This window comes from Cavia porcellus, unplaced genomic scaffold (genome assembly GCF_034190915.1).
Source record: "Cavia porcellus strain 051 isolate PalLab524CR breed Dunkin Hartley unplaced genomic scaffold, mCavPor4.1 scaffold_34, whole genome shotgun sequence".
Taxonomy (NCBI): domain Eukaryota; kingdom Metazoa; phylum Chordata; class Mammalia; order Rodentia; family Caviidae; genus Cavia; species Cavia porcellus.
Window position 1 is genome coordinate 4,909,416 of NW_026947517.1, and position 72,089 is coordinate 4,981,504.

Below are 72,089 nucleotides of genomic sequence, written 5' to 3' on the forward strand. Positions count from 1 at the left end.
CACCCTGCATTTATCTAGTGCCCTGTATTTGACCCAGGAAAATGAAAAATCACTCAGGGTATAAGTTCCATGAGAAAAGCAAACGGAGCTATACCCAAGTAAAAAAGTAACCTGTTAAAAAAAAAAGAAGCAGGATACGAGTGTCAACCAAAAATTAATTTAAGATTCTACTAAACTGTTTCCAATGGGATGTCTTCTGTGATTCTCTCTTTTAAAAATGCCTAACTTTCCAGTTCAGAGCCAATTGTTTAGATTCTGAAATGGGGAAGGAGGTCTGTATAAAAGTGTTTTGGAGCTCAAATATTTAAATTCCAAATTTGTCCTCTGGATGCTTGGATTCCTATACTGTTGTTCACAAACTCACCTCAAGAAGCAGAAAGATTACTGACAGAAGCAAACCTCTGGATTAAATGTCAGTGCCCCTGAAATGAAAGAATAATGTTGAAAAGGAGGGAAGAAAAGGACCAATACCATGTGTTATGATGCCCACCTCTTTTCCACAGCATTAAAGAGGCTGAAACAAGAGAATGCCATGTATTCAAGGACAGTCTAACCTACACAGTGAGTGAAAGGCCAGCCAAAACTACAAAGTGAGACTACATCTTTAAAAACAAACAAAAAAAAATAAAAATAAAAAAAAGTAAAAAACCAAGGGAGAGAGAAAGACTACTAAAGGAAAACAAAAATAATAGAGTTGAATGAAAGCTGACCTAAATTGGCAATTATGGAATGATGTTGCAGTGGACAGCTGGCCATGTAGTGGCATCCTGGCAGCTGTGACAAATACAGAGTTAGGAATGGTACCTATTGTGCTATAGCACAACAGTGACCTCCTTCCTCCAATAAATATGCAATTTGGTAGAATGAAGAGGTCCAAAAACTCATCGAAATCTTAAACTCAGAGCAAGCACGTAGCTTCATGCAAAGGCTTTCGAACATTACTTTGACCACTAAGCTCAAAACCCAGCCCAACATTTTCAGATTCTATATATGACTATTACCAATGTTTAATTTACCATTGACATATTTAATTAAAACTCTTGTTGATATACATCTTCACAAATAAAGCTATTTTCTTTCTCCGCAGTTTAAAACTCTGTTTTTTTTTTTTTTTTTAAGTACGGGGGATCAAACTCACAACTTATCATTTCCCACGCAGGTGCTTCTGCCTGCTGAGCTAAACCCCTGGCCTCTATTGAATAGTATTTTATTAAATGTATAAGCATCATATTATCCAGTCAAATGGTATTGTGATTTTACTACAGGAGGTCAAAATAGAGAAAAATTGATATACAGTCAGAGAGGAATTGGAACCTCAAAGAAGTCAACATAAAAAACTAAACACAACAATCCCTCTACAGGGTCAGCTGAAGAAAGCCAGACATAAATGTGAAGATGCAGTGACCATGTCTACATGCCTTCTGAAGAGAAAAAGAATAGCTTGAAATGTACTATGTTGGGAGCCTGCCATGTTATTCATGAGAGCATATTCATAAGATGGCACCTGCCTGCCGCCTCCGCTGCTCCCCCGCCCATCGTGTGCCCAAGATGGCGCACACATCCTGCTTCCTGGTTCTTGCTCGGCTTACTGTCCCCGCCATATATGGTAATGATTGATTGCTTCCTTGTTGCCGCCCAATCGCCTGTCCCCACGTGTAATCCCATGATTGGATAACATTAGCTATATAAGCCCAAGTATAGGAAGTGCCCGACGCACAACACGGAAGAAGCCATCAAGAATGGACGTATATTGAGGTTGTAGCCCAGTCAATAAAGGAGCCTGCAGAGACAAAGTGTTCGTGTGCCTCATTCCGCGGGACGGAAGCGGCTCCGGACAGCTGGTGGCCCGTATGGGGACTTGAAACCATTCCCGTGCCTTCTGCGACTCCTGTGACTGCGTTGAGAGATGGTACGTACCTGCGGGTGAGTGGAGGCTCAACCAGGCCCTTGGTGGACGCACTTTAAGGGATTTGTTAGTCGACCCCATGTTAGGGTCGATTTTGCCCGAAAAAGAAGGGCAGGCCCCTGCTGGCTATAGCGCCTCGGGGCTTTCTATATTTGATGAGATGGGCAATGTTAACTGCGGCCCCCTCGCCTTATCGCTGTGGTTGTTGCTTAAGGCGCGAGGGATTGGGATAGATAAGCAAACGGTGCTGCAGTTTTTTGAATGTATCGATGGTTTGGCCCCATGGTTTCTGCCCACTGGATCCCTCACTTTACCCTCCTGGGAGAAGTTAGGATGTGATATTCAGTTTGCTGAGGAACAAGGGATGGGTGTTGACCCCATGGTTCGCCCCATTTGGGAGATGGTTCGTGCATGTCTCAGAACCGAAAGTATGGTAGGCGCAGCCCAGGGACTCAAAGAGGCATGCCACGCTTTCGAGCAGGCGCGCTCGGAGAGCTCCAGGGAGGCCTCAGAGGTTGGCTCACTGAGCCATTCAGATTCAGAGGGGGAAGACCCTAAGGTGGGCCCAGAGGAGGAAACTGACAGTAAGATAGGCCCACATCGCAATACAGGGCAGAAAGTTCATAAACCTGCTGGAGCCTTGTGTGAAGGGTTGATGGAGAGCCTAGGGGAGGAGCTCGAGAGGGTGGAGAGTGATCTGCAGGAAATGCGCACCCCTGGCGAGGCGGGGTTAGTCCCGTCGGCCCCTCCCTGGGAACCACCCCAGGGAATGAATGCCCCTGGTGGTTGGGGGCCGCCTCCTCCCTTCCCTGCCACACTTCCGTTCTCCGGGCGCCGCTCATTTCATGGCCATTTATGGGACATCTTGTGTAGGGGCCTTGCCTCGTATGACGCTCCCAGCTTCTACCCGGTCCTCCAGGACCAGGCTGGCGCGCCTTATTATCAGCCCCTGGACATGAAAGTGGTTAAGGGGTTAAAAGAGGCAGTCTCCACTTACGTCCCCAACGCCCCCTTTACGCAGGCTCTTTTGGATAACATAGGAACCACCCCTTTGACACCCTCGGATTGAGCACAGCTTGCAAAGGCATGCCTGTCACCAGGCCAATTTATGGACTGGAAGGCTTGGAATGACGAGTATTGTGGGGAGCAAGCCGAAAAGAACGCTAGGGAGCGCAATGCTAGATGGAACAAAGATATGTTATTAGGCCAGGGAGCCCATGTGCTGGATCAAATTCGACATCCTCAGGCACTTTATGATCAGATTACTAAGTGTGCCATCGCCGCTTGGAAACAACTTGCCAAGGCAGGCGAACATACTGCCTGTCTTACTAAGATTGTGCAAGGGATGCCAGAGCCATTCTCTGACTTTGTGGCCAGGATGCTAGATGCCGCCGGCAAGGTCTTCCCCGACCTCAGTGTGGCACAGCCCCTGGTAAAGCAGCTAGTCTTTGAGCAGTGTACTAAGGACTGCCGTGCAGTCATTACACCACATAAAAACAAGAGTTTAGAAACCTGGACCAAATTATGTAGAGAAGTGGGGGGACCACTCTCTAATTCAGGTCTTGCAGCCCTGGTGGGTGCTTCAATTAATGCCACCCTCGGCTCCCGCCCTCCAGCAACACAACAGCAGATGCAAAAGAGTAAAAAATGTTTTGAGTGTGGCCAATACGGGATGTTCTGAGGTGGCTCAAAACATGATGAAACGGATGGGCTATACTCCTGGCAAAGGCTTGGGCATCAAATTGCAAGGAAATACCTCTCCTGTGCCCGCCCTCACTAAGAGGGACAGGAAGGGGCTGGAGATTTAGCTCAGCAGCATAAGCGCCTGCCTAGCAAGCAGGGAGTCGTGAGTTTGATCCCTGGTATTGATAAAAACGAAAAAGACAAAAAAAAATGAGCAGCCTATGCTGTTCTCTCCCTGATCTTTGGATTCCCGTGCAAGCCCAGGACTGGGTTGGATCAGTTTCACAGCAGATCTCGCTCTCTTCCTTATCAACCAGAACTAAAAGAGGGATAAAAGATTGGTTGTGGCAGGCAGCGGGGGTGGTCTCGTCTCTGTTTGTCCCTGCAGTGGGAAGGCTGTTTTGCAGGCATGGACCTCCGAGCAGCTCGCGCTGACCATGGATGCAGTCAATCGGCTGAGCAACGCCACACGAGAGACCATCAAGGCTCAAAGGCAACAGATAGAGCTAAACAGCCAAGCAATACTCCGGCTACAAGAAGAAATCCAACTCATCGGACAAGAGATCGATACCCTGTGGCAGGTCGCCACTCAACTTTGTGACCAGAGTTGGCTGTCCTTCCGGGTGTGTGTCACTCCCGTTCGCAACAACTTGACTGAAACCACAAAACTATGACCGCGTGGTTACAGGACACTTATCTGCCAAAATTTCATAATCTGTCTGTGATTGTTAATCACGAGTTAAACGAGATAGAAAAGGTTCAATTAAACCCAGTTAGGTTTGATTTGTCTACCCTGAGGGACGTCCTAAAAGGTTTATGGAATCATGTCACCTCTTGGTTCTCCTGGCCCAGTTTGACTACCTGGATTTTTATTGCTGTTGCTATCCTGGTTGGATTAGTGGTTGTTAAATGCTTGCTTGATCGCTTGATGCAGACTCAACAACAAGTCAGATTTACAGCCATGGCGGCTATGCAGCTGGCGGAGGCTGGCCCATCTGGTGGTCGGGTGGCTGCATATCTCCTTCATGTTGCAGAGCATCAGTTATAAGGATGCTGAATGGGCGAGCCAAAGACAGGTAAGATCAAGGTACCCCACCTTGCTCAACCTAAGACAGGCCCCATTCCACACAATGACAGCAAGAGGCACCAAGTTGCGAGACCAGATGGTACTGCATGACATTCTACTCTTGGGGTTTTTGAAGAGAGATGTCAGGCTATATGTCTGTATGCATCTAGGTTTCATCCGAATTACCCTAGCCCTGCGCAAAAGGATGAGGCTTGGAGGTCCCTTCCGACGCGGGGGCGGCCAACCTGTGCCGGGGGATGACCTCAGAGCCATGCACAGCGGGGTACAGAACACTGTAGTCACTTGGAAGACCTCGCTGTCATTTGCTTGTAAATAAGAAAGGGGGAGATGTTGGGAGCCTGCCATGTTATTCATGAGAGCATATTCATAAGATGGCACCCGCCTGCCGCCTCCGCTGCTCCCCCGCCCATCGTGTGCCCAAGATGGCGCACACATCCTGCTTCCTGGTTCTTGCTCGGCTTACTGTCCCCACCATATATGGTAATGATTGATTGCTTCCTTGTTGCCGCCCAATCGCCTGTCCCCACGTGTAATCCCATGATTGGATAACATTAGCTATATAAGCCCAAATATAGGAAGTGCCCGACGCACAACACGGAAGAAGCCGTCAAGGATGGACGTATATTGAGGTTGTAGCCCAGTCAATAAAGGAGCCTGCAGAGACAAAGTGTTCGTGTGCCTCATTCCGCGGGACGGAAGCGGCTCCAGACAGTACTACAGTTACCACTACTTCCTCCAGGAAGTCCAAATAGGCATCAATTACCATACTCAATGACCAGAACAACTGGACTATTGTTCCCACAAAATGCCTTTGCTCTTTCAACAAACTTTTTCTGGGTGACTTCTTCCCAGGTTAAATAATATTAGTTAAGCCACTCACTACAAGCTTATAGGTTGATTGTAGTTTGGGACTCACACTGTAGCCACATTGTGACTTTGCTGCATAAATGACCCCTGACAATAGGTCTGTGACTTAAACACTGAAGAGCATTCCTAAAAATCCAGGGCTATTCTACTCTCTTTTTTCCCAGAATACTTTTTGAACTTCTTTTGGTTTGTGACTTCATTACTTAATGTTGTGAGCCTACAAACTTGGTGCATTTGACATCAAACAGGGCAAGATTATATTTGTCCTATTTCCATTTGAATATCAAGCATTTGCTAAATGTTCCAAAACCTTTGCATGAAGCTACTTGCTTGATCTGTATTTTAAAGAAATATTTTGTCTTGAGGCCTGGCTCATAACAAGAGGTATCTGCTCCCCCATAGCTGGAAGGTGTCTGGGCTTCTGCACTGGCCACTTCTAGGTCCTGATCCTGTCTCGCTGGCTATATATTTCTAACTAATTCAGCTGCCTGTAACAACAGGGCTGGGCCCTCAATTGAGCCAGAAAATAAGTTCAGATTGCTTGTAGCATTGGAAGAGACAATCACCTCCTGCTGTGGGCCAAAACTCAAAAGAAAAGGCAAGGAAATACAACCAAGTGCTAAGAACCAGCAGTCTAAATAGTTCTCTGATCACCCTGAGGAACTCAAGAGTCACCATCCCAACCCCCTACAGCAAGTGTCCCTGCTCTTAAACAGGCCCACTTAGTATGTGACTTGCTCTCCCATTTGCTCCCAATTTAATCAATTTTACCTGAGCAATTAACCTTATTGGTTGACCACAGTCTTATCCCGCCTTATGCTAATCTTGAAAATTCCTATTTTTCCCCTTCTGGGACCCATATGACCTCATGGTTTAACTCTGCACAAGCTTCTCAAAAGGCCAGTGTCTTTGGCAACCCACTCAAGACCTCTTCTGTCTCTCAGAAGCTTTCCTTCTCCCAATAAATATGTTCCATTCTTAAACTCCATCATTCCTAAAATTCATTCTTTAAATTTAAAGAACACAAACTCATACCGGACATGTAGTAGGTAAGGAGTTTCATTACCCTATACAATTAACATGAGCCAAATTAACATTACTGTACTATATAAGATCTGAAATTTGCTCCTTCTCCTGCAGTTTTAAGTGATTAATACAAATCACAGTGCTTGTAGTCCTGGCAATATCTAAAATTGTATACATCAGTCATTATAAATGTAAAATAATTGGTTTGAGTGTATTATTTAGCCAGAACTATTGGCATTGCAGTAGGTTATATCTTATTAAAGAGAAGATTCACCTATAATTGTTTAGAAAGATTTCTACATTATTGGCTGCTAGAAAAATTTTTCATTAGAAAAACTGTGTATTTTTGTCACTTTCTAGAAGGCTTCTATTATATTGTTGAAAGCAGTCTGTAGGTCTCTAGGACCTTGGCTGTATTTTGATGCATATTTGTGTTTTGAAATTTATATGAAGATTTATTTTTTATCTTAGGATTAAACTTACTGCATTGACACTGATAGAGTGAAGCAACAGCCCACTTCATTAATTTTCATTGGGTCCTCGTGGCATTTAACATGAGAATTACTGAAGAGATAAATTAGCTTCATAGATACACAAGAATCAGTACTGTTACTGAAAGAGTTTTGGCTGAGACAGGACACTGTAGCCAGTGAGGCAGCACCAAGGAGCTCCTATCTCCACTACTGCTAGGAATTTACCTGTGACTCCAAATTCCCTGCACCTAGGAATTTACCTATGGTGCCAAACAAAGACCAATGGACTACTTGTGCATCTCTAATGCCCCCTCAGGTTCCACCCCAAACCTAGGATGCTTATATGCCCCCATGCCACGAGTCCATGAGAGAGAAACCCAGACTCCAGTGGTCTGGAATTTTTTGTTTTCTCTCTTCACATTCTCAGAATAAAGGCCTCTTTTGTTTTATACTTCTCATCTTTTGGACATATTATAATCTTATCAGTTAGGATTTTGTGGCCCAATAGAGAATCAGAATATAAGAAAATGTAAAGGTGCCCTTTCTATTTAAAGAATGTGGAGTGGAGCCTACAGCCACCAAGGGTTTGCCTTTTTTTCTGATTGATTATGGGATTATGGGGTTTATGTGAAATTTTGCTCTATGTTGTGCCTGGCACTGATATTGATGTCATGCAAGGAGCTGATAGGAATTTTCTTCGGGCCCCTGGGAAAGGAATGAGGAAGTTGCATTCAGGGAAAAAAAGAGGAAGTAGCCATATAGGTAAGCATGGCTGATTTGAACTTTAACCCTGATGAACACCATCATGATGTCCTGTAAGTTATTCTAGGGCAAAACTCTTTAAAGTACATCCTTCAGTTTGAATTCCAAAATGAAAATAAAGAATTTTTGCTATGTGTCTTCTTCCACAGTTAGTGGTAAACAATTCACAAGAAAAGTTTTTAGTCATTTCCTTAATGCATTGTACAAGTAAACAAAACTACAGATCAGTTCACTTTCAAAAAACAGAAGCAGCACTTAAAGGCAAGGATAAAGCCATCAGTGCCAGTGTCCCTTAAGAGGTGAGATCAACATTTAAGAATACAATCATCTACTGATTTCTCTAACTTCAAGAAAAGAAAAATTTATAGTGGTATTGCTATAGGGGAATGAAACACCTGGTCTACTATGATGCTATGTGTTTGTGTTATCTAAAGTCAAAAAATGAATTTTAGGAACAACAAAAGTCAAGATAATATACTTATTTGGAGAAAGACAGCTGTGGGAGAGAGCAAATTCATCCTGAGTGGGTTGGCAAAGACTGTCTTTTCCAAGGACTTTTATAGAGAAAAATCATGTTGTGAGATGGGTTTAAGTTGGAGAAAACTGGGAACTCAAAATGCATATGGGCATAAGATGGGACAGATCTATGCTTGTCAATAAGATAAATAGTCCAGGTAAAGTTAATTAAATTGGGAACAAATGGGGAAGGGAGTCACTTAGAAAGCAGGAATTCTTAGGCAGCAGTGAATTTTCCCTTAGGAGTTTGGGAGGGTGACTCTTGATAGGAACTAATTACAATATCAGTCCTTAGGATACGGAGACATTTATTTGAATGGTGACTCCTGACTTCCTCAGAGTGCTAGGGAACTATTTAGAATATCAGTCCTTAGAGTATGTATGAACTTGTTGATTTTCTGTCTTGAGGCTTGGCCCATAGCAGGAGCTGTCCATTGTTGTAACCTAGTTCTAACCAATGGACCTCCTTTCTGTTATGTATGCGCCATTTCAATAGAGATTAAAATTCCATCTCCAGTAAAGACTTATGTTTCAGCTCCTTGTAAATCTCCCTCCCCTCTATTCTTTTTAGACTAAGTAAACTTTAAATTTCAGTTTCTTGTAATACCCCCAACCCCCTTCACCCTATCTGCAATACAATGTGCTGTCTTTTAGAAAAGTTTAACTACAAGGATGTTATCAAACTGGGTCAAAGTTTGCAACATTCCTGTGGTTTTTGGCTTTAAAACCCAACCTTTTTAGCTGTCAGGCTGGTAGTCACCAAATTGGCTCCTGGAGATTGCATTGCCAGGCCTGGCCTAAAATAAAGCCTTTGCTCCCTAAATTTTAATTTCTTGCATCTTGGGTTTTATTCCAGAGTCCAAACTATCACATCCATCTTATACATAGGTGCAAGGTATCTATGTTTCTGCATGGACACCTTGGAGGATCTAGACCTCTCTCACTGCCAATAGTATTTAACTAACTCAGCTTCCCATAACAGTATTTTTCTGAAAATTGAATACAGATGTCTTGTGCTCTGGGTGCATGATCTGGGGATGACAGTGTGCAATGTATATAGCAGTGTAGCCCCCTGATTCACATGTTCTGAAATTTAGTTTATTTTTTTTTCTTTTTATCCTTGAAATAAAATGGATTTGGAAATGAAAAGCCTGAAGTAAAGCCCGTTGGCACACATATTCCTCTGTGTAGCTAACATCAACATTGTAGAAGACAGCCAGCTACAGCAGTCTCTGAATACAGTCTATCATTTGGGATCCTCTCTTGCAGGAAGGAGTTCCTTTCCCGGTTTATTTTTGACTTGGAAGGAGGGCAGTAGAGCAACAGTCAATCAGTGATGAAGAGGTGGACTATATGAAATGTCCAATTAGGTGAGCCATGACAGGCAGTCTCTTGGGTCTCTTCCATTGTCTAGGCATTTTTTACCTGTTTGGAGCACAAAACTGGGAGCAGAATAATTGATGCATCTCATTTCCTGGTTTCAAAGTCCTGTGGCCTGATTAGCAAAGAACCTGGGAGACCCTGTAGCCACAGAATGGTAAGGCTTTGGATGGGAGGCCAGAAACAGGGTAGAATTGGGAGAAACCAGTTACAAATGTTTAGAAGCAGTTCTGGTGTCGGTAGACACAGGTATTTAGATAGCTTCAGCTCCTGATATATTCTAGCATTGGCTTTGGGTTATCCACTGTCCCTTTTTACTCCTGCTGGGAGTAAGCATGATTTTGTGTCCCCAGAACCCTGAGCTAACTAGGAGAGCAACAGACTGGAGTAGCATCTTTGAAATTCTCTACTACCCTGGCACCTCCATTATAGGGGGCAGAGGAAGGAGCTGGGGGAAACCCTGACTCTGATGCATTTTGTAGCTGGAACAGCAGTACTGAGCTTAGTCTCTGTTCTCATTGCAGTTAGCAGCAATCTTTAGGTTCTAAAGTTTATAAATATCTGTAATGCAGGGCCTCATATCTACAACGGCTCTCCTTAAACTTGTGCTTTTTTGTATTTATAGAGATTGACTAAATTTATGGTATATTCTCCCATTTTCATCCTCATGACAGGTGTTGGCAAAAGTCCTAATACTTCAGAGATGTGTAGTGATGTGTCTAAGTAGAGGAAGGCTTCCCAAACACCTGGTGAACTCCTGTGAATTACACAGAACAATGGAAAGAATTTCTGAACATGCTTTTTGTTACCCACCTGCTCATAGACTATGTTTGTGAGAACAGCAATAGAAGTTTGAATTCTGACAAAAAGGAAACCGATTTAAATGTGTCATCAAGGGCAGAGTAAAGTGTGCTTGCTCAGGACAAATTCCAGAAGGGCTGCCTGTTAGATCCTCATTGAAAAATTCCTAAATTTAGTCACCTAAATCCAGCACCCTAGGAATCAGGTTTTGCAGAATGGCAAATTCAAGTTTAAACTTCATAGCTTAATAATCAGTGAAAATCTCTTAAAATAAATATAAAAGCTTGAGATTTTATGCTAATACCTGTGGTTCATTACCAGCATGGAAAATAAAAATGTGTTATATAATGTCAAAAAATAAATAATATAATGTCATTTGTGATAAGAAATGCGTGAGTCTTTCTCCCATCAATTCAGTAAAATAGCTCAGCTATAAAGCTTAAAAGGTCACAGGGTTTCTTTTAGATGAGAAACAAAAATATTAATTGTGGAATGAAACGAAAGAGGGTTGATAGAGAAAGATAACACTGACTGTTTGGAAAAGGGAATTACAGGTTAAGGACAGAAAGGAGACTATGATTGAGAAATGTATCAGAATGATTTGTCTGTGATACACATATATACCCATGCTCAAAGTGAAGCTAAATATTCTGCATTTCAAAAGGTACCAACTTTTAAGATTTCCAAATGTGTACTAGTATTTTGGGAATGATTGTTTGCAACATATCTTACAAGGCCATTCTGTTGCTTTATTGTCAGTATTTCTTAGCAGGTATTAAAAGCAGAACTTGACGTTAATGGAGTCATTAAAACAGAGACATGTTTTGGTTTTGTCAGTTTTGTTCAATTTTATTACAAATAATGATATAGGCAATTCTATTAGAGATAACGGGAGGCATTATGGTAACCATTGTTGATCATCTTGTATTATGTTTTTACATTATCTATTATGTCCACCCTTTCGATTTGACCGACTCTGTTCTGTTATGTCACTTTTGGTTTTACTCTCTTCCAAAAAAGGAAAAAGAACCGGGAGAGCAATAAAACCCAAAACGTGTAATAGTCATTGTACAAAGGAGAGGAAAAGAAAGTGCTCTAAACTATATAACTGCATGTATATTTAAGTATATAAGATAGAAAATGATATCACTGAGTTTTATTGGATCATTGAACAGAACTGTTTGCAGTATCATTGTTGGAATGTCCACTTTACAAGCTTTAATTTTGTGACTTCAACAATTATTTCTAAGATGACAATATGTAATCCATTAACTAGTGATTTCCTACTGTTTATTTTTTTTTCTGTAAATCTGTATAACTTGTACCCTTTCTCTGTTTTTTTTTTCTCCTTAAATAAAATTAAAAAAAAAAAAAACAGAGACACATGTCACTGGGATTTTTAAAAAATTTTATGGAAGGAAAAACTAAAAAAAAAACAAAATAAGTAGAAACATTGCTACTTTCAAAGTGAAAATAAATGGTAAGAAATAATTAGTCAATGATTTCATATGGTGCTCATACAAATAGTTAATCAAGATACAAAAGTGAAACATATGAAGTGGGGATTCAAACAGCGAGACTGCAAACAGTTTTGTTCAGCTCTTCAACAAAACTTACTAATATGGTTCTTAATCCTATATGTGATTTTTTTCTTTACAGAAATGACAAGCTAGGGAAATCCTATGGACATACATCTTGGAATCAGTGTAAAGAAGTATTCCTTTGTACTGCAGAAGGTAACGTGAATGTGAAACAAACAGAAACACACCACAATGTTCAGATCCATGAAAAATATTGCAGTGGAGGGAAACCCTACGCATGCAAGCAATGTGGGAAAGGTTTTACCACACATGGAATTTGTAAGAAACATGAAAGAATTCACAGAGGACAGAGACCCTACATATGTAAGCAATGTGGGAAAGATTTTACCACACATGGACAATGTAAGAATCATGAAAGAATTCACACTGGACAGAAATGCTATGTCTGTAAGCAAAGTGGAAAAGGTTTCACCCAAACCAGAAATTGTAAGAAACATGAAAGAATTCACACTGGAGAGAAACCCTACATGTGTAATCAATGTGGGAAAGTTTTTACCCAACATGGACTTTGTAAGCAACATGAAAGTTCACACTCAAGATAAATCCAGTGTATATAAGCATCATGAGAATGGTTTGAGCACATGTACATATTGCATAATGCATGAAGTCTTCACACTGGACAGAAAAGTTATACATGTAAAGAATGTAAAGGAATGTGGGAAAGGTTTCAGCAGAAATGCTCATTGTCCAATACATGAAAAAATTTACACTGTTGAGAAACCCTGTGTATTTGAAAAATTTGGGAAAGCTTTCACCACACATGGATATTTTAAAAGACATCAATGACTTCACTCTGGTGAGAAACCCTACATATATAACAATGTGGCAAGCTTTTAAGGCATACAGTCATTGCAAAACATGTGAAAGAATTCACACTGGGAAGAACCACTGGCTACGTAAGCAAGTGGAGACACTTTCAACAGCCAGAGCCATGTATTTCACTTACATGAAGAAACTCACACAAGAGATAAATCCTATGCGTTATGGGAATCCTCTCAGCACACATGGTCATTGTTACATATCTGAAAGAGCTCACTGGACTGAGATCCTATGTGGATTAGCAATGTGCGACATATTAGCAATCCATATTTGTTTTTAAATACCTATTAAAAGCATCACTGTTCAGACAGTTTAGATCTAAGTTTACTTTAAAAATCCCTAGGAGAACTGAAGAAATAATCACAAATTTTCCAGAAAGGACAAATCTGAGGTGGAGCTCTCCTCAACTGCACATGTTGGATGGCTTTCAGTTTATCACTTATACCTCTCTAGATTTTTTAAAGTGTCTTTGTGCTTCAACATGGCATCTTGTAATTAAACATGTTAAACTGATGTGTGCTTTTCACTTTCAAGTATGGATAGTGACTTTGTAGTCAGGGGTGTGCACAGAGAACAACTGGATCAAGACAAATGTTTATAATATTTTTATAATAGTCACCGGGAGTTAACACAGGAAACTGCAGGAAGTCTATCTGCAACACCAAAGACATAGATTATTTAGTCAAGAGCCTAAACCCCACAGCAATGTCCCACATGAGTCCAGATAAAAATCCAGAGCTCAGGACAATGCCTACTAGTAGTCCAACTGGAGGTCCAGAGCACACAAGAAGGACTCATGGAGTCTCTTTTATGGATCCATGCTGGAAAGACTCAAGGGTCAGCAATGGAAGCTAGAAAGTCTATGCCAGCTGAATGATGGAGCTGTGCTAGTGGGATGAGTGTTCTATGCTAGAGCTGAGAAGTCACACTCACAACAAAGAACAGGTCTATCCTGAAAGGCACCACAGCCATCCTCAGTGACACAGAGGCTCGGAGCTCCTTCGTTGAGAAGCACAGTCGAGTTCATGCCCAGAAGCTGCATGATGAGCTCATTCTGGAGACTAAGCAGCACATGTATTCCCATCCAAGCCCTTCCAAGCCAAGAAGCAATGATCAATGTGAGGACCAAGGCCTCTTCAGGAGAACCAACAGCTCAGACAGCAACTCGTAGGACAACCCACAATGCTTCCTTAATGCCTCAACCCTCATCACCTCCTTTCTTCTCCACGTATTTATCCTGACAACTTACCTCAGGTGGAACATCTTTGCTCAATGCCATGCTGATATAATCCAGCTGACGTTAAGTTGACCACCAGTTCTTAATGCAAAACAGTATGTATGTACTTAAACTTTTGTCTTTAAAACTTAATTTTCATATTTTTTGGTGAATTGTAATATTTTTTATTTAAAGAGAAAAAAACAGAAAAAAGGTAGAAATAACACAGAATTTCAAAAAATACACAATAAGAAATCACTAGTTGATAAGTTACATATTGTCATCTTAGAAATAGTTGTTCAAGTTAAAAAATTAAAGCATATAAAATGGCATTCAAATAATGACACTGAACAATTCTGCTCAATGATCCAGTAAAAACTTAGTAATATGCTTATCTGTCCTACATACTTATTTGTAATCTTAAAGAGGGTAAGATTAAACATGACAAAACAGTACAGAACAGTTCATAAGAAAACAAGTTAAAGAAACACAGATTTCAAAGCAAGTCCACTGGAGATGTTCACTGTTTATCTTACTGTCTCAGTTTTCTTTTAAATAGTTGTTCCTATCTTCACAGGCATTGAATATATACTAAACATTATAGAACTATGAAATAATTACAGGATGATGCAAGCTTTTTTGGTCTTCAAGAACTGATTTGGGGGAAGTTGATAATTACAATAAGGTCTTTCATTCTCTTCATAGTAGCTGTCTTTATCTTTATGTATGCTGAAATTCAACATACGAGACTAGACTACTGTCTTAGTTACTTTTTACTCGTCGCTGAGACAAAATACCTGAAGCCCAAAGTTGGGAAAGGAAAGGTTTATTTCATACAGTTCTTTGAGGTTTTAGTCCACTCTTAGTTGGGTCCAAGACAGGCTGGCATGGCTGGACCACAGTTCATGGCAGCTGCCAACAGCAAGCTCAAACCAGAAAAGAGAAAGAGACACCTACCTGCCATTACATCACATCCTGGCTCCACCTCTTTGTGGGTGGAGCACTGACACTATCAATCCAAGCACTAGACACCGAACCAATAACAAATGCACAATTCAAATTTATGAGGCCTGGGCGACACAGACATAAACCATGACAACTATTATCACTCTGAACAGTGAATAATAGTACCCTGAGAAGGAGAAAGGTGAGGAATTGCCTAAAAAAAGAAGGCAGGGGACATTGTTAAAAGTCTATCAGGATTTAAAAGCTACAGTAGTCTTACTGGTCTGTTTAGTGTGATTATATTTTATTCTGGTCTGCCTACTCATATTACATTTGAGGGCACAGATATATAACCCAAAAATATCAGGTTATACCATGGTAATTGTCCTTAATTTCCTATTAACTTAAACTGAAACCCTGTATTACTTACGTTGTCTTTCTATGACTGATCTTATTTGAAGCTGGTTTGTATGAATGCTATTTGGCCTTGACTGATTTTATTCACATTTGGTATGCTTGCTGGTATCAAGTCTAAAAGTAGAGGCAACTACTGTGAAGATGACAAGATGTAAAAGATATTCATTGGGGGGCTGGGGATTTAGATCAATGGCTTAAGCACCTGCCTGGCAAGTGTGAAATCGTGAGTTTGATCCCCAGTACCAAAATAAATAAATAAATAAAATATATCCATTCCCGGTTTGATTATTAACTGCTTTCACACCCTACAATGTCTTCAAGTTGTTTTTTATAAAAATAGCTATGCAATGTTATGCTTAACTGTATAATGCTTGATGATGTGGACAATTCTATTGACAATAACAAGAGAAAGCATAGTAAATACTGCACATCACCTAATATTGTGGTCTTATATGTCTTTTTCATATCAGTATATTATACAAATTTGTTTTGTTGTCTTGTTTTGATCTGTTTTTCCAAAAAATACAGAAAGGATTGATATACACATAGAGATTCATACCTGGGAAGAATTTCTAACCAATTTATGGGAACAAATTATATAATACACGATGTAATGAACAGACACTCTGAAGAAGAGACATTATGAAACCCAATGCAAATTCTGTAGCATTGTGATATAAAATTGAGCAATACTATTAATTAGTCTAGTCACTTATTTTTTGGGGAATTGTTATTTTAACACTGCATTTGCTTTAATCTTTTGATGCACATGCTTCATTTTCTCTTTCATAAATGATGTTTCTGAAGTGGATGCAATATTTGGCATTAAGATATACATTTATAAGGCTCAGAGCATGTGGTTTTGACAAAGTTGTGTTCTTTTCACATAACTTGCACATTAATGAATGTTACGTTTTCCATGTTGTGATGAGACAAGATATCTGCTGATTCCCTAACATCACTGGACATCATACCATACACATTATGTTGCCTGATTTTCTTTCTCAGTGGTGCCAATATTTGTCATTTAACTAAACTGTTGTTTTTCTAACCATCAGAATTTTACCTGTTATGTTTATATTGCATCTTTGCTAGTAATGTTTCCCCACATGTACCAAAGTAAACCATACTACTGTGAATTTCTGATTGCCCTGTACTCACAGAACCATAACTTGTCTCCAATGGCACATCACAAAATATATTAATATCTCCAGAAATTATTAAATTTGGCATGATTTATGAGTAACCATACTTTGAAATAAATTTTTCTTAAATGTGGAGTTGTTTTGGGGGAAAACGTTGCTATTGGATGTATCATGCAAATGCCTTTATTTTATTCCTTGATGCTGTGACTGCATTATATATTTTGCAATTATTATAGCTTTTTCCTAAAACACTGAAGTAATGGCACGAAGGGAAACCTAAATTTTGAGCTGTCAATACAGTAAAAAGTAAATTTGCTAAATTAAGATTCAGATTGTTTTACTGTTTTACTGAATTGTGAATTTATACAATGACATATCTCTTTATTTATAAGGACCAGTGCCTGATGTTTGTGGTGTGTGCCAATTATCTCTAAACACATACACTAGGCCATGAGTCCCAGTTGGTTTCCTGTGGCCTGTGGCTTTCACTTCCATTTTAACATTCATGTAATCTGTAAAGTGTTTAATGCAGTGTTGTTGAATTCAAAATCTGCTTAGGTTCCAATGGAATTATGTTTTTAACAAATGTGGTGTCATGAAAGCAAAAGTGAGCATTTCATTAAATACCACTAATCCAATGAAGACAGCTTGCCCAAGTCTCAATTATCCTTGGAAGAATACATTACTCACCTGTTGTGTAATCACCACTAAAACTACATCTATTTTGTACCTGAAGTACCTGACATACTTCATAAAGTAAAAGACACTGCAGTGTACATTGTCAGCCTGTATGTACTACAGCATGTGGCCAGATTCCCTGAAGCACATTTCTGCTTACCATCAATGGGAAAATTTGGAGTTTGTATTACAGCTAATAATAGAAGACTGAGTTTATAATACATATATCCTGAGTACATGCACTTTCTCATTTCATCATGAAAGTAAATCTTGCTGGTCTTGTTGATGCATGCTTGTAATCCTAGCAACTAACGGAACTTAAATTAGTGGAAGAGGAATTTGAGTCTAACATACACAATTAGTGTGACCCTGTCTCAAAATATATCTTCAATTTCTGTAGATGTAGCTTAAGGCTTTAGATCTCTTCCCTTTCCTCCCCAGCGTCAACATTTTTTTTTTGTCTTTTTCCCTTTTATCGGTACCAGAGATCGAACTCACGACTGCCTGCTTACAAGGCAGGAGCTGATGCCGCTGAGCTAAATCCCCAGCCCCAACATTTTTTAATACTCACAATTACACATCAATAGTTCTCCTTTTATCACTTGGCCACCTAGCAGTTATCCCCAAGAATCACTTGGGAAGCCCATTTGTTTATGCAGTGACCATCCTGAGCATTATTGGGGCAGTTGTCAATTTAACCCATTCATTCTTGTATTGAGTATAATAGAAATGTCACTTTTATATTATTTGTTATTTTATAAAACTAAGAAAAATTATGCAATTTTTGATCATTTTGTATTTAAATAATTGCATTGGTAAGGAGTTACCTATAAAGATTGGCTAATGGTGATTTCTTTAGTCCCAGTATCAAGAGAGAATGAGACGCTATGATCATGGCTTTGTAGCTGACTTTGGGTGGCTACTGCTAGATGATTTAGCAGAGTATGAAGCAGTTGTTTTTATCCCTGCATTTGAAGTTTAAGGAAACAAGTAAGTTGAGGTCAATAATAAAAATGTATGATAGAACAAAAGAATCACTACTGCAAATTGTGATTTTTCTTTCACTCAGGAAATGTACTTTTTATCATAATTTGTGCAGCACTATCAAATATGACTCTATTAGTGTAAATCATAGTGAAACATGAAAGAGCCAGTCAATGTTCTGAATGTAGAGTTATTAAAAACAATTTTTCTTAATGCTATTGCTGCTGTTTTGTGTAGAAAATAAGATAGGGTGACAAAACAAGCAAAAAGGTTTTTGTAAGATTTTAATCCTCCTGCATAAACATAGAAGCCACAAAAAAGTCAAACCAAAAGGATGGAATAAACTACAGAATGAGAGAAATTTTAGCTGTTCCTCCCAGATTGCTAACATGTAAAACCAATAGCAACGTGAAAGGAACACACATTTTTCAGCATATGTACAACTTGCCAAGAAATACCTGAAGAACTATTGAGCATTTTTGCACAATAGAGAAATTCAAATAGGGACATCATCTCATTGCAGAGAAAATAAATTACCACAAGATCTAAGAAATGTACATGAGACTGCAGGAGTAAAGAAACTATTTAAACTTGTTGGTGGAAATGTAGGTAAGTAGTTCAACTACTACTGAAGTCAGTTTTTAAAGTATTCAAAAGACTAAAATTAGTAATTCTCATTAGTGCAGTGCTTCCTTTAGTGGGTCTCTTCCCCAAAGAGTTAAGGACATATTGCAGTGATGTATGCATATTTCTGTTACTGCAGCAATAGCCATTTTTCTGTGGAGAGCAGCAGCAAGCACTGCTCCATCACCACCAAATATCAATGATGAACAATAAATACTCACCAGTGTACTCCATTTGGTAAATGGTGTGATATTTTATTGTGAATTGGGCTGTAACTTAGGTTTTCCTATTACACTATAGGTCAGTATAAACATGAAAATCATGCTAATGTCACAAGGCAATCACTGGTACACTATTATGTTCATTAGACTTGATATATTTTCTTTTTGAGTAAGCATGTTGCTATGAAGTCCAGGCTGGCTTTGAGATCACTTTATAAACCAGAGTGGTCTCAACAAGTCTCCTTCCTCAGTGTCTCAAGTAATGGGCTCCATGTACAAGCCACCAGGCCTAGTTTAGATTTGGTATATGCAGTGTATTAAATATAGTTTAATTCACCTATTTTTGTTGGTAAAGTATTTTACCTCCAGCATCTGGAGAACCCTCATCCTTGTTGAGGTGGTGATGTGCATACCACCAGCATCGTGACATTCTCTCCTGGGTTCAGTGCTGTCAGGGTACTGCAGTGAAACATAGGTGTACATAACTGTTTCTTTTTATACATTCCTTAGAAAAGATTTTTTAAAATTTCCGTGGAAAATCAGAGGGTCAATTACCCTGACTATAGTTTCATTCAAATGCCCACAGATATGCAGTGTGTAGGACACACAGATAGAAACATATCACATAGTTCCAGTGAGAGGTTTGTCAAAGCAGATGTGAAGACTACTTTGTGAAGATTTGTGTTCCTGATTATTTCATTAGAATGAGCCTCAGGTTTCCTCGCTGTTGTTTATGTGAAGCAGACCAGATGACCACTTTAATATAAGAAGTGATATAAAGCCTGTTTGGATTTTAAGTATCTAAAGAACTGCTCTGGTGCTGTGGCCTGCTTAGTAATGGTCAACTTGGATTACCCAATGAATGAAGCCATCATGGTTTTGGAACAGAATATCCACTGATGGATTTTTTAAAACAGCATTAAAGGAGAACTAGAGGGAAAGGAGCTGGGATGTTGATTTTCATAGAGAAGCTGGTTGCACTGTTTTTCCAGATATGATCTCAGCCATCATCATCATTATCAAAGAAGCTCAGGTCTTCATTATTGCTGTGCATGGCTAATGTTCTCTTTTGCAGATTTCTGGCTCTTATTTTGAGTTTCATGCCTTGGATCCAGTAATGATCACTCAACTTTGTGGCATAGATTCTATGACCAAAGGAACAGAGTTTCTAGCTTCCAACACTGAACTTTGAGCCTTCCTAGGGTACTATCTTAACAGAGACTTCATGACACATTGTAAGTGCCTCTGAGTCTAGAGGTAAACTTTTGATTGTCCTTGCCATGGGCTCAAATTCTTCAGCTGTACTTGTGCTGGATATTATCATAGATTCAAGTACTCAGTTGGATTTTTTGGTCTCTAGTATCTTAAAAGCTCTACATCTCTCTAAATCTGACATTCTGGGCTAAATATTTTTAAATTATCTTATCAATTATAAGTTCCATGTTAAGTCTCTTTCCTTGCAAACCCTGACTATAACAGATGGGAAAGGATAAGATGTGACATTTTTGAGACAGGAGAAATTTCTTTAGTTACCTAATGTTAAATGCCATTTTTCTCATGGAGAGAAACCCAGCTATATCAATAGCTTGATTTTTAGGACTGTTGATAGATTATCCAGCACTATCAAGCCATTACATTGTGTGTTGCATGGGCAAGAAGTAGGTGTGTTAGGAACCTGCATGGTGCTGCCAGTCACCTGAACATGAGCCTTTGCAACCTAAGCTGTCTGGTCTCTGTGTACCTAAATTGTCACTAAAGGATGCACTCACAGAGGCAGTAATTTTTCATTGGAAAATAATTTGAAAGTCTCTCAAGTCTTTTACTGATGTTCTGATGTGAAGAAAAATGTAGGATGCACAACCTGAGTTCCCAAAAATAATTATGATAGCAATATATACCTATCTGAACTCAATTAACATAAAAATGCAAAACCAGAGTACAAAAATGCTTTGAAAGACATTTCTATGAAACCTGACACTACTTTGGAAATCCCTGGTAAGTTTTATAAGGTCCCTATTACTTTTCATGATCCCCTACCTCCTGGGACAGCTGGCCTGGTTCTTTCCTGTTCACGTGCATCAAAAATAACCACTTTTGTGATTCCTTATGTCATTGATGCTGCTTATACAGGCATATTGTTGATTCAATTGTGATCTCTCTTACCCATTCAACTAAATGTTTCTGAATCTGTATCTCAACTCACTGTCTTGTCTTATTTCTCCTCTAAAGCTTGTCATGTTATTTGTGGAAATCAAGGATTTGACTGCAATTTGTTGTCTGCTGTTATTCCCATAGGAGATGCATGCCGAAGCCTCTCTTTAACTATTGACAACCTTTCCTTTTCATGTTTGCTACTGGAGCTGATGTTTGTCTTTTACTTCACTAACTTGGTGATATTTTATTTCCATGGTCAATGCCATTCCCTCTCATCTCTTGAGATGTACTGGAACACCTATAGTCCTTAGAATTGATTTAATCACTACTATTTTGCCACTTACCAAGGCTTACTTTTCCTTTTTGCTGTCCTCTGCTGTTCCCTCTGCAAACACAGGGCTTTAGAATTAGCTCAGTGGCATGAATGCCTGCCTTGCAAGTGCACAGTCATGGTTTTGATCCATTGCTCTTTGAATCCCCACTTTTAAAAAAAAAATTATTAAAAAGGAAAAAGAGAAAAAACAAAACAAAACAATGTGGTGTAATGATACAAGTAAATAAGACTACAAAAAAGTAAGAAATCACCAGTTAGTAGATTACACATTATCATCTTAGAGATAGTTGCTCAAGTGACAGTATCAAAGCATACAAAGTAGACGTTCAAATAGTGAGACTGTAAACAGTTGACTTCAATGATCTAACCAAAAACATTAATATAGTCATCTATTTAACACCCCTAAACACACTTGCAGTTGTATCCCTCATAGCACTTTTTCCCCTCTCTTTTTTACAACACAATTTACACATTTTGGGTTTTATTACTCCTTAGTTCTTATTATTTTTTTTGGAAGAGAATAAAGTCAAATATTGCAAAACAAAGCTGTCAGTCAAAACCAAGCATAGACATAGCACATGATGTAAAAACAGTGTACAAGGTTATCAACAATTGTTACCATTATGCCTTTTGCTTCCTTAAACAGAATTGTCTATCTTATTAGGTATTATAAAGTTGAACTAAACAGTAGAGAATAAGACCAACAAAACCTAAACATTTTAAACATTACAGGACTTCCAAGGAGATAATAGTCAAATCAGAATGGGCAACTTAGTAAATCTTATTGTCTTCTAAGTAGTTGCCTATACCCTTAAACTTGATACGATCATACAGAACGGAACAGAGTCTAATCAGTCAAAACAAGATAGTGGGAGTATTACAGGACTTCAAATCAAATTAATAGGAAATCAAAAATGTTACTATAATATATACTGCTAATTTCTTTTAATTTTTCCACTTAATTAAAAAATCATAAAAAATAACTAAATAATTTTTTAATGAATAAGGGAGAGATTGAGATAAAAGAGGACATAACAACATAACAAGACAGGTCAAAGCATGACAGTTTCAGCAACCTAGTGCTTCAGCAAAAATAACCCGACTTAATAGTAGTTACCATAGTGACTATCATTTTCCTTGAAATATTTGAATATAATTTCATATACTATAGCTTCAAATATTTCCATATCAAGCATCCCAGAATAAAGCCGTTGCAATTAATAAGTGAAGACTTTGTAAGGCTTCAAGGCCACATAATGGGGAATCATGTGAATCCCCACTTTGTATAATCCACTCTTGTATCTTGAACACTTATTTGTAAGAAGACAATATGTAAACAACCAGTGACTTCTTATAGTTTATTTTGTTTTTGAAAGCATGTATCTTTTCTACCTGTTTTCTGTTTTGTTTAGTCTATTTTAATAAAAAATAAGAAAAGAACATCTCTTCTCTTTAAACAATTAAAAACAAAAAATGCACTTCCTCACAGGTATTACTATTCTCTTAACGGTGCTATTTAGTTTAGGTCAGGTGTCTGTCCCAATGAGGCTGTTTTCTTCCCTGATTCAAATACATTCTTGCCAGTATATACCTCTGACAAACACTTTTGTATGATGCAAAACTCCCCAAGACCCATGTGGGCTAGGGCTGATGCCTCTGTTGATCTGGGGAAAGGGCATCCTCTGTGTTTTTGCTAAGTTAATGTGTGGATTTCTGCTAATTGTGTTTGCCCTGTACGGAATGGGTTGGCATCACAGGCTACAAAATGCAATTCCACCATTTCAACGCTTCCAGAATCAGGCATTTGATCCTTTTTATAAGATCTCTGCTAGTTGGTCTAAAGCAAATCCAACTGGTTGATTCATATTTGTAGATTTGAAATTTGTAAGAAGGTATTGTAATTTGGCTTGATTAAGGATATGCTTGAGTGCACTCCGATTTTGTAAGATGTTTATCAATCTGTACATATATCAGTTGCCTGTTTGTCCAGTCCGTTTTTAAGCAGTTGCTGGCAGTTACTGAGCTAGTTATTGTTCAGACCTGTAAAGCAGAAAGAAAAAATACCCATGGAGGCATGCTCAAGTGGCACAGAACATCTGGGAAACATGCTGAGGGCATGGAATGCTTGAGGTGAACAGGTTTTCCAGCACTGGGAGCATGGGGTTTAAGAGGACAGCTAGTTTAGCAAAGAGGCATGGCAAAAGTACATAAATGGCCTTTCGGGAACTTAAATATTCTCACAGACCCCCAGTTGTGTGCTGATTTCTGTGTTTGTTTGAATCCACACTGATCAACTGTCTGTTTGTCCATTTGTCCACTCTGTGAACAGCTGTTCCTTTCATGTTAAGCTCAGTAACATTTCTCTTTTTCCAAGTTTGCATTGTTTGATCAAAGATATGTTTGGATTGTGAATTTGCGAAGCATGGTTTCACATTGGTTGCCAGCTGCTCGAAATGTCACAAAGACTGGGTATATGAATGCAATATGTTGTTATTCATCACTGATTCATAGTCTCATTATTTAGAAATCATATTATTAGGATGAATAAACAAAGACCTGGAGGAGAAAAGATGGTGGATAGGTAACAGCAGGCTACAGAGACTCTCTGAGATGTCACCTTACATTCCAAAAATAATACAGCATAGTGAGAACGAGTCAGAGGGAGATAGATGCTCCCAAGCCAGGAACAAATTAAGCTGAGAGAAACCATTTAAAAATACAGTCCCAGTGCTTCTACTGACACAGCCACAGTCTCGGTTCTGCCACTTGAACTTGCTGGCACTCCTACACTTCATCTCATGCAGCCAAGATTTATGGAACTACACAAAAGCTCATCAGTTTCATCTCACTGGAGATGCACTTGCACTGAGGATGGGAGTCGGTGTTCTTAACTGACAAGCTGAGGTAGCATGGAACCCTGCATCGACCGGTGGTGAGTGACAGGAATAAACACATTCCATAGAGTTCCAAGAGATGACATTCTGGGACAGGGAAAATTGGCCAGACCAAGGGGCTGCAGTGACTTCAGTCAGCTTCTCCCTTCTCAAGTGAGATTGATGGGGAGTACCTGACATGTGTCATGCCTCAGGCTGAAACCAGTAGGCTAGCTCATACAAGTCCCATTGCCTGTCAGTTCACCCTAGTGCAGTGAAGCCTTCAGCAGTCCGATTAATCCAGAGGGGTGGGCCCAGCATAGGCTTCCCTGGTCTGTATCTACATAGTACACCGCACCGGGTGGAAACATACAATCAGCACTTCAGACAAACTGTAACCAACAAAAAGGAACCTGGACCTCCCATGTTCACCTGTATGGAAGGAACAAAAAACTAATTAGAGGAAGCAAAAACAAAGGGTTCCCATTCCCCAATCACGAGAGCATGGATCCAGGAAACGTAAATGCAAAGGAGAATGAGGACAGCAAACATGCAATATCAGACATGGCCCCAGTAGACAGCAATATCTTCAGGAATGCATAGATAATTTGAAAGGTGAAGTATTTATCCGAGTAAAGCAAGATATAAATAGAACAATTTAAGAAATGCTAAGCACCTCTCAAGGAAAAACATGGAAAAAGGGAAGAAAACAAAAAAAGGGGAGAATTATTTCATGAGAAAATAGAGAAAAGATAGAAGAAAGGAAGCTGGTTCAAAGAGAGAACAATGAATTTAAAAACTCCTTTGCAAGCTGGCAAAATTGATTGCAAGAAACTAAGGTAGATTATCCAAACTAGAGGACAGGTTTGCACTGTAGGATCAGGAAAGGAAAAATTTCTTAAATATAACAAGAAAACAAGTAGTAACAATACAAAGGCTAGATGATGACAAAAAGATGTACAACTTAAGAATAACGAATGTGAATGAAGAAGAAGAAGTACAAACAAAGGAACTACAAAATCTATTCACAAAAATAAGGAAAACATCCCAAGCATAGGAAAAGGAAAAGATACTCAGCTGTATGAGGCATACAGAACTCCAGCCACCTAAACCAAAACAGAAGTAGATATAGGAATATAATAATCAAGATCCCAGAAATCCAATACAAGAACAGAATATTAAAAGCTGTCAGAGAGAAGAAACAGATCGTTTATAAGGGCAAGTCCATCAGAATTACATCAGACTTCTTGGTACAAATCATCAAATCGAGAAGAAAATGGAGTGAATCATTCCAAGTCCTGAAAGAAAATAACCTATGGCCCAGATTGATGTATCCTGAAAAATTTTCCTAGAAATTAATGGAGAAACAAGATGCTTCCAAGATAAAGAGGAACTGGGAGAATTCACAACCACCAATCCAATCCTACAGGGAATACTATAGGACGTTCTAAAGAGAGAAAAAGTCACCAGGATTTCAGGAACAGTGGTAGAGAGGCCACAATGAATGGAGCAAAAAGCAAAGTGAAGAAGACAAATAGACAACTGATGACATAAAAATAGAACAACAGAAATGAGACAGAGAAGGTTGGATATAATTTCTAATGCAGATGTCCTATATACACTAAATTAAGGAAAAAAAGAGAGAATCACAGGCAGAGTGGATCAAAAAATAGTGCCAACCGAGATGCTCTTTATAGGAACTATAATTGACCTGAAATTGGACCAAAATTGAATATGAGAACATAGAACTCGATGTGATATGGAATGAGAGAGTAATAGGGGCAACTGGACCAGTATTTATGGGTAGGTTGGAAAGACAGGCTTTAATAAGTAATGAAATACAACTAGAGATCAAGCCCAGGAGTGAGAAAGTTCAGAAACACTTAGATAAATAGCAGGTTTCCCCCACAATATAAAACCAAGGTGGTTGCGGAGACCCAAAAATACACAGTACACCCTGGGGGAGTGAAAGGGGAAGAATACTCTTTAAAAAGACAGAAGAAGATATTGATATAAGTGTATCAGGAATTAAAACCCATATTAGCTGTACCACTCTGTTTAGATAGAACTTATTCCATCCCAGATTTTATACAAGCACTTAATCTGAGGGCACAGATAACTATCGCAAAAGTATCAGGATATAGCACTGTAATCATCTTTAATTTCCTGTTAACTTAAACCGGATCCCTCTATAACTTATACAGTTATATCATTACTGATTTTAGTTAAATCTGATTTGTTTGATTGCTTCTTGTTATTGACTATTTTATTCAAAACCGTTAGTTTGATAGTATCGTCAGTGTAGACAACTATACTGAAAATAGAAATGATTCATATAATACCCATTCTGACTTGATTAATATCTGTTTTTGAAGCTCTACACTATCTACAAAGTTCTATTTCTGTTAATACTGTTATGCAGTGATATATTCAATTATACTTTATCCGATGATATAGCCATTTTTATTGATGATAACAAGAGACAACACAGTAACTATGGTAGAACTCCTTGTACAGCAGTTTTATATTTCATTTTAGTTTTATGCATCTCTAGGATTATGATTTGCTCTGTCCTGCTTTGTTCTGTTTCTCCCTCTAATATAGAGAGTATAGTAACACATGTTAAGATGCATGCTTCCATAAAACCTTTCAACAATTTACAAGAACTGATTTTATGATACATGATTAAATGAACAAATACTTTGAAGGAGAAAAAAGTGGACTACAGTACCCAGTGCTGGTTCCATAGTGTCATGATGTGAAATCAAGCAATACTATTAATCTTCATTTAGAGTGATTTTAATCTGCTTTGGTTTGTTTAAACTCCACATAAATGAAGATATAGAGAAATATATATGTTTAAGTGTATAGGATTGATTGCCATATTACTTAGTATTTATTAGATAATTGAACAGAACTATTTGAAGTCATCCTGTTTGAATTCCCATTTATATGTTCCACTTTTGTATCTTGAACAATTATTTGTAAGAGGACAATACATCACACAAATTAGTGATTTATTACTGTTTATTCTTTTCTTTGAATGTATGTACTATTTATGCCTGCTTTCTGTTTTGTTTTGTTTTTCTTTCAATAAAAATAAATTTAAAAAGTTAAATAAATAAACAAAGTCCCTTAGCAGTGAGATTGGTGGACCAAGATCTGATTGATAAATAAGAAAGCAGCTGTCTGGTAACATTTTTAACCAGTTTTTGTCCATTGATTACAGACCTTAATGATCTCCAGAACATTATAGGAGACACCTCAAATAAATTTATGAAATGTATTCCTAAATGTTCATGTTGGTCATTATCAAATGAAGTAATACATATTTTTGGTTTGATGATGCCTGTATAAATGTTTCACATGGTTGACAGTTGATTGTAATCAACTATATGATGTATTGCATATATTGGTAATTCTGGATGCATAAGACTCCCTGATTGTAAAATGGGGATTACTTATGGTAACAGATTTTTGTCTCATGTGCACACCTTTGCTGCCTACAAAGACTTGTGAGATTCACATTCAACTAAAGATCAATAGGTTGTTCAATAATACACAAAAAACTTCTTGTGTATAAGATAAGGGTGATTGACTAAAAGGGATATTTTATGTCAAAACAAGAATTCAGATTATTACAAGAATCTCATGATTGTCATGATGCAATACTATGTATGGTTCTGATTCCTGATATAGTATGTAAAATATGCAAATGTTAATACTGTAGGTATTCAAATGTGAAAATGTCCATGGAAAGAAGAAAATAGGATTCATTTAATGTTCTAAGTTGTTTCATGTTTAGATAAAATATTAATGTTACACTTACTACCTCTAATATACTCTATTGTTACGAAAAACTTCTTTTGGATGTTTGACAGCTAAGGTTTGGAAGCCAAAACTTAGAGAAACAGATGGGCTAAATGGATATCCAATACTTTGGTCCCAGCCCTTCAAAGGTGGTGGAGATCCAGGATATAAAATAACCTCTGAGTGCATCATCCTAAGATATTGAGTGAGTCGCTGGTTGTCTCATCAAGGAGATGATGAGACCACAGAGGAAAGTCACCTTCAATGCAAGGTGTGCCTGAGAAGAGTCACCAGGAGAAAAATCTCCCAAGCTTTCACAGAGAGCAATGTGGTCAAGCAATGATTGTGACTCTTCTAAGTGGCTGACACTGACAGAAGAGCCATGAGGTGTGATGCATGGTTGTAAGATAATGCCTATGAAGACCTAAGTGACCTTGATAGGAAGTAAGTAATTGACTGTAGTTGTCATGGTTTATGCATGTGTCCCGCAGGCCTCATACATTTGCATTGTGCATTTGTGATGGTTCATTGCCTAGTGCTTGGACTGATGGTGTCAGTGCTAAACACACATTGGGGTGGAGCCAGGATGTAATTCAATGTCAGGAAGAAGGTGTATCTTGCTTTTTGCTGGTTCCTGTTTGCTGTTTGCAGCCTCCATGAACTGTGGCCCAGCCATACCTGCCTGCCTTGGAACCAACTGAGTGTGAACTGAAACCTGCAAAAACTGTAAGAAATAAACCTTTCCTTTCTCAAATTGGGCTTCAGGTATTTTGTCTCAGCAACAAGTAAAAAGTAATTAAGACAGAATTTTGTACCTAGGAGTGGGGTCTTTGGCTGTGACTATACTTGACCACGTTTTTCAACAGGCTTTGGAAATGGCTTTTGGGCAGAGTTTGGAAAGGTTTGGACATGTTCCCTGATGCGTAGGACTGGAGCAGCTTAGGCTGTTCTGTAGAGGTGATTCTGGTCAGAGCTATGGAGACCAGAAGGCTCATAGAGGGCCTATGGTGAAGACCAGGCTTGGGAGGTTTTTGTTGGGAAGAAGGACTGCATTGGTTGTTGGACTCCACATGATGTGTGTTATGGCTTGGCAGAAGGTTTGTCTGCAAACCTCAAGGTTTGCTCCTGCCCAGGGACTTTGCTGAGACTGAGACAAAGGGCAATGGACTGATTAATCTTGAAAAAGAAATTCAAAAGCAATCAAACCTTGAGGCTGTGGCATGTCTATTGTTGGGGGCTTTTAGCCAGATTTATGTTGGCATATCAAAAGCAAAGAGATCAGCAGGATAGTGTACAATGCTGTGAGTTTGGTCAGAAGGAAAATTCCAGAAAGACTATGGATTGCAAAGACAGAGTTGAGATTTTGATTCCTGAGGAGAAATGAGATAAGAAAGATGGCCCTGGGGCATCATAGGAAGGGGGTCCCCACCCTGTGCATCCTCACTGCAAAAGTGAAAGAATTTGATCAGAGGGAAAAGCTGCAGAGTACCATGTTCCAGAATGGCGACAGAGGCCACTTGAGGTTCCAGAATGGTGGCAAATTAGAGAAGCTTTTCCTCACAATCAGGTAAACAGAGCCCTGCAATCCAGGCCACTGACCCCTATAGCCGAAAGACAGAAAAGCCTAGGTATTGCTCCAGTCAGCAGCAAACCTTGGTGGCATCCACAAGGTGCTGATTTTAGGTGCAAGGGAAATGCACAAATTCTGAGGCAAGATAGCATCCACCTCAATTGCAAAGTGCATGGGAGGCCAAAAAGTGTGCCCCTGAGAGGGCAATTTGTGAAGACGTAAGGGTGAAGCCAAAGGTGCGGTGGAGAATGCAGAAGTTTGGAAAAGGCAGGAATGTGGATGATTCAAGGCAAGCTGCAAAAAGAGAGCAGAAAAGATTTAAGAGAAAAGCTGCAGGAGTTAAAATTGCTGGATTGCCATGGGGGTGGAATTACCCAAGCCTTTTCGAGTTTGTAACCAGATTGCTTCTGATGCTGAACATGGAATTGTAGGACTTAATGTACACCCTGCTGGACTTCTTTTGTTTCCACTGGTTTATATTCCCCTTCTTGTAACTTTTGGAATGGTAATGTTTACTTTGTGCCTTTGCATTTGGGAAATGTTTAAACTTGTTTCATTTGTACAGGGGTTACAGTTAACAGTTTGCCTTAGATTTTGGAGGAGACTTGGGAATTGGACTGTTCAGCAATGCTGAAACATAGGACGTTGGCAACTTTTGGAAGTGGACTAAATGTCTTTTGTATAATGGATGTACATGAGTCCTGGGGGCCAGGGGTGGAATGTCATGGTTTATGCCTGTGTCCCCCAGGCTTCATGAGTTTGCATTGTGCATTTGTGATGGTTCATTGTGTAGTACATGGATTGATGGTGTTAGTGCTACACCCACATAGGGGTGGAGCCAGGATGTAATATAATGGCAGGAAAAATGTGTGTCTTGCTTTTTGCTGGTTCCTGCTTGTTGTTTGCAGCTGACAGAAACTGCAGCCCAGCCAGGCACACCTGCCTTGGAGCCAACTGAGTATTGACTGAAACCTCTAAAAACTGAAGAAATAAACCTTTCCTTTCTCAACTTGAATTTTGTCTCAGAAACAAGTAAAATATAACTAAGACAGTAGTTAATGCAGGTCTCATGTTAGCTTGGCCTTGGACTTCCTGAAGAAAAGTCTGGCCTCTGAAGATATAGTGCAATGTAAAAGGTTGGCTGTGGGGGAAGTTAGGATCGCTAACATCCTCTGACAATTGCTGGCTATATGACTACTGTTGTGAACTGATGGACTATGATGAGTTTAAATTGGAGTTCTCCTCAATGCTTCCCCACCTTAAGCTGGCCACCCACCCTGGGAGTCAACAAAACAAAATAAGAGAGAGTTGTTGGAAAGTGTTGAAGATGAATACATGTGCAGGGCTGTGGTGTGGCCTGGGCATGATTGAATTGAGAATGAGGAGACACCACAAGGAACAAGATAGGCAAAGCTGAGGCCACCTGGAGACTTCCTGAATAATTTTTCTTAATTAGAGTCATCTGTTGCTCTGTGTGTTCCTTGAACCTCTCCCATGGCATATCAAAAGCAAAGGGATCAGCAGGGCCTGCTCAGATTTTTACCATTGTCTACTCACTTTCTTGCTTGTTCTGATAAAATGGGCTGCCTAGTGACAGGTGGCTGGCTGGTTAGCAGAGTTATGAGTTCTGAAGAAGATTTAACTCTTCCTGTTGCCCTCAAGACATTGCCACTTTTCTCATTCTTTTGGTCCTTTGCTATGCACTTTTTTGGGGGCAAGATATTTAGGCATAGGCCCCAACAGAAAATTAACTTCCAGATAGGATAGCTGTACGTTTCCTGAAAATTTTGTTGCATATAAATTTTCTTTACCTGTAGATGGAAGTGCTATTATCAACAAATATATTGCTAACTTATCAACATATGCTACCTTATTAACATATTGAGGGGTATTATAGTGATTTCTCAGAAACCATGATTATACACCTCTTTACATCATTTAGAGTATTCTGCATAACTTTTCTAAGTCAGTACTTATAAGTGAAATTGGTAGATAATAAAGGAGGCCTCCATCAACTTGCTAAGTACTATGTAACATGAGTCTCTGTGTTTCTAGCAGTTCATTTGTTTTAACCATGAATTCCTCACCAGATGCCAGTTATGCCTGCTTGGCAGAGAATGGATTGTACAGGAAATTAAGCGGGTTTTTTTTTGTCTTTTTCCTTTTTATTGGTACCAGGGATCAAACTCACGACTGCCTGCTTGCAAGGCAGGTGCTTATGCTGCTGAGCTAAACCTCCAGCCCCGTGGTTTTGATCTCCAAAGAATTGCTGGACTCAAACTGAAACAGGTAAATGCTAAAAAACTGTTAGGGTTTTCATAGATTAAAAACTCATTTACATAATTAGTTGAAGAATGAGTTGATGTACTTGAAAGATTATTCAGAACATACAGCGAGCTGAATTATATTACATATTTATTTCTTTACTTTTATACAGGTCCAAAATACCTGACTTAAAGAATTTAATATAAATATATTCTTTATCTCATTGTTTCCATGAGGGAAGTTTGGTTTTTCTGTTTACAAAGCAAAAATACCTTGGAAAAATTGAAAAGGAAAAGGTAACTTTTTTATGAGGTCAAGGAGCCAGAGAACAGTTTCAGAACCTGAGAGGAAGGATCCAGGGACAAGACTTGGTTCATGGGTTCTAACACAAATGGCTGCAGTTTATACATATAGAAGCAATCATAGTAATATCCTACACATTTCTGAAGCCAAAAACGTGTTAACAAATGGATCACCAGGATTTAGGGAATATATGACTTCTAGGAATATTAAAAACCTGAAGAGTAATATTGTCATTCTACTGAGCTCATTGCCCTAGTAACCAAGTACCAACCACATAGTTATAAATTAACTGACCACATCATTCTGCTGTTCTGTAATGCATCACCCCCCCACCTTAGTGACCTGTGTGCTATGTCAACTTTTGTTCCCCTTGTAAGAGACAAATGATGCTGTGCCAAACACTGTTCCCTTTATGAGAGACAAATGTTCCTGGAATTGGCAGACCAAGGGCTATGAATTGGCTAACAACCCACTGTGAAATGCCTCTGACCTCAAGCAAAGGGGAAAAAAGGCCCACCTTATTTCTGTTTCTCATCACTATGTACTTAATGATCAATGAGCTAATCATAAATGAACTATAAAAATGAGTCCAAACTCTAACTCAGTTGCACAGCTTTGCAAATTCCATCTGCACTGTGTTGCTGGACCAGCTAAAATAAAAGCGCTTCCTTTAAAAAAGACGTCTCGCCCCATTTGTCATCTTGGGGTCTTGCCCCGTTTTTTCATCATGGGGCCCTGTTTTTTGAGTAGAGTACAACATTTGGGCGCCCTTCCGGGATTACATGGGGACCCCTTCCCACATTTTTTCACCTATCAATTGGCTTAAAACATCTGTAAGTATTTGGATTGTTTGTTCTTTGTAATTTGAATGCACACCTTTGAAGTTGCAGAGGAGCTTGGCTGGCTCCTTCTGCACCAGAGCGGGATACCCTCCAGGACAGGGCTTCTAGCCCATTTGTGATTTGGGATTTTTTTATCCATTTAGTTTTGTGCTTGGTATATTTTTACGGTGGAGCCATTTGTTCATTTGAATCTGTTACCTCAGTACTAACATTTAGATTTCTTTTTTCTCTTAAACTACTGTTGCAGGTTCCATGTGGCTTATTGGACTTAAGGGTCATAATGAAAATTTGTTTCCCTTTAGGTCACCGAACCATGGACAGAAAATCCTTTCTTTGTGTCTTTAATGTTGGTCTTGTCTTTTGTGGTGCCTTGTTTAATGTTTTAGTCCTCAACTGATTATGTACAACCTTGGCAGGGCTTTAAAAGTGTTTTTCTAGTTAAAATGTAAATATATAACAATACATATATATGTTTATGGTTTTTAAAATCATATTGGCTTTACCAAATAAAGCCAGGTCATACTGTTATTGAGCCAGTTTAAAAAGTTACAGTTTTTAAAGTGTAATATTTTAAGGTGGTAAAAAGACATAAAATCATTTAATATATTTTAGACTACTAAGAAAATCACTTCAAGGATTTTGTTAAAAGTTTTAATGTTGTCTAAAAAGCTAGAAAAAAGGCAATTGATGGGTAATAAACAGAAACAGAAAAGCAGAAAATCAAATGTGTTCAGAATTTGACAGTATTGGATCAGTAAACTTTTACTACAAAATGTTTCCATTAAAATGAAATTATATTCTAAAAAGGGGAGGATAAACTGGAGCCCTTTATCATCCCAAGTTTATATAATAGTAAAAAGTCAGTGTTGACCATATATAAAATATATTTGCCTATGAAAATAAAAATTAAATAGGACTGTAATTCTCAGTCCCATCTGGACTAAAAGCCATCAGCATCAGAATTGCTGGACTCCTCTTCCTCACCCCCCTTTTTTCCTCAGGACTCTCAGGGCCTTATTCCTCTTTTGGAGTTTGTCTTCTCCATTCATCACCGCATTTGGGATGACTGCCAGCAGATTTTGCAGGTTTTGTTTACAGTAAAAGAGAGAAAAAAAAAACATTCATGTTGTGGGATAAAAAGCAGTGTGCATTCCAAATAAAAACCTGTCCTCTGATCCCGAATTCCAGAACCGTGTTTTCCCTTTGTCCCACCCATATCAGACCACCAGAGGTAAGAAGGCTCTTGGTCAGTATTGCCAGTTGTTCTCAGAAGCCTTTAAGGGCTGCCAGAAAACCCACCAATTTGTCCAAGGTAGCAGAGTTGAGACAATTAAATGATGAGTCTCCCTAAGGGTTTCTGGAGAGATTGCTAGAGGTCTATTACATTTGTACACCTGTAGATCTGGTAGCACCTAAAAAGGCAAGGGCCATTAATAATACCTTTGTAACTGTCAGCACCTAATATTAAGCAAAAATTGCAAAGGCTTGAGAGATTAAAAAAAATGTCCCTCAGTTAGTTATTGGAGTTTGCTTAAAACTGACTCTTTCCTCCCAGCTGGTGCAAGCCATTCAACAGATTCCAGTTCCTGTGACTAAAAAGCAAATATGAGAATTTCTAGGAGCCATAGGATATTGCCTGCTTTAGATTACAGACTCATGAGACCAGGCTTTTTAGCAATTGAAATCAGCCTTAACAGAAGCTCCAGTTCTGGCTCTGTCAAAGTTGCAAAAACCTCTTTCCCTCTATGTTGATTAAAAAACAAGGGATAGCAAAAGGAGTACTGACCCAGAGTTTAGGACCATGGCAAAAGCCTATTGCCTATCTCTCCAAGAGACTTGATAATGTGGCAGCCCAATGTCTGCTTTGCCTGCAGATGATTGCCTCAGTGGCCCTCCTGGTGAAAATGGCCCAAAAGGTGACATTTGGACAAAAGCTTTTAATTATCTCCTCTCATTCACTGGAGACTCTCATCAAAGTTTCACCGGACAGATGGCTGCCTATCAGGCATTACTTCTAGATCTGACTACCATCAGTTTCAAGGGGACAGTGTCTTTAATCCCAGATACTCAGCTGCCTGATGATGACCTCTCCTTGCCCCTCTGATCATTTCATGGGACTTCAACCAGACTTGACAGATGAACGACTGTCTGGAGTTCCATCATATTTCTCTGATGAAAGCAGTCACATATATCAAGGTAAGCAAGTCGTGGGAGCCACTGTTACAGACATTCAGATTCTATGGGAACAAATCTTAGAGCCAAAAACATCAGCCCAATGGGCTGAACTCATTGCCCTCACTGAGGCCCTCAAGTTGTCAGACTGATAGCAAATATGCATTTGATACTGCCCATGTTCATGGGGCCATTTATCAGGAATGAGTTTCATTGGCTTAAGGGGGCCAAAAGATAAAAATGCTCCCCAAGTTTTGGATTTGTTAGCTGCCATTTGGATGCCAAGGAATATGGCTATTAAATAATCTAACAGATGCAGCTACCCAAAAAGCAGCCACAATATCAGTGGGGATTGAGACAATCCCGACATTGCTACTGATTCCATCCACTCTGTCAAAGCCCTTTTGCACTCAAAAAGACTTACATTTGGCAACTCAACTCCAAGCAAAGTCTGATATCCCTGGGGCCTGGTACCAACTGCCTGATAATCAAGTTCTCCTCCATGAGGCCTTGAGATAAAAACTCATCCAACAAGCTCATCAGTCCACTCACATGGGAGGATCAAAACTCGCTGCTGTTTTTGAGATCATTTCTTCATCCCTCAGTTATAAAATCTTAGTCTGTGAGCCTTAGAGGCCCTCAGTGCTAGTTGGTAAATCCTAAGCAACCACAACAAATGAAAACCACTTGGTATCGTGGGACTATGCCTGAAAAACATTGAGAAATAGAGTTCACAAAAATAAAAAAGCCTGGACTGTAAGGGAATGTGTACTGGTAGATAGCTTTTCCTACTAAGTCTTGAGTCAGCCCTGATAGCAGTGTTCCCAATTTGGCCTCCCTTTATCCATGGGGTCTGACAATGGCCAGGCTTTTATAGCCCAGATAACTCAAAAACTAACCCAAGCTTTGCAGATTGATTAAAAACTCCATTGTGCTTACCGGCCTTAAAGTTCAGGACAAGTCAAAGGGATAAACCAGACTTTAAAAATGGTAATAACTAAGATGGCATTAAAAACTGGTGAGAACTGGGTGAGTCTCCTTCCTTTTGCCCTCTTGTGTGTGCAATGTACCCCATATGTTACAGTTGTATCCCCTTTAAAGTTCTATGTGGGAGATCTCCTCCTCTTATTCCTAAGATTTCTAAAAAAAAAAAATTAGCTGATCTGGCTAATCAAGATCTTGTTAAGTTCCTCCAGGCCCTTCAGCTAGCTCTGACTTCCATCCACCAGTTATTCCAAGAACAACAACCTCTGCCTACAACACATCCTGAGGATAAACGTCCTGCAGTGAAACCTAGGACACTACTCATCAAGAGACATCACCATGAGTCAGTCAAACCATGGTGAGAAGACCCTTACACCATGGTCCTCAGCACTGTGACTGCTGTCAAAGTCATGAAAAAGCCTGCCTCAATTCATCATTGCCACTTCAAGCCAGTTCTGGCCTCTGACAGCGATCAATCTACAGATCCTCCGAGGATTCTTTAAAGCTTAAGATTGCCAAATGTATCTGATAATCTTGTTCTTAGGTGTTATTCCTCATGGACACCCAAGGAGATACCTTGTAACCCCACTGTTTAAAACTTAAAATTACTGACTATTTCACTGGTAAATTATTGGTAGCCAATGCTATTGTCTATGAGATAATTAAGATAGATTTATGTTCCCTATTAGATAACATCCCAGCAAAAATTAAACAAAAAAGTGTTTTTGGGTTTGCATGCCATGCTGCCTGATTGGTTGCTAATGAAGACTTACAAGGACCTATGTATTCAAAAGAAATTACAGTCCACTGGCTGGTATCTTTGCCCCCAAAACCAACAGCCAGCCTCTGATCATAGGTGTTTACAATCCTTAGAGATGAAATATTTTTGTAGACATTGGGGTTGTAAATTTGTATCTCCTTGACAGAAAAATAAAGGGGGTCTTTACCTTTTTCCTCACTCTTGAGACCCAATCTTCTGTTCTCCTCCACTAGACTTCCTGCTCCTGAAACGTTTATGCCCTCTGCGATTTCTGTGACATCTCTAGCCCCTTCTTGCCTCTGGACATTGCTTATGGCAAATCAACTTTTAAATCCTGTACAGACGACACCTTTGTTGGTGGGAAGCTAAGCCCCTGCTCACACTGGACAATGTACAGGGTGCTCCAGGAACCTGTGTTTACTCTGCCTCCCTCTCCTTGCACACTTCCCCTAATGCTGCACTCCATAATCCTACCTCTTCACCTTTGATTTATACTTTTTCATATCCTGCTAATCAATACCTTGTTGCTCCCAATGGAGCCTGGTTTGCCTGTACTTCTAATATAACTCCTTGTTCCATGCATCACCTGTTTACCCAGTGCCCTGAGCTTTACATATTAGTCCATATCTTTCCCCAAGTGTATTGGTACTCTAGAGATAATGGTAAGACTCACTTGTTCCCTAGCTCTGACTTAAAGAGTCCAGTAAGAACAAAAAAAAATTCTGTATTATTACCTGTATTACCAAAAATTGAGATAACAAGGTCAATAGGTTTAAGAGTGTCCAGCCTAATAGTCAAAAAACCAAAATTATAGACACTTACTGCACTCATTGACCAAGATTTAGCAGACCTTAGAGACTCTGTCTCCAAATTAGATGATTCTTTAAGTTCACTGACTGAGATGGTTTTACAAAACTGGCGGGGTCTAGATCTCCTGTTTCTAAAGGAAGGAGGCTTTTATCTGGCATTAGGAGAAAATTGTTGTTTGTATGCCAATCATTCTGGGGTTATCAGACAAAGTATGGATAGCCTTAAAAGGCAGCTACAGGATGAAGAACAAGCCAGACAAGCTGAACAGAATTGGTTTTAGCGATGGTTTTCTCTATCTCCCTGGTTGACAACGTTAATCATAGCAGCCTCCAGACCTCTTTTAATGTAACTTACTTGTTTAACAATTGGACCTTGCATTATAAACAGATTAGTAAATTATGTCAAAGACCAAGTTCAAACGATAAAACTCATGGTTTTAAGGACACAAGTTTATGAACAAATACCACTGCTTGATAATTCCATGAGCCAATGATTTGGTTCACTGACAAAAATCATTTGGGAATGCTATACTAAGATGCTAAAAATTAAAATCATTGATTAAAAGATAATTAACATAAATAGTTACTTAAAAAGATAGTTATTAGTAATATTGTCATTCTGTACTGAGCTGATTACCCTAGTAACCAAGGAACAACCACATAGTTATAAATTAACTGACTATGTCGTTCTGCTGTTCTGTAATGTGTCATCTCCACCACCTTAGTGACCTGTGTGCTATGTCAACTTTTGTTCCCCTTATAAGAGACAAATGATGCTGTGTCAACCATTGTTCCCTTTATGAGAGACAAATGTTCCCAGAATTGGCAAACCAAGGGCTATGAATTGGCTATCACCCACTGTGAAATGCCTCTGACCTCAAGCAAAGGGAAACAAAGGCCCACCTTATTTCTGTTTCTCATCACTATGTACTTAATGATCAATGAGCTAATCATAAATGAACTATAAAAATCAGTCAAAACTCTAACTCAGTTGCACAGCTTTGCAAATTCCATCTGCACTGTGTCACTGGGCCAGCTAAAATAAAAGCACTTCTTTAAAAAAAAGACGTCTTGCCCCATTTTTTAGTCATGGGGACCCTTTTTTTTTGAGTAGAGTACAACAAAGAGCTGAGTGCCAGTTAGTGACAAGGGAACTATATGGCAAGGGGAACTTAGAGTGTGAAGTCCTTGGGTGTCCCTGCCTCATCAGAAGGAAATGTTTAATTGGATTAGGAATTTGGTTCCATTTCAGCAATAATTGTCACCCCCATGCTTGGCAATATGAGCACTTTCAGAATTTAGCATTTTTTATGAGTCTGAATGAGTATCAAGCTTGTCTTGGAGAACTGATGCTTGCTTTTATTTCATCCTTACTCTGTTGCAGACCATTACTATCATTTAAATGTGATGTCTTCACTTTATGTGGTAACTGTGCTCCTTTTGTGTTCACATACTGGGTTTCTTGGTGGAAAATTAATAGAAAAGAGTAAAAAATCATGAAAATGAAGTCTGCTGCCTCTAACACAGACTTCCTACTCTCTGTTCTGTTGAGTCCTGCCCTGGTCTGTTATCAGAATATTTTCTGACATCAGTGGATTTTTTATTCCTGGAGGATTCAACCTGAAACCTGAAAATATTTTCAGTCCATTATGGAAAGAGTCCACTGATCCTTGAAAGAAAGCAGGGGTAGCCATGAAATGGCAGGGATAAATAATAAATTTACAGAACACCTAACACCACCACTTCTCAAAATTTAATGAAATCGAATGGTAAATTGTACTTCCCAATTCATTCCTGGAGGCAAGAATTATCCTGATACCAAAACCAGAGAAGAATCCAAATAAGAAAGAGAATTACAGACCATTCTGCCTAGGGAACATTGAAGCAAAAATCCTCAATAAGATACTGGCAAACAGACTGCAGAATATCATCAAGAAAACTTTACAGCATGATCAAGTGGAATTATTCCCTGGGACACAGGGGTGGTTCAACATATATAAATCCATACATATAGTACACTGTATTGAGAAATCCAAAAGCAAAAATCATTTGATCATTTCAATAAATGCAGAAAAAGATTTTGACAAAGTCCATCACCTATTCATAATAAAAAAGACCTACAAAAATTGGGTGAGATGATCTTTATCTCAATCTGATAAAAGCCTTCTGTTACAAACCAACAGTCAACCTCATACTAAGTTGACAAAAACTGAAAGCTTTCACTCTAAAATCAGGAACAAAACAAGGATGTCTACTGTCTCCACTCTTATTCAACATAGTCCTGGAAACTAGCTGGAGCAATTAGACAAGAGAAAGAAATAAAAGGAATAAAGATAGGAAAGGGAAATCTTAAACTATCATTATTTGCAGAAGACATGATGCTCTACTTAGAAGACCCTAAAAATTCCACCAAAAGACTTCTGGTTTAAGAAGCAGATTCAGTAATATAGCTGATTACAACGGCAACACTCAACAATCAATAGACTTCATAAACAAGAATAAAAAACTCATGGAAAGAGAAATCAAGGACACAATAACATTTACAATAGCATCCAACAAAATGAAATACTTAGGAATCAATCTAACAAAGGAGGTAAATGACCTCTACACTGTAAACTACAGTACTCTCAAAAGGGAGATTGAAGAAAATATTCTAAAATGAAGAGCTATCCCATAGTCTTGGGTAGGGAAATTCAATATAGTGAAAATGACCATACTTCCAAAGCTATTGTACAGATTCAGTGAAATACCAATCAAAACCCCATAGCATATCTCAAAGAATTACACAAAATAAATCTGAAAATTCATCTGGGACCAGAAGAGACCTAGAGTAGCAAAGGTGATCCTGGGCAACAAAGGAAAGATATGGTTCATCAAAATCCCTGACTTGAAATTATACTATAAAGGTATTGTGATTAAAAAAAAAAAGATGTGGTACTGACAAAAAACAAAACAAACAAAACCAGACCCAAAGATCAAAGGAACAAATTAGAAGACGGAGAAACAACCCCAGACCACTAAACCATCTTATCTTTGACAAAGGTGCCAAACAGAGTCATTGGAAGAAAAGCAGCCTCTTTAATAAATGGTGCTGGAAAAAATGGCTGTATACGTTCTGAATATTATCTTTCAACGTGTATTAAGCTAAGATCAGAATAGATGAAAGATCTTATATTAAAACAGAAACACTAAATCAGCTGCAAGATAGAGTATGTAAAACTCTTGAAGACAGGGACGTAAGCAAAGACTTTATGAAGAAAACTTGGATTGAACAGCAAAAATCAAAGAGAATTAAGTGAGAATCTCACCTTACTGAAAAACTTTTTAACAGCAAGAGAAATCACTAACAGAGTGAAAAGACAACCCACAACTTGGGAGAAAATGTTTGCCAACTGTTCCTCAGACAAAGTATTACTATTGAGAGCACGGAAAACTAAAAAATTTCAGTCTTCCCAGATTTAAAGACCCAATCCAAAAATGTGCATCTGAGGGGAAATACACAGTTCTCAGATGAAGAAATAGAAACAGCAAATAAATATGTGATAAAATATTCTGCATCACTCATCATTTAACAATTGCTAATTAAATAACACTGATATGTCACCTTGCCCCAGAAAAAATGCCTACTGTCAAGAAATCAAGCAATAACGAATGTTGGAGAGGTTGTGGGGGAAAAAGGAACCCTTCTCCATTGTTGGTGGTAAAGCAACCACTGTGGAAATCAGTGTGGAGATCCCACACAAACTAGGTCTACAGGTCCCACTCAACTGAGCTATTCTCCTTCTGGGTATCTACCCAAAAGAATAAAAATCATTATACCACAGTGATATATCTGCACCCACGTTTATAGCAGCACAGTTTGTGGTAGCCAGATCTTGGATGGAATGCACGACCTCTAGCTTGCCAGGCAGGCAATTAAGCTAAATTCCTGGACCACTTTTTTTACTTTTTAACTTTCAAATAAAATGGCTTTGGGGGAAAAACAAGGACTGAGGTAAAGACTTTCAGTGCAAATACCCATCAGACGAGCTGAGGTCAACATTCCAGAAGACAGCCAGCTCCAGAAGCCTCCACCGTCTTTCATTGGGGACCCACAGTTACAGGGTGGGTTTTATTTTTCTGTAATTATTCTTGGTGGAGAAGGCAGGCAGGAGAGCAGGAGCCAATCAGTGATGAAGCGGCAGCTGTAAGAACTGTCCAATCAGGCGGGTCAAGGTAGGCGATCTCTTCCGGTGTCATGGCGTCAATCGCAAGGCCAGGGCAAAAAAGGGAGCACTAGATGTTTGCTAGACCACTATGTTTTTCTTCTATTTGATGTGGACTGCTTAGAAAGAACCTGGGAGACCTCCAAACTACGCAATGGTGATGTTATGGGACGGGAGCAGTGAAATGGGGTGGAATCCGATTGAGACCAGATAGAAGTGGTGAGAAGGGGCTGGGGGTTTAGCGCAGCGGCATAAGCGCCTGCCTTGAAAGCAAGCAGGCAGTCATGAGTTCGATTCCCGGTACGGATAGAAAGGAAAAAGACCAAAAAAAAAACCAAAAACAAAAACAAAAAACAAAAACAAAAACAGTGGTGAGAAGCATCTGTGCTATCTAGAGCCGGTGTGCTTAGCCTCAGACCCTGAGGCGCTCTAGTGCTAGCAGGGAGTCACCCTGTGTCCCTTTTACCTCTCTCTGGGGCCAGGACAGTTCTGGGTCTCTAGAACGCTGTCGCCACTGTGATACCACAAGGCCACAATGCTATTTTTGAAATCGCCTGCTGCCCTTGGTCCTCCAACAGTCTGGGCCCAGGAAGGGGCATGAGGAGACCCTGATTCCAATGTGGTTTCAAGCTGGGTGCAGCTGTAATAAGCTAGGTCTCTGCTCTCATTCCTGTCAGCAACAGATCTGAAAACCAGAAGTTTATAAATGCCTGTGCTGCAGGACCTCATAGCCACAACTGCTCTCCTTAAACTTATGCATTTATGTATTTTGTGATTGCCTAAATTTATACTATGTTCTTATATTTCCATGCTCATGGAAGGAAGACAAATGTTCTGAGAATTCAAAGATGTATAGTGAGGTGCCTCAGTGGAGGAAGGCTTCCAAAAACACCGGATGAACTGCTGTGTATTATACAGAACAATGCAAAGAATTTCTGAACATACTTTATGTGACACATGTGCTCATAGACGATGTTTGGGAGAACAGCCATAGAGGTTTAAATTTTCAGAAAAATGAAGCAGATATAAAAGTGTCATCAAGGGCAGGGTAAAGTGTGCTTGCTAAGACAAATTCCAGAAAGGGCTGCCTGTTAAATTCTCACTGAAAAAATGCCTAAATGTAGTCATTTGCATGAACATATACACGTGATATCCTACTGAATGGAAAGGAATGTGGGTGTCATCTCTGAATTAAGAGGTGATTTAATAGCTTGGTTGATCGTATCCATTGTTGAAATATGGAAGTGCTCTGCAGTGGACTTTACTAAGTGGTGTAAAGGATGGATCAGACGAGCATGGAAAGGATGTGGAAGTGACTGGCAGGATGCAGAGTGCCAATAGCAGGACATACAGAGAGGGCCTTCCCTGAAAGTCAGGTAGTTCCTAGGGTAAGCATGAAGTTAAAGTTGGCTTCTGATTTCTTCCTTGAGGTGAATAACACCAGCTCTGGTAAGAATCACTATTCCACATCCTTGTCAACCCATGAATTCTATGTTATTCACTTGAGATCTAATTTTGATTATCTCTAATTATGACCCAGTGTCATGAAGGTAAAATTGGAATTTTTTTTGTAACAGTGATCGAACTCATGATCTCAAGCTTGCTATGTAGGTGTTCATGCTGCTGAGCTAAATACCCAGCTCTGAAGAGTTTTCTGTATACTATGTATGATATTCTGTATACTATGTATGATATATTGTATGGATATAATTTTTAAAGCAAACCAAAGGTGTCGTATGCAGTCACTTTTCAAGTTTCACATTGTCTGTGGGGTGTCTCAGTCAGGGTTTCTATATTTCAGACAGCTCTGTAACTTAGGCTAGCCCCAAACTCAAGGAAGTTCTCCTGCATCAGCCTCCCAAGATATATTTCTTATATATGAATGGAGAGTGATCACTTGGTGACACTGAGCTATAATTTGAAACTTGTACCTGCTTTCATTGTTTATACATTTTTTACATACAGCAGTTTTCCATGAGCATTTGAATTATTATTTATGTATCATATTTGATGTTATTTATGTTTTGTTCTATGAAACCAAATTTAAATATCAAAATGCTGCTTAAGTATATTAAGAACAAAGGACTCAGTGGCCTAAATGAGATTTGAAGACATATCACTGTTAGTACATCAAAGTGATTCATGAGATATTTGTCTGCCTCTGTGCTTTATGGATGCTGGTCCTTCAGGCTCTCATTATGAGCTCTGCTTTAGAGGCAGTGCACAGGGACTCTTGCAGTGACTCAGCATAAGAATCATTGCTCCTATTTGGCTGTTACATTAGCTGTGAGTTGCAATATAGCATCAAATTTGCTGTCTCAAAAAATGTGTATATACAAAAATTAATCCCCAAGATGTGGAATTAAGATTTGAAGAAATCAGTCTCCATTCAGCTGTTTTGTTTGGTTTTATTTGTGTATTTTAGTTTTGTTTTATTGAGACAAGTTTTCTCTATGTATATCAGGTAGATTTGAATCCTTTATGGAGCACAAAATTGCCCTAACCTCAAAGCAGCACTCCTGTCTCAGCTTCTTGAGTGCTGGGATTATAGATATGTGTGTTTTTACCCTAGAAAATATTGAGGCTTGTAACTTAGCTGTGTTGTAGGTTGACATAATAGATGCCATCTTGAGCTTTGCATTTAACTAGTTCCCTGTATTTCACTCAGAAAAATGGAAAATCATTCAGGGTAGAAGTCCCAGGAGAAAAGCAAAATAAGCTGTACCCAAAGGAAAAAAAAATAAACTGCTCAATAAAAGAAGCAAAATACAGTTGTCATCCAAAAATTATTATAAGATTCTAGCTAAATGATTTCCAATAGGATCTTTTTGTGATTCTATCTTTTAAAACATCTGTAACTTTCCAGTTCAGAGCCTTTTGTTTAGATCCTGAAATGGGGATAGGGGTTCTGTATAAAAGTGGTCCTGAGACCAGCTAATGAAATTTCACATTTCTCAATTGGGTTGCTTGGCTTCCTATATTATTGTTCACAAAATCAACTCAAGCTGTAGAAAGCTTACTGCCACAAGCAAACCTCAGGATTAAATGACAGTGCCCCTGAAGTGAAAGAATAGTAGTGAAAAGGAGAAGAGAAAAAGACAAATGCCATGTGCTATAATGCCCACCTCTTTTCCCCAGCAATGAAGAAGCTGAAACAGGAGAATGGCCATGTATTCAAAGACAGCCTAACCTACATAGTGAGTGCAAGTCTGGCCAGAGCTCCAAAGTGAGACTGTCTTTAAATCAAAAAACTAAAATGAAAAAAAACCAAAACAAAAACAAAAAAACAACCAAGTAGACATAAAGACTATTGAAAACAAACAATAATAGAGCTGAGTGAAATTTGACTTATGTAAAATGGGAATTATTGAATGATGTTGCTGAGGAAAGAAGGCCATGTAGTGGCATCCAGGAGGCAGTGACAAACACAGACTTAGGAATGGCACCTATTGTGCTACAGGACAACACTGACCTCCTTCCTCCAACACATTTGCAATTCACTAGACTGAGGACTTCTAAAAGCTCATGGAAATGTTAAAATCAGGGCAAACAAGCAGCTTGAAATTCTGGCTTTGGAATAATGCCTTTAGCAGACATTTCATATTTAAATTGAGATAAAAGAAATATAATCCTACCCTGCTTGATATCAAATACATCAAGTTTAATGCTTCACAACATTGAGAAAGGAAGTCACAAACCAAAAGGAGTTCAAAAATTTTCTTAGAAAAAAAGAGTGAAGAATAACCCTGAATTTTCAGGAGTGGTCTTTGGTTTTTTGGCCACAGACCTATTGTCAGGGGTCATTTATACAGGAAAGTCACAATGTGGGTACTTTGTGGGTCTCAGACTACAATCAACCTATAAGCTTATAGCTGCTTAACTAATAATATTCAGCAGGGGAACAAGTCAGCCAGAAAATGTATGTGGAAAGAGCCAAGGCATTTTGTGGGAACAATAGTCCAGTTGTTCTGGTCAATGAGTATGGTAATTGATGCCCATCTGAACTTCCTGGAGGAGGTGGTGATAACTGTAGTACATTTCAAGCTGTTGTTTTTCTCTTCAGGACCATGTAGACCTGGTCACTGCATCTTCACCTTCAGGTCTGGTTTTCTTCAGCTGTGCCTGTAGCAGTGATTGTTGTATTTAGTTTTTTGCATTGAATATTTGAGGTTCCAGTTCCTCTCTGGTTGTATATCAATTTCTCTCTACATTGACATCCTTTGCAAAAATCAAAGTTCTATTTGAATGAATAGAGTGAAATATTCATCAATACAGGCCAGAGATTTATCTCAGGAGGCAGAAACGCCTGCATGGAAAGTGCTAGGTTGTAACTTTGATCCCTGGTACCTAAAATAAAGTAATTTAAACTGCAAGGAAAGAAAATAATTTCATTTGTGAAAATGTAAGTTTACAAAATTTATAACTAAATATGTCAGGGAAAATTAAACATTGTTAATAGTCATATTTAGTGTCTAAAGTTGTTGGGTCTGGGGATTGAGCTCAGTGATACAAGGAGCTGCCTGGAGGGCACAAGGTCATGAGTTCAATCCCTCATACAGAAAAAAAATCAGTTGTCAATGATGCAGTGTTATGAGCACATTTATTGAAACTGATACTTGGTATTTAATAGGCTCAATGTTTCTTTTGTGGTCTATGAAATATCTGCAGATAACATGGCAATTACAGTGAATGATATACTGTCCCTTATAGGATTGCTATTTTCTGAGTTGGTTTTATTTTTTGTTTTCCCATATATTTGAAAATTGAAAATGTTGGCTGGTGCTAGGTAGAAAAACTGTGATAATAATTTTTTCAATTTAGTGATATATTTCCCTATATTCATTAAGAACATTTTATTTGCTACAGTTAGTCCAAGTTGAATTGATAAACAATTCTTAAATTTACAGGCAGATGAGTTACTTAGAAATAGAGGCAAGCATACCATAATATAGGGGAATGAAATTCCTAACCTTCTATGTCTAGTATGAGTTTTTGTTCTCTAAAATGCAAGAATGAATTTTAGAAACAACAGTGTTGAAAGGAGGAATATATTTATTGAGAGAAAGAAAGTGAAAATATTTTGCTCTAAATAGGATATTTTGGAAGTGGGAGGTGAAACCAGGGGACTTTTACCTTGAAGTCACTTTCCTCTCCCCTATTCAACCTACCTGTGGCCAGAAAAGCATCTCAATCAACTACTTGCATATCAGCAATGCCACCTTTAAGCACCACCCAAGTCAAAAACTATATGTATGCAGCCCACACATTTCCAGAAAAAAAAGCCAGACCCCCAGTGGTCATGGGGTTCTCTCCATGGTATTAGAATCAAGGCCATTTTGACTTTATGTTCTCTTCTTTACTACAGCAAAAATCCTATCAGAAAGTTTCTGTCTGAGAGAAACAGGAGAGATTCTGATCCAGTAGCAAAGGACTCTGATTTTATAGAATAAAATCATGTAGTGAGTGTGATAGCTCGGACCCCAGCATAAAACCCAAGGAAGCAAGAAATTAAAATTTGCAGAGAAAAGGCTTTATTGTAGGACAGGCCAGGTGATGCAATCTCAGGGAGCCAATTTGAAGACTGTGTGCCTTACAGCTAAAAAGGTTGGGTTTTAAAGCTGAAAACCACAGGAATGTTGTGAACTGTGACCCAGTTTGATAACTTTCTTGTAGTTAAACATTTCTTAGGGACAGTACATTGTATTGCAGATAGGCTGAAGGGGGGCTGATTACAAGAAATTGAAACTTAAAGCTTTTATGGGAAATGGAGACTTAACCTAAGAATTGGGGAGAGGAGGGGAATTTACAAGGAGCTGAAACTTAAGTCTTTACTGGAGATGGAATTTTAATCTCTATTGAAATGGCGCATATAGAACAGGAAGGGGCACATTGGCTAGAACTAGGTTACAACAGTAAGATAGGTCTAAAGTGGGTTAGATTAGTGAGGTTACTGAGGAGGTAAATTAGCACAATAGAGAAGCAGAAAGAAGAAATGTAAAAGTGGCCTTTTATTTAAAGAATGTGGAGAGGAGCCCACAGCCACCAAGGGTTTGGCTCCCCTCTTCCTCAACTCCCTATGGGGTTATGTGGTTGTGATAACTCAGACCCCAGAATAAAATGCAAGGAAACAAGAAATTAAAATTTAGGGAGCAAAGGTTTTATTTTAGGCCAGGCCTGGCAAGGAGTCTCCAGGAGTCAATTTGGAGACTGGGCATCTGACAGAAAAAAGTCAGGGCTGTTATCTTGTACATCCACAAACAGCTGCTGGTCACACAATGCAGGGTGGGGGATGGGGTGTGGTGCACTACAAAACAGAAACATGGTGCCTTTCATTTCATGGGAAAGCAAGATTCAGGTAACAAGCAAGTTTTCCCATAAACAAGCAAGTTTAGATAGGAAATCCTGTTTTCCTCAGCAGAGACTAGAAATCTAGCAGTGATTAACAACTTCTGTTAGCTTATCTTAGCATCACATCTGTTATTTGTAGAGGGGAACAATGGTTAACATATCAATTAGGTAAGATTTTATAATTCTTTACAGAGGAGAGCATTGATTAACATATTAATTAGGTCATCCAGAGGGGGAAGGGAAATACACTTATACAGTAAGGCCAAGTTACCAGTATTGCTATGATACAAAAATAACGAAGCTATTTTTCTAGAGTACAACGGAGGTTTATGTGACTTTTGAGTGGATGTGGTGCTTGGAGGGGACATTGATGTCATGCAAGGAGCTGATGGGAATTTTCTTTAGGGCCCTGGAAAAGAAAGAGGAAGTTGTAATCAAGGAAAAAAGAGGAAGTGGCCATATGAGTAAGCATCCCTGATTTTGCCTTCTTCCACCTTGAACTACCACCATGAGTTTCTGTAATTGTTTCTAGGGCAAAACGCTTTCAAGGACATCCTTCAGTTTCAAGGAACAAATCAAAACAACGGATTTTTGCCACCTGTCTTCCTCTATGGCTGGTAGTAAACCATTCATTAGAAATACTGTTAGTCATTTCCTTAATCCATTGTAGATACCATAACCAAAATGACAGATCATTTCACATTCAGAATACAAAAGTAGCACTTAAAGTCAGGGATAAAGCCCTTCAGTGCAAGCATCCCTGGAAAGGTGAGATCAACATTGTAGAGTACAAACTACTACCAATTTATCTGCCTTCAGGAAAGAGAAAAATTTATAATGATATTGCTATAGAGTAATGAACCTCCTGGTTTAATATGTCTGGTATGAGTTTGTGTTCTCTAAAGTCAAAGAATGAATTTTAGGAACAACAGAAATTAAGAGCACAATATACTTATTGAGAGAAAGAAATCTACCTGAGAGAGAGAAGGGGTCCTGAGCCCGATGCCAGACACTGTCCTCCTAGGGACCATTATAGAGTAAAATCATGTGGTGAGATGAGTTTAAGGTGGGGAAAAATCGGAACTCACAATGCAGATGGGCGTAAGATGGGACAGAGCAATGGTAGCCAATAAGATTATAAGTTCATGTAAAGTTGATTAAATTGGGAAAAAGGGGGAAAGGGAGTCACATAGAAAGCAGGCATTCTTAGGCAGCACTGACTTTTCCCTTAGGTTTTTGGGAGGGTGACTCCTGAGTTCATCAGGATGATAGGAAATATTTAAAATGTCAGTCCTTAGGATAAGCATACTTTTCTTTGAATGGTGACTCCTGACCTCCTCAGAGTGCTATGGGACTATTTAGAATATCAGTCTTTAGGATATGGATGAATTTGCTTATCATTTGTCTTGAGACTTGGCCCATAGCATGAGTTGTCAGTCTTCCCCATAGTTGCACAGTATCTGGTCTCCTGCATGGACTCCTTGGAGGACCTAGCCCTGCCTTATGCCAGTACTATTTAAATAACTCAGGTGCCTGTACCAGTACTGTTTGGATAATTGATTACAGATGTCTTGTGCTTTGGGTGAATGATCTGCGGATTACAGTGTGCAGTGTATATACCAGTGTTGCCCCCTGATTGACATGTTTTTAAATTTAATTTTTGTTGATGTGTTTTTTCACTGAAATAAAATGGATTTGAAAATTAAAAGCCTGAGGTAAAGCTCTTCAGTACAAACACTCCTCTGATCGAGCTGAGTTCACCACTGTAGAAGATTGGCAGCTCCAGAAGTCTCTGCACTACAGTCTACCATTTGGCATCCTCTCTTGCAGGGAGGGGTTCCTTTCCCTGTTTATTGTTGACTCAGAAGGAGAGCAGTAGAGCAGGAGTCAATCAATGATGAAGGGGCGGGATATGTGAACTGTCCAATTTTCAGGCCATTGCTGGATGTGACTTTTGTCTCTTCTGGTGTCTCAGCATGATTTACCTTTTCTGAGTACGATACTGGTAGCAAAATGCTTGCTGCATCTCATTTAGTACTTTCGATGTCCTGCGGCCTGATTAGCAAAGAACCTGAGAGATCCTGGAGCCATGAAATGGTGAGGTTGTGGATGGGAGCCCAGAGTTAGGGTGGATTCGATGAAACCAGTTACAAGTATGTAGAAGTAATTCCTGTGTCTGTAGCCTCAGGTATTTAGTTAGCTTCAGCTCCTGAGGTCCTCCAGCATTGGCCATGGGTCATTCACTCTCCCTTTTGCCTCTTGCTGTTGGCAAGGGTGATTTGGGGTCCCCAGAAATCTAGCTTCACTATTACAGCAGCAGACTCAAGTATCATCTTTGGAATTCACTGCTGGCCTAGAAACTCCACAATCTTAGGCATTGGAAGGAGCTTGAGAAGACCCTGACTATGGTGCTTTTTGTAGCTTGTAGAACAGTAATGAGCAAGGTCTCTGCTCTCTATCCTCAGAGTAGAAGATCTGGAATGTCCAAAGTTTATTAATGTATGTAATGCAGGGCCTCATTGCCACAATGGTTCAACTTAAACTTGGGCTTTTTTGTATTTATAGTGATCTCCTCAATTTATAGTATGTTCTCATATTTCCATCCTCATGACAGGTAGTCGCAAAGGTCCCGAGAATTCAGAGATGTGTAGTAGTGTGCCTCAGTGGAAAAAGGCTTCCCAAACAACTGGTGAACTCCTGTGTATTATATAGATCCGTGCAAAATAATTTCTGAACATACTTAATTATTTAGGTGGCACCCTTGCTCACAGACTAGGTTTGTGAGAACAGCCATAGAGTTTTGAAGTCTGAGAAAAATGAAGCAAATATGAAAGTGTTATCAAGGAAAGGGTAAAAATTTTTGAAGGACAAATTTCAGAAAGGGCTACCTGTTAAATTTTCATCAAAAAATGCTGAAATTCAGGCATTTGCATGCACATATACACGTGATATCCTTCTGAATGGAAAGGAATAGGTGTGTCATCTCTGAATTAAGAGCTGATTTAGTGTCTTGGTTGTTCATAGACAGTTTAAATATGGAAATGCACTGCAATGGAATTTATGAAGTGGTGTAAAGCAGAAGCTCTAAACAGAAATTTTGCAGTGATATCAATAGTTAGGCATAAAGGTTTTCCTGCTGAGGATGGATCAGAGGAGTGTGGAAAGGATGTGCAAGTGACTGACAGAATTCAGGAAGCCAATAGCAGGACATACAACAGAGAGGGTCTTCACTGAAATTCAGTTAGTTCTTAGAGTAAGTGTAAAGTTAAAGTTGGGTTCTGATTGCTTCCTGGAGGTGATCAACACCAGCTCTGGCAACAATCAGTATTTCACATCCTTGTCAACCCATGAATTTTGTGTTCCATACTTGAGATCTAATTGGGATTATCTCTAATTATGCCCCCAGTGTCATGAAGGTAAAATGTGCATTTTTTTTGTACCAAGGATCAAACTCATGACCTATGCTTTCAGGCAGGTGTTCATGCCACTGAGCTAAGTACCCAACTTTCTCTTTGTTGTATGGAAGATATCCACATTGTTTCTCATAAAGTGTTGATGATTGTTGGAATTTTTCCATATTGTATGGCTATAATTTTTAAAAACAAACTAAAGGTGTCTTATGCAGTCTCTTTTCAAGTTTCACTTGGTCTGTGGGGTGTCTCAGTCTTGGTTTATCTACTTTAGACAGCTCTGTAACTTAGGATAGTCCCAAATTCAAGGAAGAAATCCTTCACCAGCCTCACAAGATATATTCCTTATATCTGAATTGAAAGTGATCACTTGGTGACAGTGAGCTATAAATTACAGCTTGGGCCTGGTTCCATTTTATATACTTATTTTTTAAAAACAGCATTTTCCACTAACATTTGAGTTATTATTTGTGTACCATATTGGAGGTTATTTATGTTTTGTTCTATGAAACCAAATTCATGTTTCAAAATGCTGCTGAAGTATATTAAGAACAAAGTACTCACTGGCCTAAATGAGATTTGAAGAGACATTATCTGCAGCCTATCAAGGTGATTGATGAGTTTTTTTTCCCTTTTTCAAATTTTGAAAGTGGTAAAATAAAACAGAACAAGGCAGAATAAGGCCAACTAAGATCATACAGTGAAATTGGTACACAATTTCACAACAGGTTCCTGCAATAGCAGTAATAGGTATCACAGTATATTTTATTACCTTTATAATAGTTGTTCTTTCAAACACATATATCAAAATGAGATGAAATACAGAACATTATAGTACTTATCAAAATAGAATTTTGAATAGAGCAATACCATTAATCAGAATAGAGTAAAACAGTAATAAAAATATTTAGCTTCAAAGAGATAGTAGAAGGAAGTTCTCCTTATTTGTTATGGTCTGCTTCCCAGGAGACACTCAGATTTCTGTTCCCCATTTGCTAACGGGGGGTGACAGAAGAGGGGTAGGGAAGTGGGATGTTTGATTCTAGGCCGTGTATCAGTAGGTTCACTATTGCTTACTAGGGAGACAGGCTGGTTGTTTGGTTTCACAACGTCCTAAGTTCCCATATGGCGTGGATCTCAGGAGCTGCTGCTGGTTCTCCCCTGCAAGGGCCACATTCAGCCAGACCACCACTGCTTACCAGGGAGAAGTGGTGCTTGCTTAACTTCCAAGTGTCCTAAATTCCAGCATGGCCTGGATCTCAGGAGCTGCTGCTGGTTTGCCCCCTGGATGGGCCACAGTCTGCCACACTGCCACCACTTACCAGGGAAGGGAGGTGCTTGCTTGGCTTCCCAGTTGATTGATGGGATATTTATCTGTGTCTGTGCTTTGTGGATGCTGGTCCTGCAGGCTTCTCACTGTGAGCTCTGCATTAGAGACAGTACACAGGGAATATTGCAGTGACTCAGCACAAGAATCAGTGCTCCTATTTTACTTTTACAATAGCAGTGAGTTGCAATCTATCATCAAATTTGCTGTCTTCAAAAATGTGTATATACACAAAATTAGTGACCAAGAGATGGATTTAAATTTGAAAACATCATTCTTCATTCAGCTGTTTTGTTTGGTTGTACTTGTTTAGTTTTGTTTTGTTTTATTGAGACAAGCTTTCTATATGTATATCAGCTGGATTTGAATACCCTATGGAGCCTAAAATTGCCCTGAACTCACTGAAACCATCCTGCCTCAGCCTTTTGAGTGCTGGCATTATAGATATATACCACCACACTTTGCTTTTGATTCAGATTTGTAGGAGAGAATTTAAGATATCCCAAACCTGGTGTCTCAACCTTCGTGGGAGAAATATATCTGTGGTCCTTTAGGAGGTGGTGAGCTTTGAGGATGTGGTCGTGAACTTCAGCAATGAGGAGTGGACTTTGCTGAGTCCATCCCAAAAGAACCTCTACAGAGATGTGATGGGCGAAACCTTTAGGAACATGAGTGCAATAGGTAAGGACAAAATACTTTTGTCACTCATGCTGTCAGAATGTTGTATGTCGCTCATCAGTGCTGTTTCATTAAACACAATGTGAAAATATTTTTAAAAATAACTCAGACCTGGACACATTATATCATAACTCTAAACAAAATCTATTAATTTGTATGTATTATTCTAATGAGCACTGGTATTTCTATGTCTGCAATTCAGGAGGACTTGGGGATATCCAGGAAGCTGAAAAAGAATGCAAAATTTACTGGAGATACTTAAGGTAATTCGCACTCATAAGGAGAAGGAACGTTCCTGAGTAATTAGTGAGTCAGCAGAAAAATACCGCCAAAGAAATGAGGCACCATTAAATTTATTGTCAGTAATATTCTCTGAAGACATATAAGCTAGGGTATGTATAATGAGTGGATTAAATCAAGAAAATGTATGACATTGCATATAGATGTGTATGAAAGGCATACACTTTGAGTTATGACATTCTCCCTTCAGTTTTACTACCCATATATACATGTGAATACAACACATGCATCATCTAAAAATTGCTAAGTTGCAATAGAATTTGAAATAAAACAGAGTTCTTGTGTTTCCAAGCCATGCTCTAAACAATCAGCCATTCTGACTAAAATTCTTAGAAGGCTGGTAGAATGTTAAATGCACTCATTCTGAATATCAGTGTGCAGTTGTCTCTGGAAATTGATCCCCTCATACTTGTTCTGGATATATTTTAAAAATTCAAAATGCACATAAAATACTGGTACATGCTTACTCATTTACAAAGCAGATCAAGTTATAATAGATCATTCCTTGAAGAAGCTTAGCTATCTATCACTGGATTTGTGGAGAAGGAAAATGTTAACAGACTCTCTGTGATTGTGCATTATTGTAAATCCAGCACACTAGGAATCAGATTTTGCACAATGGCAAATTCAAGTTCAAACTTCACAGCTTAATGATCAGTGAAAATCTCTTAAAACACATTTAAAAAGCTATAGATTTTAGGCTAATAGCTGTTGTTCATTCCCAGCATGGAAAAGAAAAAAAATGTGTTATATAATGTCAACAAATAAATAATATAATGTCATTTGCCATAAGAAATAGGTGGTTCTTTCTCCCATCAATTCAGTGAAATGGCTAAGCTATAAAACCTAAAAGTTCACAGGGTACCTTTTAGATGAGAAACCAAAATATAAATTGTGGAATGAAATGAAAGTGTTAATAGAGAAAAGTAAGACTGACCATATGGAAAAGGGAACTTCAGGTTAAGGACAGAAGGGAGATTGTGATGGGGAAACATATCAGAATGATCTGTATGTGATACACATATGTACTCATGCCCAAAGTGAAGATAAAGATTCTGCATTTCCAAAGGTACCACATTTTAAGATTTCCAAATGTGTACCACTCTTTTGGGAAGGTTGTTTTCAACATGTCTTACAAGGCCATTCTGTTACTTCACGGTCAGAATTTCTTAGAAGACATTAAAAACAGAACTTGACATTAATGCAGTCATAAAACTGAGACCAATTTCACTGTGAGTGTTTCTTTTTTTTATTTAATGTAAGGAAAGACTAAAAAACAAAAACAAAATAAGTAGAAATGATACCACCTTCAAAGTGAAAATAAACAGTAAGAAATCTAAAGACAATGATTACACATGCTGCTCATAGAAATAGTTAATGAAATACAAAAGTGAAACATATGAAGTGGGAATTCAAACAGCGAGACTGCAAACAGTTTTGTTCAAATCTCCAATAAAAACTTAGTAATATGGTTATCAATCCGATATGTGATTTTTTTTTTTTTACAGAAATGACAAACTAGAGAAATCCTATGGACATACATCTTGGAATCAGTGTAAAGAAGTATTCCTTTGTACTGCAGAAGGTAATGTGAATGTGAAAGAAGCAGAAACACACCATAATGTTCAGATCCATGAAAAATATTGCAGTGGACAGAAATCCTATGTATGTCAGCAATGTGGAAAAGGTTTCACCAAATCTGGACATTGTAAGCAACATGAAAGAATTCACACTGGAGAGAAACCCTATATATGTAAGAAATGTGGGAAGGCTTTTAACACACGGGGATATTTTAAGAAACATGAAAGAATTCACACTGGCAAGAAATCATATATATGTAAGCAATGTGGGAAAGCTTTTAACACACAGGCAAGTTGTAAAATACATGAAAGAATTCACAATGGAGAGAAACCCTATGTATGTAAGCAATGTGGGAAAGCTTTTACCACACATGGACATTGTAAGGCACATGAAATAATTCACACTGGAGTGAAACCATATGTATGTAAGCAATGTGGGAAAGCTTTTATCACACATGGATATTGTAAGGCACATGAAATAATTCACACTGGAGTGAAACCATATATATGTAAGCAATGTGGGAAAGCTTTTAACACAAAGGCAAGTTGTAAAATACATGAAAGAATTCACACTGGAGAGAAACCCTATGTATGTAAGCAATGTGGAAAAGCTTTTACCCAACATGGACATTGTAAGCAACATGAAAGAATTCACACTGGAGAGAAACCCTATGTATGTAAGCAATGTGGGAAAGCTTTTAACACAAGGGAATATTTTAAGAAACATGAAAGAATTCACACTGGAGAGAAACCCTATGTATGTAAGCAATGTGGGAAAGCTTTTACCACACATGGACATTGTAAGCAACATGAAAGAATTCACACTGGAGTGAAACCATATGTATGTAAGCAATGTGGGAAAGCTTTTAACACAAGGGGATATTTTAAGAAACATGAAAGAATTCACACTGGAGAGAAACCCTATGTATGTAACAAATGTGGCAAAGCTTTTAACACGCAGGCAAGTTGTAAAATACATGAAAGAATTCACACTGGAGAGAAACCCTATGTATGTAAGCAATGTGGGAAAGCTTTTACCCAACATGGACATTGTAAGCAACATGAAAGAATTCACACTGGAGAGAAACCCTATGTATGTAAGCAATGTGGAAAAACTTTTACCCGACATGGACATTGTAAGCAACATGAATGTTCATATTCAAGATAAAACCAGTGTATATAAGCATCATGAGAATTTTTTGACCAGACTTACATATTGCATAATGCATGAAAAACTTCACACTGGGCAGAAAACTTATATATCTAAAGGAATGTGGGAAAGGTTTCAGCAGAAATGTTCATCGTCCAATACATGAAAAAATTTACACTGTTGAGACACCCTGTTTATGTGAAGAATGTGGGAAAGCTTTCACCACACATGGATTTTGTAAAATACATCAATGACTCCACACTGGTGGAGAAAACCTATGCATATAAAAATGTGGCAAAGCTTTTACCACATACAGTCATTGCAAAACAGATGAAACAATTCACACTGGGATGAATCACTGGCTACGTAAGCAAGTGGAGACACTTTCAGCATCCAAATTGTAAGTGAAATACATGAAGAAACTCACACAAGAGATAAATCCTATGTGTTATGGGAATACTCTCAGCACACATGATCATTGTTACATATCTGAAAGAGCTCACTGGATCCTGTGTGTATTAACAGTGTGGAACATATGGCAATCCATGTTTGTTGTTAAATACATAGAAAAAGCAGCACTCTTCAGACACTTTAGATCTAAATTTATTTTAAAAATTCCAAGTAGACCTGAAGAAATAATCAATACAGAAGTTTGATGTCAATATTTCTTCACGAATTTTCCAGAAATGACAAATCTGAAGTGGAGCTCTACTCAAGTACACATTTTGTATGGGTTACAGTTAATCACTTATACCTCTTTAGATTTTGTAATGTGTCTTTGTGCTTCAACATGGCATCTTGTAATTAAACATGGTAAACTGAAATGGGCTTTTCAGTTTCAAGTATGGATAGTGTCTATGTACTTAACATTTTGTCTTTAAAACTTAATTTTCATATTTTTGGTGAATTTTTATTTAAAGAAAAAAAAAACCAAAAAGTGTAGAAATAATACAGAATTTCTGAAAAATAAACAATAAGAAATCACTAGTTGATTAATTACATATTCTCATTTTAGAGGTAATTGTTCAAGTTACAAAATTAAAGCATACAAAGTGATATTCAAATAATGACACGGTGAACAGTTTACCTCTGTGATCCAACAAAAACTTATTAATATGCTTATATGTTCTAAAACTTGTTTTTTATCTTAAAGACGGTAAGATTAAACATAACAAAACAAAACAGAACAGTTCATAAGGAAACAAGTTAAGGAAACAGGTTTCAAAGCAAGTCCACTGAGACGTTCATTTTCTGTCTTAATGTCTCTAGTTTTCTTCCAAATAGTTGTTCCCATCTTCAGAAGCATTGAATATATTGAACATTATAGAACTAATCAAATAATTACAGGATGATGTAGGCTTTTTTGATCTTCAAGACTGATGTTGGGGAAGGTGATAATGATTACCATAATGTGTCTCATTTTCTTCATAGTAGATGTCTTTATTTTTATGTATGCTAAAACTGAACATAAGAGACTAAACTAATATCACTCTGAACAGTGAATAATAGTATCCTGAGAAGGAGAAAGGTGAAGAATTGCCTAAAAAAAGAAGGCAGAGGACATTGTTAAAAGTGTATCAGGATTTAAAAGCTACAATAGTTCTGTTGCTCTGTTTAGTTTGATTATATTTTGTTCTGGTCTGTCTACTCATATTAGATTTGAGGGCACAGAGAGGTAACCCAAAAATAGCAGGTTATACCATGATGGTAACTGTCCTTAATTTCCTAAAACTGAAACTCTGTATTACTTACATTGTCTTACTATGACTGATCTTATTGGAAGTAGGTTTGTTTGAATGTTATTTGGCCTTGACTGATTTTATTCACATTTGGTATGCTTGCTGTTATCAAGTCCAAGAGTAAAGGCCACTACTCTGAAGATGATAAGATGTGAAAGATATATATTGGGGGGCTGGGGATTTAGCTCAGTGGCTTAAGCCCCTGCCTGGCAAGCGTTAGGTAATCAGTTTGATCCCCAGTACCAAAAAATAAATAAAAGATATAAATTCCAGGTTTAATTTTTTTTATTTAAAGACAAAAAAAGAACATAAAAAACAAAGCAGTAAAAGGTACAAATCATACAGAATTCCAGAAAAAATACAGTAAGAAATCACTAGTTAATAGGTTACATATTGTCTTCTTAGAAACAGTTGTCCAAATTATAAAATTAAAGCATATAAAGTGAACATTCCTACAGCGAGATTCCAGACAGTTGCATTCAATGAACCAACAAAGCTCAGTAATATGGTTTTCCTTCCTAAACACTCAAACAGGCAATTATATCTCTTAGACTACCTTCGTTTCCTCTCTTCTTCACAATTACATTTACACTTTTGGGTTTTTTTTTACTCCCATAGTTCTTATTACTTTTTTTGAAGAGAATAAAACCTCAAGTGAGTTAAAAAAAAAAAACAGAGTTGGTTAGAACAGAAGGATGGGCATAGTACTTGATGCAAAAATAGAATATCAGGTGATCAAAAATGGTTACCATTGTGCCTCTTGCTATTTTTAAAAAAAAGTTGCTATATCACCAGGTATATTAGAATTGATTGAAACAGTACAGAACAAGACCAATAAAATCTACACTGGAGACCTTACAGGATTTCAAAAGAAGATAATAGTCAAACCATAATGGGCATCATAGTAAATCTTATTGCCTACAAAGTGGTTGCCTATACCCTCAAACTTGATACTGTCAAACAAAATAGAATATAGTAAAATCAGGCAGAACAAGATGCGGAGAGCAATACTGGGGTTAAATTCAGGTTAATAGGAAAACAAAAAAGTTACTATAATATATCCCACTATTTTTAATTTAGTTTTATTTTAATTGAAAAAAAAATAAGAAAACGTAGAATAATTTTTTAAAAGGGCGGAGATCGAGGTAAAAGAGACATTGTCATAGAACAACACAGGTCAGAACTGCACAATTAAAGCATTTTGTTTCACCACCAGATAATCTAACATAATATTAGTCACCATAGTGCCTCTTTCCTTGAATTGTTTGAGTATAATGTCGTATACTATAGAATCAATCATATCAAGACACTGTGAAGCCATTCAAGAGAATGAACTTATTACAGGGTATTTAGAGCCAGTTAACAGAAAATGGACAATGATTTCTATATTATCTCTTTGCCTGTGAAAAATTTTATTTATACTACCACATACAGTAAAATATATTAAGATACAACATGTTAAAACCAGTGGTAACATGTACAACAGCTTGATGGGAATTCCAAAGAAGATAATATTAAATCAGCACTAGCTTTTGTGATGTGTTATTTTCTTCAGAATAGCTATTCGTACTATCACTGATACTAAAATCAAAAAACCCAGGGTAAAACCATTGCACTTAATACCATGTTGATTGTACTACAGTTGCTTTGTAGTATAACTTCAAGTCAGGGGTTGTGGTACCTCCTGCGTTGCTTTTGCTGCTTCTAACTGTCCTTGCTATTCTAGGTTTCTTCTCATCCCAGATGAATTTTAGGGATGATTTCTCAAGTTCTATGAGGTATGTTGATGGTATTATTATCGGGATTGCATTGCACTTAATAATGAGTGAAAACATTATATGGATTCAAACCAATATGATTGGGTATCATGATTACCACATACTTCTATGTGTTATCATTTCTTATACTAGGGAATATATTCAGTATTTATACATGTGAGTTTGATTCATTTCACTTATGTGTATGGTCTCAATCTGCATCTATTTATTTATATGTCAATGTGATCATTCTTTATAGCTGAGTAGTACTCCATTGTATAAAAACACCATAACTTTTTTTTTCCATTCCTCAGTTGATGGACACTTAGGTTGTTTCCAAGGTCAGGCTATTACAAACTGTGCTGCTATAAAAATGGGTGCACATATATCACTGTGGAATGATGCTTTCAGTTCTTCTGAGAATATGCCTAGAAGTAGAATAGCTGGGTCAAAAGGTGCTTCCAGTCCCAGCTTTCTGAGAAATCTCCAGACTGATCTCCACAATGGTTGCACCAGTTTACACTCCCACAAACAGTGGAGAAGAGTTCTTTTTTCCCAACAGCATCTCTAATATGTGTTGTTGGTAGTTTTCTTGATCTTGGCCATTCTTTTAGCAGTGAGATGAAATCTCAGTGTGGTTCTAATTTGCATTTCTCTAATGACCATTAATGGTGAACATTTTTTCATGTATTTATTTGTCATTTGTATTTCTTCATCTCAAAATTGTTTAATTCATCTCAGATGCTCATTTTTGGATTGGGTCTTTGAATTTTGGTGGTCTCATTTTTTAAAATGCTTTATATGTTATAGACAGAAGTCCTCTGGCTGAGGGGCAGTTCACTGAGACTTTTTCCTAGTTTGTGGGTTTTCTTTTAACTATACTGGAGATTTCTTTTGATGTGCAGAAACTGTTTTATAAGAGGTGATCCCAGTTATTGATTCTGGGAAGCATTTCCCATGCGGTTTGAGTCCTGTTCATCAATTCTCTACCTACTCCTATATCTTCAACGTTTTTACCCAATTTGTCTTCCCATAGATTTAGTGTTTCTGTTTTAATATTTAGATCTTTGATCCATTTACATTTTATTTTAGTACATGGTGATAGGCATGGGTCTAGTTTTAGTTTTAGGCATATGGAGAGCCAGTTTTTCACCACCATTTATTAAACAGAATGTCATTCTTCCAGTGAACATGTTTGGCCCATTTATCAAAGATAAGGTAGTTGAGTGTGTTTGTAGTGGTGGTTGTGTCTTCTCATCGATTCCACTGATCTTTGGCTCTGTTTCAATTCCAGTACCATGTTGATTGTACTACAGTTGCTTTGTAGTATAACTTCAAGTCAGGGATTGTGGTACCTCCTGACTTGCTTTTGCTGCTTCTAACTGTCCTTGCTATTCTAGGTTTCTTCTCATCCCAGATGAATTTTAGGGATGATTTCTCAAGTTCTATGAGGTATGTTGATGGTATTTTAATCGGGATTGCATTGCATCTGTATAAAAGTTTTGGGAGAATGGCCATTTTCACAATATTTATTCTTCCTATCCATGAGCAAGGGATGTCTTTCCATTTTCTGAGATCATCTTCAATTTCATTTTTCAGTGTGTTATAATTTTCCCTTATAGGTCTTTCACTTCTTTTGTTACAGTAATTCCTAAATATTTCATTTTTTTGGTGGCTAGTGTGAAGGGTGTGGCCTCTCTTATTTCTGTCTCTGTGACTTTGTTGTTAATGTATAGGAATGCTATTGATTTTTGAGTATTGATTCTATCCAATTACATTACCGAATTTATTATATCTAGGAGTCTTTCAATAGAGCTTCGGGGATCTTCTATATAAAGTATCATGTCATCTGCAAATAATGATAATTTAACTTCTTCTTTTCCTATATTTAAGCCTTTTATTTCTCTCTTGTCTAATTGCTCTGCCCAGTATTTCTAGTACTATATTAAATAGGAGCTGTGATAAGGGACATCCTTGTCTTGTTCCTGATTTTAAAGTAAAGGCCTTCAATTTTTGACCATTTAGTATGATACTGGCTGTTGTTTTGTCATTGCCGGGCTTAATTATATTGAGGTAAGGACCATCTATTCGAATTTTCTGCATGGCTCTTATCATAAGTGAATGTTGGACCTTATCAAAAGCCTTTTCTGCATCTAGAGTAATGATCATGTGATTATAACTTTTGGCTCTATTGATATGGTGTATTACATTTATTTTTTTACATATATTAAACAATCTCTGCATGTCTGGGATGAATACCCCTTCATCATGATATATGATCTTGTTAATTTGCTGCATCCTATTTGCCAAAATTTTATTGAGGATTTTTGCATGCTTCTTCATTAGGCAGATTGGTCTGTAGTTCTCTTTCTAAGTTGGGTCCTCCTCTGGTTTTTGTACTAGAGTAATATTTGATTCTAGAAACAATTTATGAAGGATTGCTTCTCTTTCCGTTTCATTGAAGAGTTTGCAGAGTGTTGGCATTAGGTCTTCTTTATATTTCTTGTAGAATTCTCCAGTGAATCCGTCTGGGCCTGGGCTCTTCTTTGTAGGTAATGATTTTATTATGTTTTCAATTTCATTAATAGAATTTGGGTTATTCAGTAGTTTTACATCTTTATGACCTAGATGTGGTACTTCATATGCTTTAGGAATCTGTCTATTTCCTCTGTGTTATAAAACTTTGAGAGTAGAAGTTTTTGAAATAGGTGTTGATGATCTTCTTTATTTCAATAGGTCTGTAGTAATTTCACCTCTTTTACTCCTTATTGCTTGCATTTGAACTTTTTCTTCCATTTTTTAAATAAGGTTGGCTAGGGGCTTTTCAATTTTATTTATGCTTTCAAAGAACCAGGTCTTTGATTCATTGATTTTTTTGGATTGTTTTTTTAGTCTCTATTGCATTGATTTCTGCTCTGATTTTTATAATTTCTTCTTTTCTTTTGGCTTTGGGCTTGACTTGCTCTTCTTTTTCTAGATGTTTGAGGTATAACATCAGGTTATTTATTTGTATTCATTCTGTTTTCCTAATGTGGGAACTCGTGCAATATATTTTCCTCAGAGGACAGCTTTCATTGCATCACACAGATTGTGGTATGTTGTATTTGTGTTTCCATTTGTTTGTAGGTATTGTTTAATTTCTTCTTTAATTTCCTCTGTGACTCACTGATTACCCGAGTGTTATTCTGTTTCCATGTGTTTGTGGGATTTTTGCAGTATCTTTTATCATTAATTTCTAATTTCATAATGGTACTGTCTGGTAGCATGCAAGGGATACTTTCAACCCTTTAGTATTTATTTAAATATGCTCTGTGAATTAACATATCGTCTATTTTAGAGAATGACCCATGTAATACTGAGAAGAATGTGTATTCTGTTGTTGTTGGGTGGAATACTCTGTATATGTCTATTAAGTCCATTTATTCACAGGTACGATTCAGTTCTTTTACTTCTTTGCTCATTTTCTGTCTGGTTGATCTGTCCATTGGTGTCAGTGGTGTGTTAAGATCTCCTGTTAGAATTGTGTTACTACTAATTTGATTTTTCATTTTTGTTAGTACTTGTCTTATATAATTGGGTGCTCTGGAGTTTGGTGCATGTAAATTTAAGATAGTTTTCTCTTCCTCTTGGAGTTTTCCCCTAAGCAGTATGTAGTGACCTTCTTCATCCCTTCTGATCATTATTGGTTTGACTTGCTGGTCTTGGCAGGAAACCACGGGTTCTACATCAGGTTTGATTATTAACTGCTTTCACATCCTACAACATCTTCAAAGTTGTGTTTTTATAAAAATAGCTATATAATGTTATGCTTACTTGTATAGTCCCTGATGATGTAGACAATTCTATTGAAAATAACAAGAGAAAGCATAGCAAGTAGTGTATATCACATAATATTGTGGTCTTATATCTCTCTTTCATATCATGATTTTCTAGGAATTTGTTTTGTTGTCTTATTTTGATCCGTTTTCCCCCATAACACAGAAAGGATAGATATACACATAGAGATTCACATATCGGAAGAATTTCTAAGCTATTTATTTAAACAAATAATATAATGCATAATGTAATGAACAGATACTCTGAAGAAGTGACACTAAGAAACCCAATGCTAATTCTGTAGCATTATGATATAAAATTGAGCAATACTATTATTCATTGTTCAGAGTGATATTAGTCTAGTCTCTTATTTTTTTGGGAATTGTAATTTTAACATGGCATTGTTTTAATCTTTTGATGCACATGCTTCATTTTCACTTTCATAAATGATTTTTCTGAAGTTGAGGCAATATTTGGCAATAAGATATACATTTGTAGAGGCTTGGAGTATGTGTTTTTGACAAAGTTGTGTTCTTTTCACATAACTTGTACATTAATGAATGTTATGTTTTCCAAGTTGTGACAAGACATCTGCTTATTTCCTAACATCACTGGATATTATACCATGTAAATTATGTTGCCTGATTTTGTTTCTCAGTGGAGCCAATATTTGTCATTTAAGTAAACCTTTGTTTTTCTAACCATCAGAATTTTACTTGTTATGTTTATATTACATCTTTATTTGCTAGCAAAGTTTCCCCACATGTACCAAATGTAAACCATACTACTGTGAATTTCTGAGTGTGCCATACTGACAGAATCATAACTTGTCTCCAATAGCACATCACAATATATATATATATATATGTATATATATATATATATATATATATATATATATATATATCTCCAGAAATTATAAAATTTGGCATGATTTATGAGTAACCATACTTTGAAATCAATTTTTCTTAAATATGGAGTTGTTTTGGGGGAAAATGTTGTTATTGGATGTATCATGCAAATGCCTTTATTTTATTCCTTGATGCTGTGAATGCATTATATATTTTATAATTATTACTGTTTTTTCCTATAATACTGAAGTAATGGCATGAAGGGAAACCTAAATTTTGAGCTCTCAACACAGTAAAAAGTAAATTTGCTAATTTAAGATTCAGATTGTGTTCTGTTTTACTGAATTGTGAATTTATACAATGGCATATCACTTTATTTATAAGGACCAGTGCATGATGTTTGTGGTGTGTACTGATTATCTTTAAATACATACAGTGGGCCACGAATCCCAGTTGGTTTCTTGTGGCCTGTGATTTTCACTTCCATTTTAACATTCATGTAATTTGTAACATGTTTAATGCAGTGTTGTTGAATTCAAAATCTGCTTAGGAATTATGTTGTTAAAAACAGTGGTGTCATGAAAACACAAGTGAACATTGCATTAAATACCTGTAACCCAGTGAAGATAGCTTGCCCAAGTCTCAATTATCCTTGGGAAAATAAATTACTCACCTCTTATGTAATCACCACTAAAACTATATCTATTTTGTACCTGAAGAACCTAATATACTTCACAAAGTAAAAGACACTGTGAAGTACATTGTCAGCCTCTATGCACTACAGCATGTGGCCAGATCCCCTGCAGCATATTTCTGCTGAGCATTAATGGGAATATTTGGAGTTTGTATTACAGCTAATAATAGAATACTGAATCTATAAGACATATATCCTGAATACATGCACTTTCTCATTTTACATGAAAGTAAATCTTGCTGGTCCTGTTGATGCATGCTTGTAATCCTAGCACCTCAGTGGGCTTAAATTAGTGGAAGAGGAAGTTGAGTCTAACCTACACAATTAGAGTGGCTTGTCTCAAAATGTATCTTCAAGTTCTGCAGATGTTGCTTAATGCTTTAGATCTCCTCCTTTTCTTCCCCAGCATCAACATTTTTTAATACTCACAATTGCACATCAGCAGTTGTCCTTTTATCGGTTGGCCATGTAGCAGTTATTCCGGAGAATCACTTGTGAAACACATTTGTTTTTGCAGTGAACATCCTGAGCATCATTTGGGCAGTTGTTAATTTAACCCATTCATTCTTGTATTGAATACAGTAGAATTGTCACTTTTATATTCCTTGTTATTTTATAAAAACTAACAAAAAGTATGCAATTTTTGATCATTTTGTATTTAAATAATTGCATTGGTAAGGAGTTACCTATAAAGATTAGGCTAAAAATGATTTCTTTAGTTCAAGCATCATGAGCGAATGAGATGGGATGATAATGGCTTTAAAGCTGACTTTGGGAGGCAATTGCTAGATGGTTTAGCAGAGTATGAAACAGTTGTTTTTATGCCTGCATTTGAAGTTTAAGGAAACAAGTACATTGAGGTCAAGAAATATAAATATACGATAGGGTAAAAGAATCACTACTGCAAATTGTGATTTTTCTTTTACTCAGGAAGTGTACTTTTTTTGGTAATTTGTGCAGCAGTCTCAAATATGCCTCTTTTGGAATAAAACATAGTGAAACATGAAAGAGCCAGACATTCTGTGTTCTGAATGTAGAGGTATTAAGAAACATTTTTTTAATACTATTGCTGCTGTTTTGTGTAGAAAATAAGATAGGGTGACAAAACAAGCAAAAAGGACTTTGTAAGATTTTAATCCTCCTGCATAAACAAAGAAGCCACAAAAGAGTCAAACCAAAAGGATGAAGAAATAAACTACAGAAGGAGAGAAATTTTTGCCTATTACTCCCTGATAGCTAACATGTAAAACCAATAGCAACGTGAAAGGAACACACATTTTTCAGAATATGTACAACTTGCCAAGAAATACCTGAATAACTATTGAGCATTTTTGCACAATAAAGAAATGCAAATAGGGACATCATTTCATTGCAGAGAGAACTAATCACCATAAGATCTAAAGAACATTCAGGAGACTACAGGAGAAAAGGAATTATTTAATCTTGTTGGTGGAAATGTAGCTAAGTAGTTCAACTACTACTAAATTCAATTTTTAAAGTATTCAAAAGACTAAAATTAGTAATTCTCATTAGTGCAGTGCTTCCTTTAGTGGGTCTCCTCCTCAAAGAGTTAAGGACATATTGCAGTGATGCATGCAGATTCCTGTTACTGCAGCAATAGTCATTTTTCTGTGGAGAGCAGCAACAAGCACTGCTCCATCACCACCAAATACCAATGACGAACCACAAATACTCACTAGTGTACTCCATTTGATAAATGATGTGATATTTTATTGTGAAGTCAGCTGTGACTTAGGTTTTCCAGTAGACTACAGGTCAGTGTAAATATGATAGTCATGCTAATGTCACAAGGCCATCACTAGTACACTATTACGTTCATTAGATTTGATGTATTTATCTTTTTGAGGATGCATGTTGCTATGAAGTTCAGGCTGGCTTTGAGGTCACATTATAACCCAGAGTGGTCTCAAACAATTCTCCTTCCTTAGTGTCTCAAGTGCTAGGCTCCACACAAGAGCCACCAGGCCTAGTTTATATTTGGTATATTAAGTGCATATTCAGGATATTTTATTTCAACTGTTTTTGTTGTTAAAGTATTTCCATATTTTACCTCCAGCATTTGTAGAAACTTTGGCCTTATTGAGGTGGTGATGTGCATATCACCAGCCTCATGACATTGTCTCCTGGGTTCAGAGATGTCAGTGTACTGCAGTGAAACATAGCTGTACATAACTGTGTCTTTTTCTACTTTCCTTAGAAAACATTTTTAAAATTTCCATGGATACTCAGAGGGTCAGTAACCCTGGCTAGAGTTTCATGCAAATGCTGACAGTTAAGTACAGTGTAGCACTGACCCGAAGATACTCTCTGTCATCTGAGAGTCTCTATATTCCTGTCTGTACACACACTTTGTGCCTGAGCCAGCACCTGTTGTGTGTCCCAGAGTCTGCTGCAAGGCCATGGAACACATAGCTTTGTGACCGCCTCTAGACTGGTGTCCTATATGCCACTCTGCTAAGGCAGAGCACAGCTTCTGGCAGGAAGCCAGAGGCTCTGAGGCTCTGAGACAACACTGGTTTTTCTTTGTGAACACAGATAATCTTATATTTCTGTAAGACAGACAGCTCTGTCCCATATTTCGACCCAGGAAGACAGAAGAGGAATCTGGAGACTGTGAATTAAACAGGGCTGCTTCCCTTCTGCTCGCCAGCCTGGTCTTGGGTGGGAACCTGAGAGTGGCCCAGACTTGCATCCCCGCCTCCCTGGACCTGCACCTGCCCAAGAGGATCTGCCCTCAGGGCATGTCAGACCCAGTCACACTTGACTTAGGGCAGGAATTGTGTAGGGGGATTCACAGTGATGGTCAGGCCTTAATGTTACTCTGCTGGACTCAGTGAGTCTGAGTGGCTTGTGGCTGAGTCTAGTAACACCTGTCCTGGTCTCTCCCTTGCCTCTGGGTGCCAGAAGGCTGGGGACAGTGAGCCCTGTCCTTTAATGCCCTTATCATTTGGCATTTGCCCGCAATCATCTTGAAGGCTCTGGGATGAGTGAACCATTTTTTCAGCTATTCCCACATGGTCTACCTATGCAGGATCCTGAGGCTGGGGTCTCGTGTCCTGGGAAAGCACCCTATTCACTGTCTTGAGCCAACTGTCTGTAAAGACCAACTGTCACCAGACCGAGGTGCCTGGTGACCTGAGCCTTCAGAGTTTTGTTTGGACCTATCGCCAAGGAAGTGAGGTCATGCACTGGCATCCACAGTTTGGCCTTCCTCTGTGATATCACCTTTCTTTTTGTTGTGAAACAAATCTATGTCCTCCTTAAAAACAACAAGTTAAAATGCTAGAAAACTGTGTATACATTTAGATTTTCCTGCACTTTGAAAATTTTAATGCAGCAAACATGTAAATGCTTCAGATGTGTCAGGCTAGTTGCCAAACACAAATGCCCATCCAAAGGATCCATTGTCTCGGAGGATGAAAGACACATTGTATTCTGTTAAAGATTTGTCAAATGTTAGGAAGACTTCCTTTCTTGGGCTTATATTAGTTTCATTTCAGTTCCATTAGGAAGCAGAATACCCATAATAATTTTACCAAACAATGTGAAGGTCTCATGTTATAAACCCCATATATCCAGGGGAGGAGGATTCATAGCCAGTTTTACTCTCACGTGCTTAGGAATGATTATTTATTCATCCTTAGATGTTCAACTCAGCTATACACTGTAGTTCTCCAAACTCTGACCTCCAGGGAGGGGGGGAAGCAGGTGGTGAGTACAAGGGGAGGTGACATCATCACCCCATACTGATGAAGGACACATGTGCATCACTCCTGGAGAAATTGTCTCCTAGCTGCTGTTGTCACTTTCTTTCCTCCCATCCCAATCAGACCATGGGCTTTGTGTCCCTGATGGGTAGTTTCCCTTTCCTAGAGGTGATGGTACTGAGCCTTTTCATTTGTAATACTCTTGGCTTGGTCTCCTTGAAGCAGTGTTTCCATGCTGGGCTCTCTTTGTGCTGCCACCACCCACTATTATGTGGCTGAACCAAGCACATGCACCTGTCACCCATCTTGTGATGGCCATTTTTTTATGCTTTTGGGTGGGACTTCAAAAGGAAGCTGCCACAACCATTCTTACACAAGCATTTGAGTGGATACTGACATTTATTTCAAAGAAAATGCATCATATTGCTGGTGTATGAATAACGTAGAAATTCTTACTGTATCTTTGGAAGCAGATGTTTAAAGCAGAGTTATGTGGTTCCTTTTTTATTTTGTTTTGTTATATTATGCTATACCATATTATGCTCTGTTATGTTATATTATTTTGTATGTTGGTGAGAATTTTGAAAGTCCTTCAGAGTGTTTTCAGTACTTTCTGATTTGGTTTTGTATAACCAACCTGATGTACTTTTAGAATATCAAAAAGTTTGAGGAGTTTTGTTTTGGAGAAAATTTAAATAGGAAAACACAATCAGGGATGTTGTTGCACACCTGATATTCCAGCCCTCCAAAGGCTGAGGCAGAAAGTTTGTGGTGAGTTTTAGGTCATCCTGGGCTACAAGGGAAGATCAAGGTCAGACTGAACTGCATAGCAAAACCCTGTCTGAAGAAAAAGGAAAGAAGAATGAGACCAAAAAAATGATAAAAATGAAAAGTCAAAAATAGACTTTCTAGTGAGAAATCTTTTTGAGGTTCTCTCGCATGTGTACTTTAGTCAGCACACCTAGCATAAGGTTTATCATCTTGGAGACATTGATGTACTTCCTGGTGTTTGTACTCTTTCAATTTTTAAATGCTTTTTACTTCGATGACTGCAGATATGCTGCTAATTATCCTTTTAGGATTTGGGTAGTTCAGTATGAAGAGATTTTGATCATTCTGTTTTTTTTTTTCCTGTCCTAAGTTTATATTTAGTACCAGAATTTGAGCAAGGGATTACTATTTTATTTTGAAATAATAATAAGAATCATATAAAGATACACTTTTTAAGTCTATAAAGAGATAAAATATGTATAGATCAATAGTAAATAATGTACCTTGTTCAGTGACTTCTGAGATTTCTTAAAGATCAGTATTTTCATACATTTGTAAAAGTTTTGGTTTGGTACAAATTTTAAGACATGGTCTCATTAATTTTCTAAGTGTCCCAGGCTAGGCTTAAAACCTTCCTCATCATTTCTCCCCCTCCCAGGGTGCTGGGATTACAGGTGTATATTATCCTGAGTCAGCAATTGGTAGCAATGTTGTGTATTCATGCAATAAAATGTTTGGCTTTGGTCTTCATACACTTTGTAGAAGGAGTCTCTCTAGTTAAGCTGTCCGGCACCTTCCTAGCCTGCAGCTTCTTTCACAGTGAGTAGGACTTAAAATCCCATTAACACTGTTAGTAGATTCTCTGCTTTTCTAACTTTTTTCAGCAGGCACTTCAGAAGATCACTCAAATGCCTTCTGCACTAGGATTGAGACTTGGTGTCTTTGAAGCACATTCTCTTTTTCTTTGATCCCTCATGGAATTTGATGATTGTTTGAACTCAAATCGCAAGAAAGGTGGGAAGGTTAAAGCTACTTGGGGCACACTCCCCTCCAGAAGGCCAGGCCAGTGTAAAAATTTATTTACCCTCCTGGTGTCAGTTGCAAGGTTTTTTTTGTTGTTCTTCAATTTCTAGGATTTGAATACAGAGCTTTGCATTGGCTTCTTTGTCTTCACCTTTTAACACTTTTCTTGTTTTGAGCCAGGTCCTTAATAAATGGCTAAATTGCTGAGGCTCACCTTGAATTTGTGATGTTACTGACTCAGCCTTCCAGACTGCTAGGATTACAAGCCACACCACTAGACCCGGTCTCATTATAGTGTTGTTAAAAACTTATTGGCTGAGCAAGGAATGGCGAAAATGCCTGTAATGCCTATACTCAAGTGACTGAGGCAGCAGGGTTCCCGGGAGTTCCAGACAAGCCTGCAACATATTCTGAGTTCAGCTCAGGCTACAATGACACAGGGAGACCCTGCCTATAAAAAGAAAATTAAAAAATAGGGAAGGGAAGGAAAGGAAAGGAAAGGAAAGCAAAGGAAAGGAAAAGAAAGGAAAGAAGAAATAAAATAAAATTCCTAGTGATTTTGTCACTTGGTGCATCTGGGCAAGCTGTTTTAGTCTGTGTCCTTTTCTTCCAGTGTAAAACCTTTTGACTACTGTTACTTTATAATACCTGGGAACTAGTACTTTTATGCCTCTACTTTTAATGT

General features: G+C 38.1%; 1 protein-coding gene across 1 annotated transcript; it reads left to right on the forward strand.

Moving 5' to 3' along the window:
* Positions 1-4,639: 4,639 nt before the first annotated feature.
* On the forward strand, positions 4,640-57,120 carry LOC134474628 (zinc finger protein 709-like). Its single transcript, XM_063243139.1, has 2 exons — positions 4,640-4,665; positions 56,125-57,120. The coding sequence occupies exons 1-2, from the start codon at positions 4,640-4,642 to the stop codon at positions 57,041-57,043; spliced, it is 945 nt and encodes a 314-aa protein (XP_063099209.1). The 3' UTR covers positions 57,044-57,120.
* Positions 57,121-72,089: the final 14,969 nt, after the last annotated feature.

Coding starts and splice junctions, on each gene's coding strand:
- LOC134474628 (XM_063243139.1), top strand. CDS start 4,640: ATGCTGAATGGGCGAGCCAAAGACAG. Junction 4,666..56,124: donor AATGGGCGAGCCAAAGACAG/GTAAGATCAAGG, acceptor TGGCAAGAAATC/ATATATATGTAAGCAATGTG.